This window comes from Abramis brama (assembly GCF_963993115.1).
Source record: "Abramis brama genome assembly, chromosome: 21".
NCBI classification, from domain to species: domain Eukaryota; kingdom Metazoa; phylum Chordata; class Actinopteri; order Cypriniformes; family Leuciscidae; genus Abramis; species Abramis brama.
The window spans coordinates 19,964,333-20,033,764 of record NC_139983.1 but is presented as its reverse complement, the minus strand read 5'-3'; the positions used below and the strand labels follow the sequence as shown (position 1 = coordinate 20,033,764).

At 35.9% G+C, this 69,432-nt stretch overlaps 9 protein-coding genes and 4 long non-coding RNA genes across 15 annotated transcripts in view; 2 read left to right on the top strand and 11 right to left on the bottom strand.

Moving 5' to 3' along the window:
- The window catches only part of hmgcl (3-hydroxy-3-methylglutaryl-CoA lyase), a 5,454-nt gene extending 2,195 nt beyond the window's left edge, over positions 1–3,259 (top strand). The window contains exons 7-8 of the mRNA XM_084096266.1: positions 812–937; positions 2,154–3,259. Coding sequence (XP_083952392.1) covers positions 812–937; positions 2,154–2,255 — 228 coding nt within the window. The 3' untranslated portion in view covers positions 2,256–3,259. The remainder of the gene's footprint in view (positions 1–811; positions 938–2,153) is intronic.
- Positions 3,260–4,227: 968 nt separating this feature from the next.
- Positions 4,228–8,392, bottom strand: gjb3 (gap junction protein beta 3). Of its 2 annotated transcripts, XM_084096215.1 has the most exons (3): positions 7,993–8,044; positions 5,539–6,575; positions 4,478–5,191 (listed from the first exon to the last, which is right to left on the bottom strand). In XM_084096215.1, the coding sequence occupies exon 2, from the start codon at positions 6,513–6,515 to the stop codon at positions 5,583–5,585; it is 933 nt and encodes a 310-aa protein (XP_083952341.1). In that variant the 5' UTR covers positions 6,516–6,575; positions 7,993–8,044; the 3' UTR covers positions 4,478–5,191; positions 5,539–5,582. The 2 variants fall into 2 exon arrangements, with proteins under 2 accessions (XP_083952340.1, XP_083952341.1); XM_084096214.1 differs by having other exon boundaries at positions 4,228–6,575; positions 7,993–8,392.
- A 6,058-nt stretch (positions 8,393–14,450) lies between these two features.
- Positions 14,451–19,460, bottom strand: gjb10 (gap junction protein beta 10). 2 transcript variants are annotated; one of them, XM_084097384.1, is made up of 3 exons: positions 19,411–19,460; positions 18,604–18,696; positions 14,451–16,981 (listed from the first exon to the last, which is right to left on the bottom strand). In XM_084097384.1, the coding sequence occupies exon 3, from the start codon at positions 16,935–16,937 to the stop codon at positions 16,140–16,142; it is 798 nt and encodes a 265-aa protein (XP_083953510.1). In that variant the 5' UTR covers positions 16,938–16,981; positions 18,604–18,696; positions 19,411–19,460; the 3' UTR covers positions 14,451–16,139. The 2 variants fall into 2 exon arrangements, with proteins under 2 accessions (XP_083953510.1, XP_083953509.1); XM_084097383.1 differs by lacking the exon at positions 18,604–18,696.
- Positions 19,461–21,092: 1,632 nt separating this feature from the next.
- On the bottom strand, positions 21,093–35,748 carry wdr43 (WD repeat domain 43). The gene is made up of 18 exons (XM_084097017.1): positions 35,504–35,748; positions 34,058–34,192; positions 30,624–30,745; positions 30,388–30,508; positions 30,183–30,301; positions 27,280–27,382; positions 27,134–27,198; positions 26,882–27,044; positions 26,714–26,800; positions 24,363–24,488; positions 24,134–24,277; positions 23,937–24,023; positions 23,784–23,815; positions 23,638–23,701; positions 23,362–23,475; positions 23,191–23,257; positions 22,041–22,099; positions 21,093–21,956 (listed from the first exon to the last, which is right to left on the bottom strand). Exons 1-18 carry the CDS (start codon positions 35,702–35,704, stop codon positions 21,810–21,812), a joined length of 1,956 nt encoding a protein of 651 aa, XP_083953143.1. The 5' UTR covers positions 35,705–35,748; the 3' UTR covers positions 21,093–21,809.
- Positions 35,749–36,992: 1,244 nt separating this feature from the next.
- trmt61b (tRNA methyltransferase 61B) lies at positions 36,993–40,450 on the top strand. The gene is made up of 7 exons (XM_084096892.1): positions 36,993–38,062; positions 38,650–38,752; positions 38,899–39,089; positions 39,181–39,272; positions 39,779–39,966; positions 40,096–40,179; positions 40,319–40,450. Exons 1-7 carry the CDS (start codon positions 37,394–37,396, stop codon positions 40,351–40,353), a joined length of 1,362 nt encoding a protein of 453 aa, XP_083953018.1. The 5' UTR covers positions 36,993–37,393; the 3' UTR covers positions 40,354–40,450.
- spdya (speedy/RINGO cell cycle regulator family member A) lies at positions 40,428–43,718 on the bottom strand. The gene is made up of 7 exons (XM_084096893.1): positions 43,476–43,718; positions 42,948–43,194; positions 42,722–42,780; positions 42,506–42,591; positions 41,513–41,684; positions 41,142–41,427; positions 40,428–40,958 (listed from the first exon to the last, which is right to left on the bottom strand). Exons 2-7 carry the CDS (start codon positions 43,153–43,155, stop codon positions 40,897–40,899), a joined length of 873 nt encoding a protein of 290 aa, XP_083953019.1. The 5' UTR covers positions 43,156–43,194; positions 43,476–43,718; the 3' UTR covers positions 40,428–40,896.
- A 244-nt stretch (positions 43,719–43,962) lies between these two features.
- Positions 43,963–44,992, bottom strand: LOC311072128 (uncharacterized protein). Its single transcript, XM_084096894.1, has 4 exons — positions 44,820–44,992; positions 44,579–44,691; positions 44,418–44,501; positions 43,963–44,327 (listed from the first exon to the last, which is right to left on the bottom strand). Exons 1-4 carry the CDS (start codon positions 44,860–44,862, stop codon positions 44,184–44,186), a joined length of 384 nt encoding a protein of 127 aa, XP_083953020.1. The 5' UTR covers positions 44,863–44,992; the 3' UTR covers positions 43,963–44,183.
- A 385-nt stretch (positions 44,993–45,377) lies between these two features.
- On the bottom strand, positions 45,378–48,551 carry LOC311072048. The gene is made up of 4 exons (XR_014603968.1): positions 48,126–48,551; positions 47,897–47,985; positions 47,660–47,734; positions 45,378–45,596 (listed from the first exon to the last, which is right to left on the bottom strand). It is a non-coding gene; the product is annotated as an uncharacterized lncRNA (long non-coding RNA).
- A 1,207-nt stretch (positions 48,552–49,758) lies between these two features.
- On the bottom strand, positions 49,759–50,948 carry LOC311072045 (uncharacterized protein). The gene is made up of 4 exons (XM_084096752.1): positions 50,788–50,948; positions 50,547–50,659; positions 50,386–50,469; positions 49,759–50,298 (listed from the first exon to the last, which is right to left on the bottom strand). The coding sequence occupies exons 1-4, from the start codon at positions 50,828–50,830 to the stop codon at positions 50,155–50,157; spliced, it is 384 nt and encodes a 127-aa protein (XP_083952878.1). The 5' UTR covers positions 50,831–50,948; the 3' UTR covers positions 49,759–50,154.
- Positions 50,949–51,312: 364 nt separating this feature from the next.
- LOC311072047 lies at positions 51,313–52,454 on the bottom strand. Its single transcript, XR_014603967.1, has 4 exons — positions 52,353–52,454; positions 52,096–52,187; positions 51,846–51,920; positions 51,313–51,557 (listed from the first exon to the last, which is right to left on the bottom strand). It is a non-coding gene; the product is annotated as an uncharacterized lncRNA (long non-coding RNA).
- Positions 52,455–53,163: 709 nt separating this feature from the next.
- LOC311072046 lies at positions 53,164–54,743 on the bottom strand. Its single transcript, XR_014603966.1, has 4 exons — positions 54,634–54,743; positions 54,445–54,554; positions 54,230–54,316; positions 53,164–53,856 (listed from the first exon to the last, which is right to left on the bottom strand). It is a non-coding gene; the product is annotated as an uncharacterized lncRNA (long non-coding RNA).
- Positions 54,744–56,466: 1,723 nt separating this feature from the next.
- Positions 56,467–58,083, bottom strand: LOC311072466. Its single transcript, XR_014604012.1, has 4 exons — positions 57,991–58,083; positions 57,455–57,564; positions 57,292–57,363; positions 56,467–57,200 (listed from the first exon to the last, which is right to left on the bottom strand). It is a non-coding gene; the product is annotated as an uncharacterized lncRNA (long non-coding RNA).
- A 9,156-nt stretch (positions 58,084–67,239) lies between these two features.
- LOC311071775 (uncharacterized protein F54H12.2-like) lies at positions 67,240–68,547 on the bottom strand (the record flags this gene model as incomplete). Its single annotated transcript, XM_084096314.1, has 1 exon — positions 67,240–68,547. One exon carries the CDS (start codon positions 68,545–68,547, stop codon positions 67,240–67,242), a length of 1,308 nt encoding a protein of 435 aa, XP_083952440.1.
- Between the last annotated feature and the right edge of the window lie 885 nt (positions 68,548–69,432).

The following is a 69,432-nucleotide window of genomic DNA, read 5'->3' as shown; positions in this document are numbered from 1 at the left end:
AACTTGGTAAGCGTGCAGCCAAGACATTGATGCAAAACTGCTAGCTGATTTTTTGTATCTCGAACAGTTTGGCGAAATAGGGAAACAGGAAATGTGTTATAACATCTGCGTACATTGATTTTAATGAAACTTCAGTTGTGTGTTCGTTGTAGGAGGGCGATCACATGAATGTGACTATTGTGATTCAAAGTCATAGTGCCACCAACTGGCAGGAGGAAGTGTGTCACTTTCAAAATGCTTTGAAATTACCCTCTGTGATTACCTACAGTCCCTAAACTCGGTATATATATTGTTCACACCAAGCCGGACAACTTTTTAATTTACAGTCATTAGCTCCGACCAACAGGAAGTCAGATATTTTTGTTTGGATGTGGATTTTTTAATCAAGCTCTTAATTTTTTAACTACTGCACCAAAGGGCTTCATACAATTTACACCAAACTTTCTTAACATGATGCCAATATATTGAAGATGTTAAATTGCGAACGTGTGTTGGGTATCTTGAACAAAGTTGAAATGGCGAGGGATTACAATAATGACAAATGGGGAACTGGAAGAGTCTTGAATCTTCTAAATAATTAATTATACACCATTTATTTCTAAATAAAATATTACAAAAAATGCGTGCGTGCGTGTCACCGGGATGACGGTGGTGTCAGGGCTTGGGCCTGTCCTCGATGCTTGCAGCTATAATTATCTATCGAGACCTGTTCTTTGCGTACATACCGTACATTCTGTTATTTTTCACATTCTTAAAATGAGCAACTACTTTTTAAATACAGCATACTTTTGTTTCCTGCGATCTATTCTAGAATGGGGTAAGTGTCGTGGACTCATCTGTTGCAGGGCTAGGCGGCTGCCCTTATGCCCAGGGCGCTTCTGGGAATGTTGCAACTGAAGATGTGGTCTATATGCTGCACGGACTGGGAATCCATACTGTAAGTCCAACACGACTGTGTCTGTACTTATTCTTTCTGTCAATTTTTCTGTCACTTGGGTCATTTTTCTTTTTGAAAGTTGGTCTGGTCTGGTCTGTAAATGCATCATCTTACTAGCCCTACCCAAAACAACTTGGTTTTGATAGGTGATGTTACACCTAATGACTGATTTTGCTGGATGATTGTGTATCTTCTTAATTGGGACTTTCTTTAAAGTACTCCACCCTTCAAAAGTTTGGGGTCAGTAAGATTTTATGTTTTGGAAAGAAGTCTCTTATGCTCACCAAGACTGCATTTATTTGATCAGTAGTTACACTGTATAGGAGTATAAGGTAATTATCAGCTTCAGAAAGAAAAAAAGTTTACAAACTAAACATAAATTAAACAAATTGTTCTGCCTCTGCTTTTGATTTTTGTAATCATTTAGAGAACCTTAAAATTAGGGACCTGTAAAATCAGCAGCCAATCAATGCATACTGGCATTAGTCATGTGACATTCTTCATAACAATCTGAACTTTGGTTCACAGTCACACTGCACGATTTTTGGCCATGATTTGGCCGTCTGAGACAATTTTTTTAAATCCTAAAAGATGTCTTTGACAATTATTTTGACATGTTTACCGACAGCCGATTAATGACCATTGCCAGAATTTCATCTGAGGTGAAATTTGATTGCAGTGTCAGAAGATTTGAAGCACAGTCCTGTAATGTGACTTCTACGACAACCATCAAATCAAAACCAATAGGAGCACAGAACCTAATGATGCAATTAGAGATACAACAAACCACCACTTGCTCCACACACATCGTCTTTTGTCATGATCAAAATTAAAGCTAGAGATTGTTTTTGTTTGCCAGCCAACATTTCAATCCCGCATGTAATTCAGCTCACTTCACGGATGTAAAACCCCCTACGAGTCTTCTTGTGTGCATCCCTTTTCAACACGTCTTGACTGCCGTACAGTCTGACATTGATTAATTAACTGAGATCCCACAGTGTGACATGGCTTACAGCGGGGATCATGTTCATACAGTCTGACAAGCAACAGTCATAAAGGACTATTGTAAATCGTACTGTGTGCATCTGGCTTAAAATGGGGACTGAGAATTGTCATGAAATGTTATGAAATATCTTTGCTTACATGAAGCTCTGGGTAAAAATAATATTTTTAAACAATTATACCACTCATTCAGGTTTTTGTTTCTGTGTTTCAGGGAGTGGACTTGCCCAAACTGTTGGACGCTGGCTCATACATCTGTCATTCACTTAACAGAAGAACAAATTCAAAAGTTGCTCAGGCCTCCTGCAAGCTCTGAAGACTTTTTTTCTCTTCTTATTGATCGTAGTCTGGGTTCACTCTTGTGGAGGTCACACTGTGTTATCCCTTAGTATGCAGTGAAGCCTCTTAATTTACAGCATATTTAAAATAAGCATCTCTAATCACAGTGGAATTAGACTCTGGGGATGAGCACATCCGTTCTCTACAGTGAATGTGGGAATTAGTCTGGTGGTGAAAAAGGACGCTTGTGAACTTTTATCACCTAATGTTCACAACCAGACAGACCAAAAATGTTCTATTGTGCCTTGATAACTGATGACAGGCAATCAGTAAATACAGAGTTGTTTTTATTTCTAATAAATTAATTCAGTGTTTTATGTACTGCCAGAAGTAAGATCAATTTATGATGCCTAAAGGCAATAAATGCTAGAGAGGGATCTAATTTGACTTTCCAGAATATTGTTAATCATATATGTGCAAATGTCTTGCTGGTTAGACTGCATCACATTACTAATGTTGATTAGTATTATAACTAATGCCTCATGGAATGAGGTGTCACACATGGTTTTATGTCTAACATCCCCAGATATGTGACTGCGAATGCCAATTTGGCTAATTTTGAAAACGGAAGTATCTGTTATTACCAGTAAAATGCATTACAACACTGGTAGTCATAACAAACCCTTTAAAATGAAAAGACTCTCAGGGAGTGGAACTGATGCACAATTATGATAACTGATTACTGATTAATTTTGTTCCTCTCCAGGAAAAGACTTGAATAGTTTGAGGAAAATGATTGAAGGAAAATCCTTTTACAAAAGCAACGTGTTTGTTACAGAAATCAAGCTGAGCAGGTTTGTTGATTGCCTGTAGATTTTTAGACATGTCTTGTGGGTGAAACGGCTTATTATTGTTTCTCTTTGTGTTGTTAACTGACATTGTGTGATTTTTATTTTATTTTTTGGTCCACAATTTATGATGTTTAATTGATGTAATTAATTTTATTGATTAAAGACAAGATAATAAAAAAAGTGAACGAGTCCTTATGTAATGTGGCAAACTTATCGTTAGACTAAAAAACCGGTTAGGCTGACAGCTGAACTCTGTTTATAACTGACAAACAAAAAACTGGAATCATCTTACTGGTTAGGCTGACGGGCAGCTGAACTCTTTGTTACAATTGTAACAAACTGGAATCTTCTTGCCAAAAGAGGAAAGAATGTACCTATCCGTTGAAGGCTGATGAGCTGGATCAACAACTCTTGGACATTTATGCATTTTGTTTGACATCATACACACACTCTCAAAAACATATTTTACAGTTCATTTAAGGTTTGAGGAGTTCATCAGCAGTGAAAACTTGATCAAATAGTTCTTGTACTTTCATCAGTAAGTGGCGTCTGGTAAATGTATGGCTGAGGGCTGCATATACATGTGATTATTCTGAAGAATGACTTTATAAAAAAAAAGTTATATATATATATATATAAAAAGCTATATATTAATGTCTCTATATGAAACAAATCTGTCATTTGTCCAAACATTCATAATAAAGGTACCTATAAATTGGGTAGATATTATATGTTCCAGTGATGTTGATCCATTAAAATTCTGACTTTTAGAGCAAGTAAACTTTTTTAAAGCAGTCAATACTAAAATACAGAAACCAGTAATTTTGTGAAATTTTATTACAATTTAAAATCGCTTTTATATTTGAATATTTTAAAATGTAATTTATTCCTGTGATGCAAAGCTGAATTTTCAGCATCATTACTCCAGTCTTCATTTGGTGTTGAAAATAATATTTAAAAAATATTTTAGAGGAAACCCTGATCCATTTTTCAGGATTCTTTGATGAGTAAAATGTTCAAAAGAACAGCATTTATTAAATCTTTTGTGTAGTTTTTTTCTCTATCCATAGGCTATAGTTAATGTATTATTGTGGTTTGATCAATTTAATGTGTCTTTGCTGAATAACAGTATTAATTTATTTTCTTTCTTTTTTTTTTATCTTACTGACCCAAAACATTTGAATGCTATTTTAAATACGTCATCATAAATGTATTACAATGGGTTCCCATTTTATAATGTGCAACTTCTGACAAAGGATAATGAATGTTCATGTTCTGTGAAAGTGAACTGAAGTTGTTTATCCACTTCCTTTATTGTTTCCTCTTTGATTCAAATGTCTGTTCATGATTTAAGCAATTGCAATTTCACACTGTTAATCTTTTAAAAATGTGACAAAATGGTTCTTTTATATCCTTTATTTACAGAGCATCAAAATGAATAAACTTTCAAAACTTCCTCAATTTACAAAACCATCTCATATTGTCATAAAAGCTATTTAAACAATAACCTGAAGATATTTCATAAAATAATGTCAGTGCATTGATTTAATTTTTTTTATATATATACAAAGGCAGGGTATGCAGCATGAAACATCTCAGCTAAAATATGTAACACGATCATAACAACAAGTCTGAACAAAGTCATATTCTTACAAATGCTTGCCAAGTATAGATCTGAAGAGGTTAGTCCACAGTCTTTTACAACAAATGGTAGAAGAAAAACTTTCCATTGTTGTCCATCTTTAGACACTGTGGTTTATTTTATATACCACTCATTTTTCCAGCATAAGAATTTGAGTTCAGATAGAGTTCAGAAGTGTAAGCACATAAACATAAACTATGATCTCTCTGAAACTGTGATAGTCAAAACAGCTTCAACTATGAAACTTGATTCTGATCTTTGGTACAAATCCAGGACATTGAGAAATGATACATTGTAAACAATCAATGACCCATGAGCCATTTTCATCACATCTCACATACAATGAAACTACTCTTCCTCCTATCATTCTTTGTGCGTGTGAAGGCGGAGGTTGTTTTTGGAAGGTGTGTTCTCCATAAATGCCTTTCTGGTCATTTGATGACTCTTTTGCTTTTTCATGAGTTTTCACCTTTGTTCTTTCTAAGAAATGAATGAGAAGAAAAGGAATGCTTTTGTCAGCACGAGTTCTTAGAATCATGGTGATAATGCAGTCATTTGAGCTGGCATCAAAGCCTATAGGAACTAGGCTGTTATTCCAGGTTTGAACCCAGGTAGCAGTGAAATCACAATACTGATTAATCCCCACTTCGCCATTAGGCAAAACACTTAATCCCTGCTATTTTCAAGGGAAATGTATCTGGCATACAGAATTTCATGAACCTTCTGCAAAATGACAAACACCTGGCAAAAAGACTGACAGTTCAAAAGGTCTTGATGGACAATGAAAGACATTGGGACTGTCCAGACCTTCAAAGCCTATTTTATACCTCTGTGTGACTTTGTGAATACTTGACGCAGAGGGAAACGTTCTTTAGAGGATTTCAGACTGCATCTTGTACATAGGTACTGAGAGATTTGGAGCAGAAGCTCTCATGTCCACGCTCAACCTATAGGCTGGCTTAAATGTTGGCTTGAGTTGAGATTTAAACTGCGGTTTAGACCCAGGTTTATACTCAGGCTTAAAGTCTGGTTTAGACTCCATCTTATACTGGGGTTTGCTGTCCAACTCATGCATAGGAAGGGTGCAGTTGCTGTCCTCGTCTCGGTATCGTCCATCAAGCGGTGTGCTACTCCTGTGGGGTCTCTTAAACTTTTTGGCACAGCGAATGACTCGTTTGGAGATCAAATAGATGATCTCACAGACACTGAGCACTATGCAGAGTGCCGAAGCTCCGACCATGAAGTAGGTGAAGACTCTTTTCTCTGTGGGTCGGCCAATGTAACAGTCCACAATGTTGGGACACGGCTGGACGTCACACTTCACCAGCCGTGGCAGGTAGAAACTGTCGTAGATGTGATGGAGGATGTACAAGAAGGTGATCTCGATGGCGGTCTTGACAAAAAGGCTGATGAGGTACGTCCACCACAGTCCACCGTGCTTCTTCGCCGTGTTGTCGTAGAGCTTGACTTTATCACCATGCTTCACACGGTACTTGCGTTCGCGCTCCTCACGGTACTTCACGTGCATGACGACCATCAGCGACGGACAAGTGACGAAGATGAGCTGCAGAGCCCACAGTCGGATGTGCGAAATGGGGAAGAAGTAGTCGTAGCAGACGTTCGCGCAGCCCGGCTGCTTGGTGTTGCAGTCAAAGTCCTTTTGCTCATCGCCCCAAACTTTCTCAGCTGCTACAACGTACACCATCACTCTGAACACAAAAACCACAGAGAGCCAGATCCGGCCGAACGCGGTGGAGTATCTATTCACCCCACTGAGAAGGGCTTGAAAAGTCTTCCAGTCCATGGCTCAGAGCAAAGCACTCACTTCTCTGAATTCTTCCTCTGATCCTCTTCGACACTGAATCTGTCAGATAGAAAAAAATCACAATGAGTGAACTCATTCAAAACAACGTATTGTAATAAAAAGCAATATGGTGGGATAGTTCAAGCTAAAATTATGTCATCATTTAGGCCTACTCGCCCTCACAATATTCCAACACACTAAGGGCACGTTTGCACGACAATGATGTCCTAAAAACTGAAAAAAATTCCTTTGCGTTTTCTGTGCAGAGACAACAACATTGTCAAAAACATTCCCATTCACAGGGATCTGGGAAAACAACTAAAAACGCTATACTATTAATGCCAGGCCAGTAGTTGGCGATGTAAAGAAAAACTATGCGCCTGTAGTCTGAACAAGTAATACGCATGATGCCACCATTTTCACAAAATTGTGTTTTTTGTACTTTACACGGAGTAATGCTTTCAAAAACTTGCACTTTGAAACCCGTTTTTAAAAGTTTGCATTTTCAGGCCCCCAAAACACAGTTGCCGTGTAAATGAACGGCCAAAACACATAAAAAGTTTTCCGTTTTTAGTTGAGAATGGTGTTGTGTTAAAAAACCCAAAGGTAATTTTTTAAGAATATCCAGGCCACTCTTATCCATAGGCTATAGTTCATGGATTATTGTGGTGATTTTGGGAAAGAGGCCCTTAATGATTCATTCATGAATTGAACTCATTTAATTCTTGAATTCAACTAATTGACTCAATGATCTGATCACAGCAGTTCACTAGTAGGAGAATTAACAGTGAATAATGACTTAATTTTTAATCTGTTAGTCTTTTAATCTGTTAGTCACAGAATGACAAGAGTATGACTTCAGAAGGCCAAATAGGCTACAGAATAATGATACTTTTATGGTGCTCTTTTGTTATTTTGAAACTTGACAGACCCATAACATTTTTCACTCAACCGAATGAATGTGGTTTAACATTTGATGATAGGCCTATTTTAAGTACGTAAACATGTGTTGAATTTGTTTTTGTTCTTTTTTGTAAACTGCAGTCAAAGTATAACCAGTGCCGCTCTCTTTCTCGCTACTTTGTGTCTAGAATTTCTTTGCTATGGCTGTCGGCGTTTTTCGTTTTTAATTGTCATTCGCGGTTTTGTAACACTGATTAGGCTATAACAATATTAAGTTTTGTAAAGGTAGGCATATTTATTATAATAAGATAATTATAACAGCGCTTCTAAAGACAGATTTCACATTTAAAAAAAATCAACCGACTAAAATCGTAAGCGAAAGTTTAATTGCTCTACTTTTAAAAAGTTCAACCACTTTGCCTTCAATTCCAGATGAATAAAATCGCTTTGATCAAGCAGAAACGACATATTAAGGTAAATGAACGGAAACGAGGAAATTATAGTGATGACAACCTTTTTAGCGCAGATGATTGTCATTTGAACAAATTGCACAAAAACAAAGTTTACTACTTACGTTGGATGTTTCAGTCCTCTTATAATTCAACGGCTGTTAAACTCTTCTCCTCTCTTTCCTCCTTGTGGATCTGGTTTAGTTAACACGCCTCACTGAGGGTGGAGTTCAGTCTCCAGACTAGAGGATACAGCTCTACCATAAACCTCTTACTTTAAAGATATAGTGCTAATTAAATACATAGCCTAATGTGTGTGTGTGTGTGTGTGTGTGTAAAATGCTCGTAAAACCATCATGCATTCCCGTGTATGATCTTAAATGTCCAATGTATTGTTCTTATTCTGAAGTTACAGTGTCTAAAATTACTTGGTAATATGACACCATAAAGTTTTGTTGTTGTTATTGTTTTGCATAGCCTACTGTTAATATGATGATACTGCATTGTGTTTCGTGGGACAAATAGGAAACCCCTGCCTGTGAAGCCTAGTAACATTTTCCATCTTATTGCTCAATAAATAAGACTCCCTTTGTTTGGACAGCTCTGTCAACCAAACACTGCTTGTTAGTGGTTTGTGGAGTTGCCAACGTCTGCAGGCTTCTCTATGTTCAAACTTGTCCATGAATGTCTGTGCTCCCTAGTCACGTAAAGGACCACACCTCGTCCTGAACAATAGCTTTAGATGTTTGTTTTTTTTACTTTTTATTATTTTGTCAGACACGCTTTTAGTGTCGTGCTGAGAATTCGGTACTAATTATCTTGGGTAATAATTGTTTATGTATTCCAAGCCACTCTTGCATTAGGTCTATGGTAAATCCTTGGCAAAAGCCCTTCATTTGGTTTGGATGTGAGTTTATCTCAACTTGATTCTCCTTATATCATTGTTAGAGTTTTAGCTGGTGGCGGGAGCCTAATGGTTAAGGATTTGGGATGGTAATACAAAAGACTGGTGGTTTGATTCCCAGTAAACCAGAAGTTGAATTTTCCACAGGAAAAGTCTCTATGGTTCTTTGTCATCAAAGCGAAGAGAAATTCTGTTCGGTCACACGTGTGAAGCCCTCTGACTCACTGCTAAAACATCCACAAGATGATGATTCATTCTCTGCCTCGGGCTTAAAATAAACTTTAGTTTTCAAAAAACTATCTATAATTTTGTTACAGGACTGCCAGTCTTCTGTTTAATGTGTTTTCAAAGTATTAAAGGAAATCATGCCTGCTTTGAGTAATTCAGGCCAAGTGAGCTGTCTGAACTTGTTTGTTCAGCAAGAGGAAACGTTATGAAACATTGCAGAAGAAACACTGAACCAGATCGGCCAGGTCTGTTTTAAAGTTTTTCAACTGGTTTACACTTGTTTATGTGGGGAAATGATTAACCTCATTTGGATTTGCATTTGTATACGGAATTGAACTTCTAAATTGGATTTTTACCACCAAAAACATTAGTTAAACATGCACCAAGCTTGCTAAGCGCATATGCAGAATATGTATGGTTAGCAAATGTTGGTATTTATTAATTAAAGCATTAACAATGATGAAAAGAGATGGAGAGGAAGTAAAGGAAAAGCACAGTCAACAGGGAGTGGAATGTCGGTTGCGTTAAAAAAGGAAAGAGACTCGTTGGATCGGTTTCCACGCCTTAAGAACGTATGTGACTTACAAAACCTGCTTCAACATGACGTTAACTACATCTACCCTACCCTTTCACGGTACAGGGGTTATGAAGATACCAAGAACAATAGAGAGAGACTGGTACATTGGTTTTGAAAAAGGGAGGGACATTTTTTTGTCTTTTGACAATTTTATCAACTGAAAGGTGTGGATACTGAATGGTGTTACAGGCATACAGATGAAATACAATCTAGTTGCAAAACGGCCTTAAGGTTCATTTACGAAAAGTGGTTTGTTATTCCACAGTGTGACAGGCATTTACAAAATCTCTCTCTGTATATATACAGTGAGGAAAATAAGTATTTGAACACCCTGCTATTTTGCAAAGTTCTCCCACTTGGAAATCATGGAGGGGTCTGAAATTGTCATTGTAAGTGCATGTCCACTGTGAGAGACATAATCTAAAAAAAAAAAATCCAGAAATCACAATATATGATTTTTTAACTATTTATTTGTATGATACAGCTGCAAATAAGTATTTGAACACCTGTCTATCAGCTAGAATTCTGACCCTCAAAGACCTGTTAGTCTGCCTTTAAAATGTCCACCTCCACTCCATTTATTATCCTAAATTAGATGCACCTGTTTGAGGTCGTTAGCTGCATAAAGACACCTGTCCACCCCATACAATCAGTAAGAATCCAACTACTAAAATGGCCAAGACCAAAGAGCTGTCCAAAGACACTAGAGACAAAATTGTACACCTCCACAAGGCTGGAAAGGGCTACGGGGAAATTGCTAAGCAGCTTGGTGAAAAAAGGTCCACTGTTGGAGCAATCATTAGAAAATGGAAGCAGCTAAACATGACTGTCAATCTCCCTCGGACTGGGGCTCCATGCAAGATCTCACCTCGTGGGGTCTCAATGATCCTAAGAAAGGTGAGAAATCAGCCCAGAACTACACGGGAGGAGCTGGTCAATGACCTGAAAAGAGCTGGGACCACCGTTTCCAAGGTTACTGTTGGTAATACACTAAGACGTCATGGTTTGAAATCATGCATGGCACGGAAGGTTCCCCTGCTTAAACCAGCACATGTCAAGGCCCGTCTTAAGTTTGCCAGTGACCATTTGGATGATCCAGAGGAGTCATGGGAGAAAGTCATGTGGTCAGACCAAAATAGAACTTTTTGGTCATAATTCCACTAAACGTGTTTGGAGGAAGAAGAATGATGAGTACCATCCCAAGAACACCATCCCTACTGTGAAGCATGGGGGTGGTAGCATCATGCTTTGGGGGTGTTTTTCTGCACATGGGACAGGGCGACTGCACTGTATTAAGGAGAGGATGACCGGGGCCATGTATTGCGAGTTTTTGGGGAACAACCTCCTTCCCTCAGTTAGAGCATTGAAGATGGGTCGAGGCTGGGTCTTCCAACATGACAATGACCCGAAGCACACAGCCAGGATAACCAAGGAGTGGCTCTGTAAGAAGCATATCAAGGTTCTGGCGTGGCCTAGCCAGTCTCCAGACCTAAACCCAATAGAGAATCTTTGGAGGGAGCTCAAACTCCGTGTTTCTCAGCGACAGCCCAGAAACCTGACTGATCTAGAGAAGATCTGTGTGGAGGAGTGGGCCAAAATCCCTCCTGCAGTGTGTGCAAACCTGGTGAAAAACTACAGGAAACGTTTGACCTCTGTAATTGCAAACAAAGGCTACTGTACCAAATATTAACATTGATTTTCTCAGGTGTTCAAATACTTATTTGCAGCTGTATCATAAAAATAAATAGTTAAAAAATCATACATTGTGATTTCTGGATTTTTTTTTATTTTTTTTATGTCTCTCACAGTGGACATGCACCTACGATGACAATTTCAGACCCCTCCATGATTTCTAAGTGGGAGAACTTGCAAAATAGCAGGGTGTTCAAATACTTATTTTCTTCACTGTATATATATATATATATATATATATATATATATATATATATATGGGTCATTCCACGAAATCAGTGCCTTTTCAACTTTGAAAAATTAAAATATAAAATAAGTTTAAACTTTTTTTTTTAAAATATCCATTAAATGAAGACAGCATAAAATAACAAGAAATCGTATTGTGCCATCTCAGGCTATGTAATTTTTTATTTTATGACTATTTATCTACCTCATGTTTTGATATTTTTGTCATGCCTGTTACAGACACATGCGTTACTATATACTATAGTTTTAAGTAGAAATATGTTATAGTTTTCACATATATGAGCAGTATTTTAGTCCCTCTTTTCACTGGAATTGTTTCAAAATTTCTATTTTTTTTTTCAATCTTATATTTGTCATTCAGATGACCAAGAACATACAAATTTTGTCATTTAAGAAAAATATATATTTTTACAAGAGAGATATTAAAAGAAGGGCTTTGTCAAAAATACAATATAGATAGGGTTACAATGGAAAAACTTGGAAGGCCATTTGAAATATAATTTTTATATTTTTTATGAAATTAATGACAGTAACAGGATTGACATCATAGTAACAGGACTGACCAGAGTAACAGGTATGACAGGACACACATTCTTCACATAATTTACATAATTTTGTAAAGTTTTACCTTTTTAAATTGTATTACTTTACATAGTTGTATTAGCGAAGCACATTACATTTCTAAGAGATCTAAAGATTTAAGGGTATTGTAATTAAAGTAATTAGACCCATGCGTCCATCTGTTTGTCTGTGTATGTTCCCTCACAAAACTTAAAATAACTGATCTGGTTCAATTATTAGGCAAGGAAGATAATCAGATCTTGGTCTTTCTATGATCATCTGAAAACAGATGCTAACATTTGGTTTCACTTTCTTGAACATTACAAGATTGGGGCGAGGGTCTGCAGTCACCTCACTGTTATTGTTTGTAATCGCACTTACATGGATGAATTGACAATGAGTCCTCTGTAGTGGACACCAGGACTAAGTTGTTTAAAAAATAAAATGACATGAAATTATATGTATAGGAAAAAACAATGGGCTTTTTTTTTTTTTAATCACCAATATATTTTGGGGTTTCAGGATTTTTTTTAACCAAAATTTGTATAAAGATGATTCTCAACTATGTTATGAAAGATATAACTGACTGAATTGATACACCATTTTACTTTATGCAATATGTGGGTAAAATGGCCATAAATTAATATTCCCATTCAATGCAATGTATCTATACACTGTATCTAATGTGCACATTAATGTGTTCTTTATGGAGCAACATTTAATGAAAAAAGAAGTGTAATAATTGGAGTAATAATTGGCAATTTCATTGGAATATTGATGTATAATTTATTTCCATATTCTTCCATATTCTCTTGTTGTGTCTCCCAAAATGCCTGATAAACATGATTTAAGTCCTGATGTCCTTTACAGTGGACATGTATGAAATCAACGCCCTGTTCTGCAACAAAAAAAGTATTTTTTTTATTTGAAACCCCATAACATTTTCCTGAGATGTTGGTTTATGAAATACATTTTGAAAAGTAGTCCGATTTAAATTATAATTACAATATATGATCATATTTCCTACATTTGATCACTAAATTAATGTCAAGGTGACACCTAATCTATGTCATCCCTGTTACCCCACATGTCAAAACCTGTTACTATACAAAAGTAACAGGCCTGACAGTAACAGGTTTGACAAATTCAAGCTAATTTGCTAATTGCTAGCTATTAGGGCAAGGCCACAAAAGCACATGTTGTACACTTTGAAAGGATATTACTTGTAGATATTGATTACATTAAGTTAAATAAATAATTGTTTAAATTTATACTTTAAAAATCAGTAACAGTTTTGACATTGCATGAAGTCCCCACCTCAGTTATACCTAATAAATCATCAAAATAGAGCATTACAGAAGAGAGAGAGAAACTTACTTGTGTTTTAACTGTTGGAATAATGATTGAGAGGTGATGTAACTTCCTGGAAGTGATGTCACAGGAATGTACCATTATTTTACAAGGGGTTTTTGGTGAGGGTAACAGGCATGACATGAAATCAGGGGACACCGATAAAATGGTTTATATTTTATTAAAAATAATGTATATTTATGCCAAAACACTGCTTAACAGTGACACTATACTTAGAACAATATGAAAATGTGATTTTTGTATAATTTTGCCTTCAATTTGCAAATTAAAAGTCCTGCTGAAAAAGAACAATCACAGGGAGGGACAGGCCAAAAACCTTACCCTTATCAGCATAAATGCAATTTTAATTATTTAAAATAATATATAAATGACTTTAATTTAATGTAATATTGAGGAAATAATACATAGTACTATTATGTTTTTAAATCACAAATTTATTTGTTATAGTAATTCTACGTCTGATTATTTCTCAGGGACACAAAAGGCACCAATTTCGTGGAATGACCCATATAAATATATGTGTGTGTGTGTGTATATATATTATATATATATGTATGTATGTATATGTGTATGTATATATATATATATATATATATATACACACACACACACACACACACCATCTCTCAATTGGCCATTTCTCTTTAGATTTGAAAATGTATATACTGTATATGTGTGTATATGTGTGTATATATATATATATATATATATATATATATATATATATATGAAGAATTATATTTTCCTTGAAAGTACATTAAATATTCAACTAGATTTCTTTCTCATCCTGTCTTGCCATTTTGCAGCTTGATGCAGAAAATGACATGTCATGTCGACACAGCACATGATGTTTATCTCTGCGTATTTTCATTCTTGCCATTTCTTTTGCTCCACAGCACACTCTCATGCAGAACAAGTTAAATCAAATCTGCGAACAGCAAAGTCACAGCTTTCATCTGCATCCTCTAAAGTCAGACACCACTGATTTAAATGGGCAACAGACTGTAAGAAAATAAAAAGCAGATTTTAATGTACCTCAAATGTAAACAACTCTATGCATATACACAGCAATGAGGAAAGAATCCTGAAAGGTTAGCATACAAACAGAGGAACCTCAGAGAATGTTTACATTTATGGATACATGTTTATCACTGAATGAAGAACACAGACAGGCTAAACAGCCTCTTTTGAATTTGCTCATCTTGGCAGTGTTGAAAGTCTTTATCAGTAAATTCTTGAAATTTTAAATACTGCAAATTCTTGGAAGACATTAGAATGAAGCACCACAGTTTATGCACACATTAGCATAAACACACACACACACACACCAGCTAATATACAAAAAAAATAACTCAGCAAAAATTACAAAATATTGAATAGTAATAATAAAAAATAAAATGCACAAATTTGTAAACAAACAAATTTACATAAAAATGTAAGTATAAATTAGGGTTCACTTTCTAGGTTTACAAAATAATGGATTTGGGGATGTATTTGTAAAAAAGTTTAACATCATGTGCTTTATGTGATGATTGTAAATAGATGGAGAAGAAATGTAGACATCTTTGCATGCTGTTCTTACATCCAACAGAATAAAATCATTTTACAAGTAAAAGCCGACTGAAGATTATTATGGAAGCCTGTTTCCGCCTCAAAGAAAGAAATAGAAAAGGTAATTATGAGATGAGTTTAAACTAAAATAAGAAACAAGGCCACATTGTGACATATAAAGTCACACTGTAAGAATTCTGATATTCAAAGGGTTAGTCAACTCAAAAATTACTATTACTAAATAAAGTAATTACTAAAATTACTAAAAAATGTATAAAAATGCAGTGATCATTTACTCACTGCCGTGTCATTATAAATCTGTCTGACTTTCTTTCTTCTGTGGAACACAAAAGAAATCCTCTGTTTTTTGTTCATACAATGGAAGTCAATAGGGTGAAATGTGGTTTGGGATCCCATTTACCTTCATTATATGGACAAAAACATTTTAAACCTTCTTCTGAAGTCTTTTATATTCTACAGAAGAAAGAAAGTCGAATGGGTTCAGAATGACATGAGGATGAGTAAATGATGACAGATTGTTCAAATTGAGAAATTTTAAGATGGAAACAGGTTTTCATAGATAATGGCCTTTTTTTGTTTCTTGCAAAAAAAAAAAGAAAAAAAAGATGAGTACAATTGAACAATTATTAAAATATGTGAGCGGAAGATTGCTTTAGCATCATTTACAGTCACGTTTTGCTTGTTAGTGTCAATTGAAAAACTGACAAATATGTAGTAATTAACGGTAATTACTATTAATCTGGTCTTATACCAAATATTTTGTATTAGCTATTTGATCAAAATGCCCGTTGGTGTTCTGGATCTTGGCCTAACAGAAGCCACACCACACCCAAAAACCTGAACTGACTTGTTTAAGTCAGACTAAAGACAGTGTCATCCTGAATGATGGCGTTTTGACCCATATAAACTTTTCAAATATACAATGTTGTTTATCAGGCCACAACTTTTTTTTTCCAGCAAAAAGATCCAGTGAATATAGGGTAAGCAACAAGCGGCTTCCTCTACTGCCAACCGTCCATTGAGTCAGTCTGATTCGAGTTCACATCGTGGTGAACGTGAAGAAGATTTTCCATCTCTTGGAGTCCCACACTGGACCAAAGTATTTTTTCTTCACGTTTGCTTTAGGATGAGATGACCACACTGTATGCTGGCGCTGGCTGGTCATTCCTCACCAGTTTCTTGCTGTTTGTCTCTAAAAGAGTATTTGAGCCCCTCATGTTTGCAATGGACCTTGCCTTGTTTACCTGCCGTGACCCTTGCACCCTGTGGACACACTCAAAGCAGCGTTTGCCCACCAGGTAGAGCGTCTCGATGAGCGAGAGGAGGATGCACACCAGACTTGACACCACCATGAAGATGGTGAATATTCGTTTCTCTGTGGGCCGAGAGATGAAGCAGTCGACCACGTTGGGGCAGGGAGACTCAGAACACTTCACCACAGTGGGGAAGTCATAGCCCTCATAGATGTGATATAGCAGATACACGAAGGTCGCATCCACTCCCATCTTAAATACCAGCGAGAGGACGTACGTCCACCAAAGACCACCACGCTTCTTTCCGGTGTTGATGTACAACCGCTGACAGTCGTCACCATATTTCAGTTGGTGCTTGCGTTCGCGTTCGTCGCGGTACGCCACATGCAGGACCACAAGGAATGACGGGCAGGTGACGAAGATGAGCTGCAGCGCCCACAGTCGTATGTGGGACACCGGGAAGAAGTGGTCGTAGCAGACGTTGTGGCAGCCAGGCTGAGCAGTGTTACACGCAAAGTCTTTCTGCTCGTCGCCCCACACCTTCTCTGCAGCAACAACGAAGACCATGATCCTGAAAAGGAAGACTATGGACAGCCAGACACGACCGAACGCGGTGGAGTACTTGTTGACCCCGCTCAGGAGACCCTGAAGAAAAGCCCAATTCATGGCACCTGCGAGCGATCAGGTTATCTCACCTGAATACCTCTCACCTGGAAGGGAGGGGTGCAGAGAGAGAGAGAAAGAGAGAGTTAGACAAAACATCTCAAGAAACATGCCGTTACCACACATTACAATTTATTTGGGTAGTTTTTGTTATACAAAGTTAAACTACACATCATCTGTGATCATTCAAAGTTTGATATTAAAGCAGGGGGTCTTTAATATTTTAGAAAGTTATATGTAAACAAGTTATATTGTATGAAACTGAGTGTTGAATTTGAAGGCAGGCTTATAATTACAAGCAGTACCCAGGGGCGTAAATTTCATCTAAATGTTGGGGGGGACAATTAACATAACTTTCCTCAAGAGCAATTTTTGAAGGGGACACCAATAATACAGGCAAAAATGTACTTTCTATGGATATGTGTAGTACACAGAGGAAAGCCTTACTACTATTATTAGTGTAGCTAGCATGGAGACCATGCCATTATCCTTCTTTTCAAAGTTTCTCTCTGGTTCATTGAAAAAGCTGACTAAATTGACCAAAATATTCTTCATTGCTGTGCGAAATTGACAAAAAATGATCTCTATATTTTCAGGGATTTTATCGATAACGATATTTTGCTGAGTGTGTTATTGTGCTGGTAACTTGGCATGTTTAGGACTGCCGTGGACAGCCGACTCCTAAAGTTTTTGATATTCTTCATATTCTGTGTGGGGGTCAGTTCACAGCAGTGACAGAAATCATTTTTCCAATAAGTTTCAATAGATGTTTACCTTCATTGGCATTTTTATCTTTATAAATGTATTTTTAAACCTAATTATATGCATGCATCATCTTTTGTGTCAATTTCATACATTTAATTAAATTAAATTAAATTAAATTAAATTATAATAATAAGACACAATAGGGCTGTTACCAATCAAATTAAATAAGTATCAACAAAATATTTGCAATGGAGAGGAAACACAGAAGCTGCATTTGAAATGGCATTTAGATGCTTTTATTTACACAGACATAATGTTTTGTTTAAAACATAAAACGTTGAATATTGATATATAAAATTATTTAAAACACGAAAAGATCATGTAAATGTGGAATTAAAACCGCCAGTAGGTGGCAGCAATTCATTGGTAATGAGTGAGTCATTGAGATTCAACTGATTCGTTCAAAAAGCTGATTGATAATTCAGTAAGGAAATACCTCGTGTGTTTCTCAGAGACGCAAATACAGTGCTATGGCTTAGTTTTCAAATATTTTCGTTGGCGAAATAGAGTTAAAACAGGCAATATGGTGTCTAAAAGTAAACTTTTCATTTATCAATTTATTAAATCACATTTATTATCATGTTAATATCTGGAGAAAACTGCACTCTTTGTGTGATATTATATTAGACTAACTATATTAAATGATATAAACTGACTAAATCACACAGTGAAAGCGTGAAAATGTAAATGCGCACCCGCACTTGTCTAATCTACAAGACGTTAGGCCTACACGCATGTGTACACTTTATTGGTGTGTGTGAGGGAACGGTTTTAAACAATCGCGGTAAACGCACAGACTGTATAAAACAAGGTCACCAACATAGCGAGTCGGACTACATCGGTGACAAAAGTACACTGCTTATCATTAAAAAAAATGTAAGTGAATAAAATAGCCTTGACTTACTGGAGTTTCACAACTGAAAAACCTTGTTCTCTCCCACTATTTGTGTTTCTGTTTGTGATGAGGTAAAAGGGGAGCAGGCAGTGGACCAAAGCACTGTGAGGGAAGGGAGGGGGACTCAAAATGTTAAAACGTTTATTTTATTTTTTTGTTGCCCCGTTTGCATTTTTATTGTTTTACTACTTAAACAGTTATTTAAAGTATATATCATTATATTATTTACAATACACATATTTTAATTATATTTTTAGGAGGGGACAACCCTCAGATAGGGGGGGTCCGGACCCCCCCGACCCCCCCGCGATTTCCGCCTATGGCAGTACCTTATTAATACATTTACTTACTTTATGTCGCTTTTAAAGCTTTTAAAATAAAATGCCCACCAAAAAAAGTTCACTTAACATTGCATGCTTTATGTCTTTTATCATAAAATTAGTTATGATCAAACAATTATTAGAATAAACAAGACAATATTTAGGTAAAAAAAAATCCCCTTGTGTTTCACTATTCAGGCAATTAGTTTAGAAATGTCTTTATATTTCCAATTTATAGGATGCTGTTAAACGGAATAAATATATTGAGACGGTATTATAATGATGTTTAGCTATATTGTGCACAATCGCCGAACATTTTAAACTGTCGACTCGGTTCACAAATAGGCTATGTGTATCTACAAAAGCCATCTTCAAAAGTTTTTGACTGTTTAAAAAAACTTACGGAATGTGTAGATGAGACTTGATAATCTTTATATATTAACACCAAATGCATTAGTAAAACAAGCAAACGGAGGATTATTTAGTGTATACTTACAGTCTGAGGATTCACAGTCGTCTACACTGTGCGCCGTGATTGTGTTGTATAGGGTCGGGCTGGCGAACTTCGGGCGTTAAACCAAACATGACCGTGGCACGTGTGATGAAGTGTACACATCGACGCCACCTAGTGGAGAACATCACGAGCGACGCTTTGACGCCACCAACTGATGTGTCTCAAAAAATGTATACAAATATTTGTCATCAGTTTTTTAAAGAAAAAGTAATAATATATTTCATATATTTAATAATATTCTAGACTCATCATAACACGTAAACTAAAATATTTCAAGCAACATTTTTATTTTAAATGTCGATACAGCCAACAGTCGTATCTCAAAATATTAGAATATTTCATTTTAAGTTTGATAACATTTAACATACAGTAGGGTAGGATGGGGAAAGATGCCCCCCTTAAAACAATGTGAATTTACACAATTAAATTGTAACATATTTAGATATATCAGCCATTGTGACATTTGCTAATTTAGTTATAGCACAAAATTTCAAATATTAAGAGAGGGGTAAGATGGGGTAAAACAGCCCCTGGATAAACGTTTACAGATTGTATACATTTGATATAATTCTTATTAATATTTTCTTATTAATATTGTCATTATAATGTAAAATACTAATTAAACTACTGTATTTGAAATTTTATTTTGACAAAATAATTAGTTGATAATAATTGAATAAACGATGACAGATAAAGAAGAATACCACCAATAGAGATTCATCTGAAACGTAAAATTATTCTATGACTGTCATAATAGCAACACCGAATGCAAATTGAATGGATTCACTCAACTAACCTATAGGTGTTAGTCAAAGCAAAGATGTCTGAAATGTTCATATACTGAAATCCCTATTTTTCAATGACACAAAAATAGCATAGCCATTCATCAAAAGTGCTGAGATGAGATTTTGCGCCATCTATGGTCAGGAGAAAACATTAAAGTGTGTGTAAATGTGCATGGGCTGACAGTTGTTCAGAAGACGATCATCGACATCCGCCACAGTCCTCTTTTCAGTCAATTATTGCATAAATTAACATACTTTTCAGAACTTGAACATTTCTGTATTGTAAATCCTTTTTTGATTGATCTTAGGACATATTTTAATATTTTGCGATTTTTGATGAGCTGTACACTGTAATCATCCAAATAAAAAAAAGGCTAGAAATATTTTTCTTTACATGTAATAAATCTAAAATATATTAAATTTTCACTTGTATAATTAAATTACAAAAAAAAAACAAAAAAAATTCATAATATTCAAACATTTTTTTAGATGTACCTGTACACAAATAGATAAACAATTATTGACCCATTAATTTCTGTTAATGACCCAGGAATTTTCATCTGTAACATTTTTCCAGTCATTTTTAACTACTGAATAAGCATTTATAAAAAAACAATTAACATAGCTTGCAATAAAAAATAAATAAAAACAGTAATTTCTAGCTGATGAAATCATTTTGAGCCAAACATAACATTTTACAAATTCACATTACTTTGTAGAGCTAGAGAGAAATAAATAAATAATATATATATATATATATATATATATAAAATGTATTTACATGCATACAGACAGTCTTCAGGTTGAGACATTTCACATCATTGCTGTCATTTAGCGCCAGGAAAGAAAATGTCAGATGAAATTAATCCAAACAAGAGATGAGAACAAAGCAGTATTTATTTCATTTAAACTGTACAACAGTCGCCGATATAGTTTGCATGAAAGGTTTTGGTTGACGCTAACTGCAACCACTGTATAATTAACGTACACATCTCTGGTTTTGTGTTTTTAATATTAATGTTGTAATGGGAGAGGTTCACATTTTTTGTTCTCAAGACCAAGAACTGGGTTAATGACTGCAGAGGGTGTAAAAAAACCTCATCTGAAATCACACACAGGACACAGAAATCAAACATGAGAAATGACTGTGACAGAGAGAGCAATGACGACAGATAAATCAAAGATGTGAGCAGAGGACAATGTTGATGAGCATAATCATGATCAGCTCATATGCTCGGACCACCGGGACATCGAACGTCTGTTTAAGGATGCAATCGAGGGGGATTTGGTTTGGGAAAACCACAGTATCCCATTGTAGCTGGGCAACAAAACAGAGGCAGTTAGAGGTCAAAGGAAAAGTGACCCGAATGGACCTCAAATGTGTGTGCTCTCTCTCTGCACGAGGAGCTGTCAGTCACCCAGAGTGAGGGTCACATGCCCTTCATGACGGTTCTGAGAAAGACAACCACAAGTCCAGGCTGCATTGGCTATCGGAATTCTATAAAACATAACCTTTCGTTTTGTTACAATAAAATTCAACAAAATGAAAAATAAAATGAAATCATATATAAATGCAAGGGTGCTTTTTTTTGGGTATTATTCCTCCTCGCTTTCATTTTCAGGGTCCAGATCTGAATCACCATTTGCTTTTGATTCATCTTTCATATCTTCCTCTTCATCCTCCTCTTTGTGGTTATTTTTGTCTTCTGTCAATTCCATTGCTGTCTCATCCTCCTCCCAGTTCTGAAAAGACAAGTCGACGTGAGAACAATCCCATAATGCCACACTCCAAACACCACAGAAGAAAAAACTGAGAGAGCATCTTACATCAGAGTCATCCTCAGGTCGCCCTTCATCTCCTGAATCTTCATCCTCATCTGAAGACTCTGTAGAAAAAAAGGAAGTGTTTATTTTTGCCATGTCAATATTCAATGCCATTTTGATGGGTAAAATCAGTTGAACTGGGTACACCAATAAACACTAAGATAATTAAGAAGAACAAAAGAACACGGAAGTAATTAAGATTAAACCTAATACATTTACACAGAATGATAAAATATATTAATATATTTTAGTCAACTACTCAATAGAGGGTATGCGCGCGATATCACCGTCGGCCGGAGTGACTGCAATTTTGCCCACTGAGTGGCAAAAAGACTGAGCAGCAGCATTGGGTTTCAGTGTGAATGCTGCGAAAAACACACCACATCTAAAACAGGAAAGAGCTTTGACAATTTACTGTCTAAATAGATTAGACAAAATCTGAGGTATTTAACAGACTGCCGAAAGCTACAGAAAAGAGAAGCAAATGGATCAATGCAATTCACAGAAACAACTGGATGCAGGCAGCGAAAGGTGGATTTGCATTTTGTTAATATGCTGAATATTGGGGTAAAAGCATACCTTATATATTGTATTGACAACTCAATTAAATATTTATCATCTTATATTCCACATAATTGGATGCTTTTAAACAAACACTGAAAAAAAAAAAACTATACAAGTTTTAGAGCTGGACAACATGTATATAACATTGACATAAGTGATCACCCAGATTTAGACCTACCTATATTTATATAAAGCATTCAAACAGGCAAATTTGCTTTATTTCCCCGGTGTCGAAATCAGGCACATGGCAATATCCATGGATTACTGGATCTTGGGTAAGTTGTAAGGAACACTATATCTAGTCCAACCTTTAGTTTAAACTGATAATCGTTCGTTTTACTTGCGTTTTCGCTGTTTCCCCTATAAAATCCAGTCATGCAGCAGTTCTTTTGCCACTCAGTCCAGCTGAGGCATGTTCCGGTGGGAAAGTGATGTCAATGCATACCCTCTTATTAATCTTGATTAAAATACTAATTAAGAACTATTTAAACGTCTTAAGTGATTAAACTACAATTTTATTGGTTATTATATTTAAGTGTATTTTACTACAAAAACAAACTGTTTCTAAAAAAATAAAAGGGCTCATTACCTTCTTCATAAACCAGTTTTGCTGTGCGATCAACATCAGTTTTCTGAGCGCTGCTGCTTGTCGCCACCTAGTGGAAAAATATGCAAAAGTGAGAAAAATCTATGTTTTCATTCTTAGGTGAACTATTCCTTTAAGCCATTTGTTCTGGTTGCTTGTGTTTGACCAGCTCACCTGTGACATAAGCAGGAACAATTTGCCATGAAGCCTGTTGAGCTGATGGTATAACTTTACCCTGCTCTCAATCATATGGTAGATCAAGCCCAACTGAGACACTAGATCCGGCAGCTATGGGGAAACAAGACGAACAGACCAAATGAGGAACCCCCAAAAAAATTAGAAATATTATCTACCGTGGATAAAAGACTTAATAAATAAGCACTGGTGCAACATTAAGATCTGGATAGTGTAAATCTATTGACAGGTATAGATGTACACACACACACTTACCGAAGACAAGTATGATGCGTGTTGTGTAAGAACAGCCTTAAACCACTGAACTATAAGCAAGGCCCTGCACACAGCAAAAGAATCACGTTACAAAAAGTTGAATGCCTTAAAACCTTAAAAGGAACAAAAAGTAAAAATATACTCACGCGAACGGATGCCCCTGCAGTCTTCTGGACAGCTAAAGAAACAACCATAGAATAATTTAAATGTATATAATATACACTAATCAAAAGTTTGGGGTCAGTAAAATTTTTGTAGTTTGTTTAAATACTTAATACTATTTAACAATGTGGACATACCTCTTCCAGCAATGGCAGGATAGCTGGGGGTGGTAACCGGGAAACAGTGTTCTTTATCAATATCTCTTTTTTGGTTTGAAATATTTTCTGTTAGAATGAATCAAATCAGAATGAGAACAAGAACAGCATTCATTGACAAAGGGTCTATGAACAAACAACAATCTGTTGATGTTTGTAGCGAGAGGAGTGTATCTTACATTAAGGATCTTCTCGTCTTTGCTCTCTAGGCCTTGAACAAGCAGTACAGCAAAGCTGTCCGTCTGCAGGGAGGACGAGCCTTTAGCAGCACCCTTCCTGCCTCCACTCAACTCAATCTGCTCCAACCGCTCCTCGATAGACAACTAGAGTATGATGGAAAGAAATTCCTTAATTTAATTCTTGGGGGATATAATTTAAGCATTTTACACAAATTGTCTGGAGTCTTACCTCTGTGGTACCGGCCTCTTTTTTCCTTTTCTCTCCTTCATTGGGAGTTAATTTGATTGGTGCCTTGTGTCCTGTTAGTCCTGGCATTAAAACTTTGCTCTTTTGATTAACAACTGGTGTCTTCACCTAGAAGATGATGTTCAAATGAATGCACAGTCAATAAACCGTTTTAAACCATTACCGTACCAGTGTTACAGGGGAAATGGGTAGTTGATTTAATAATTTGTCCATGAACTTATTTAACAATTCGATTTTTTACATATACACTACCGTTCAAAAGTTTGGGGTCAGGAACTTTTTTCTTTAAAAAATTAACAGTTTTATTCAAAGATGCATTAATTTGAGTGACAGTAAATCCATTTACATTGTCACATAAGATTTCCCTTTCAAGTAAATGCTGTTTTTTACACTTTCTATTCAAAGAATTCTATTTTAAAAAAGCATCAGTTTCCAAGGTTATTCACAAAAATAACTTTTTAACACTGATAATAACAGTAAGAAATTTTTCTTGAGCAGCAAATCAGCAAAAAAAAAAAAAAAGATTTCTGAAGGATCATGTGACACTGGGGACTGGAGTAATAGCTGCTGTCAGCTTTAAAATGATTAAAATAGTGAATGTTGTGGAAAATTATTATATTTTAAAAGAAACTATTTTTGATTAAACAAACACAGCCTTAGTGAGTATAAGAGACTTTTTTTAAATCTTGTCGACTTTTTGAACTGTAGTGTACATTTCATATGCTGTAACCGGTTACCATTTCTTCTAAATCAGGGGTGTCCAGTCCTGCTCCTGGAGGGCCAGCAAACTTGAACTTTAACTCCAATTAAACACACCTGAACCAGCTAATCAAGGTTTTTCTAGGCATACTAGAAACTTCAGGCAGGTGAGTTGAGGCAAGTTAGACCTAAGGCCCTCCAGGACCGAGCTTGGACACTCCTGTTCAAAATATTTCACTATTTTAAAAATCACCTTTTTCTTTCTTTCTGCGGTTCACTTAAATTGTTCTCCAGTGTGACAAATGTTACAAATATCTCAGGTAGACAGATTAAAGAAAGGAATGTGTAATTATACAGAATCAGAAACAAAGCAGTTTTTAACCCTTTCACACGCAAGTTTAAAATATTCTAGCTAAGCCCCCAGAGTTAACGTATCATCTTATTTCCAAGGAGTCGCGTCATGCTTGTCACGAGACGCACCACAGCCACAATAGCGCTGTACAACTGATGTATTGTTTTTATTTCCTTTTTCATTCAGAATATTCACAAACTTGTAAACCATTTCATCACCTACCTGATATTCTGATTCTCAAATACATGCAGGTAAATGTATTTTGTCATTTAAAAACCTTTATAATGATCATGTTAGTTGATCTATAACGAGCGATGGGCACCTCCATGTTAGTTTGTGCCGCAATTCATGGAATCGGATGGGTCAGATTTACAACACAAATTCATCCACTTCTCCCCAAATACATGAAAGTAAGTGGCCGGTGAAGTGGGAGATTAATAGAGTAAACGGTTACCTACACAATGTGTATCTGATATGAATAAAACACCTCGCCAATTTATATTTGAAAGAATTATTATTGTCGCTTTCATAGACATCAGTGTGTATTTTACAATTATATACAACTATAAATGTATTGTTTTGCCAGTACTTATGAGTATTTAAATGTCTGAAAAAATAAACCTTATGTGGTTGAAAACACTGAATAGCTGTGATACATGAAAAGCGCGTATGAAAGTACGTATGAAAGCACATTTGAACTTAGCAACTGATCGCATCACATGATGCACTGAACGGTCACACCTGTGTGATCGTATACTCCAGGGACCAGGCAAGACTGATCACACCGGTGTGCTCGTTAGGGATGGGAGATATGGACTTAATACGAGATCACAATATTTGTGCGAGTCGGGCGCCTCGCACCGCTTTACGGACCGCCTGACGGAGAGCGAAACGCTCAAGCGCTCAGTCAGTGTTCGGCGAGTGAAAATATATCTGTGTGTACCAGTTCCATATTGCAGAGGTAGTTCCTCATTTAGCGATAAACTCCGCCTCAGCTTTACGTCTGCCTTCTGCCATAGTTGTTTTCGCTCTGCACATGAGCTGCGAATGGGTCCCAAACAGAAATACGTCATCAAGAAGGCTTTATCGTTATTATCGCAGGAAAACTAATTCTTATCGTGAGGAGAACAATATTATATCCCCCATCCCTAGTGATCGTACGCGTTAAAGGGTTAATAGTTTTACAAATATGGTATGCAACACTGCAGATACTGTTTGAATTTGAATGTCAAATGACCAATATGTAACAAAGCATTTATTGATGGCACATATGGGGTCTTACCTTGGAGACAGCCATGTCTACAGAGAGAGAAAGTGTGGAAAGTACATCTCGGACTAAGCACGCATGTCTTTCTGACGTGTTAAATGGCTGTGGGAACAGATGGCATGTTAGAAAATTGACCAATTGAATAACCCACTTAAATCAATGATCAATTTCTGCTGTACTTACCGTTTTCTCCATGACAGGTTGCAGGTGATGTCCGTATGCCAGCTTTAGGTTCTGTCTGTCTGCACACAAAGCTGCTGCGAGCAGAGGCACTGGCACAGGCGAGTCTCCCTTCATAGTGGACACCTGCAGGGAGCACACTGGTGACAGTGGCTTCTTACATATCCTGAGGAAGAAAAATATCAATATGAGCTTCACTGAACTGTTTTAAAGAATAACCATTCACATGGATAAATGGAAGATGGACAGACTCACCCATTCAGAAAGTGCTCAAAGAGATGAAGCTGACCATCCTTACACACCACTGCTAACCTCATAGCCTGAGAAACATACAGAGAGGAGTCAAAACCTAAGCACATAACTCCAATCATGGATAATGATTAAGCCCATTAAATCCTTACCTCCTCTTTGTGGCTGGATGTCTGAAGATCTATGTGTTGGGGTTCATCTGTCAGAGTAAATGACACCACAGAGTTCTTGTCCTTGCCATCGGACCTCACCTGCCTGAGGAGCACAGAAGGAACTAAATCAGACATCAGTTTATTGAGCCTCAGATTTCTATGAGCTTGTTTTTTTACAATATCATGAACCAGCAGTCTTAGTTGTAATTTGGGCTGCTCGATTATGGCAAAAATCAATCATAGATCACAATTGTTTTGGTTAAAGGGTTAGTTCACCCAAAAATTAAAATTAGCCCATGATTTATTCACCCTGAAGCCATCCTAGGTGTATATTAGGGATGAGTAACGATTTTAGAATATTTGATTAGTTGATTTAATTGTAGAATATCGAATTGGTTGTGCGATTATGGTCTTAAAATTCCTGTGTTTTCGGTGCTGATGCGGTGAAGAAACGTTCATTTAACCAGAGGGTGACGCTAATAACGAACCTAAAAGCTGTCAATCAACTCTCAGACAACAGAGAAAGAAAATAATAATTTCATGGTGGGAATGGAGCACTGAGCGCCGCTCGCTCAACCCAGAATGTCCTAATTACTGACTAAAGTTTTTTTCTAGTCGATTAGTAGTTGTTCATTTAAGCCATTAGTCTAAATCGCAAATTTTTATTAATTCAATTACTTAAATATATACTGGAGAGAGAATACTAGAAGCTCAGAGGAAAGAGCAAAACAAAACATTGGTCGCAAATTAGAAATTGTGAAGAGAAATGTCGGAGGATTTCTATATAGTAGAAGAGGAGCTTCAGTTTGTTGCACAGCCCTATTTGTTTAAACCGCGAGAGGCATCTAAGCTTACGATACTCCTACATCCTACACCATCCTACATGCGCCGCTGGTTACTCTTGTGGCGCAAGTCGACTTGTATAGTATGCGTACGGTCATCTGGCGGAAGCTAGTTATTTTAGATTATAAAGTTATAAATATGGGTATTTTTCTTACAAAAACATGGCTCCTCTTCAGAAGGCCTTTATTATCCCCCCAGAGCCGTGGGGAGTATTTTTTTTATACTGGATGGATTCCGGTTTTTGGGCTTCAAATTTTCACCAGCCATTCACTCCCATTTTAAAGCTTGGATTAGCCAGGATTTTTTTTTTGTAACTGATTGTATTTGTCTAAAAGAAGAATATCACCTAGGATGGCTTGAGGGTGAGTAAATCATGGGTTAATTAAAATTTTTGGGTGAACTATCACAATAATTTAACAATTATTAGTATGGATGCATCGACACCATTTTTTCAGAATCGATACCAAAAATTCAGAGTATCAGCCGTGATTAAAAAAAAGTAGAATTTCTATACCTGTTGAACTGATAATTACTCTTTAGTGTGTTTAACATTATTATAAAGAAAAACAACAAATAAAAAAATTATGATCATAACCTATTACAAAATACTATTATAAAATAGATTAGTGGAAAAATCTGCAGCAAAAGTTATTCTAGAAAAATCCTGAGTGCACAATAATTGTATTAAATCTAAACATTTAGTGAGATGGAAAACCAATAAAAGTGAATAAGTGTAGCACTAAATCTGGTAAAATGTTACATTGTATTGTTACATTGTAATTGTATTGTTGTAAAATACATTTATGAAAAACAAGTATGCGCATAATGATGCGGTTGAAGCAACATGGAGTCGAAGCACATCGCATTAAAAAGTTCAAAGCAAAAAGGGATATTTTATATCTTGCAAAAGTTTGAGCCTTTTCTTTTAACAGTTTTAGATTTCAGTTACTATGCGCGTAATTTAGAACAATTCAAAGTGCTCTCTACTCCAGTGTTGTGATCTAAAAGACACCTGGGAGAAAGTTGCATGAACAGCAATAAACTCCAGCAAGTTTGAGTGCTGAATGGAGAATGACTGACAGCCGCGGCGGAGGGAAGCACTGACATCAACTTGAATTTAACGACTTCAATATTAATCTCTATGTCACATTAAACTATGGAATTGCTTTAAAACAAAGTTGATGGTGCTTTATAATGTTTTTGTGCCTTTTTTGAGGCTTAACAATAACACAATAGTATACGCACAATAACGGATTTGGATCGGTCCCATCTGGGGTGCGTTTCCCAAAAGCATCATTAGCCAACTATGGTCGCAAGTTCCAGCATAGTTCAACAAGTCAGTGTTTCCGGAAACCATTGTTCCAACGAACATTCGCAAACAGCATCGCAAAGTTGTGTGGTTGGAACGACAGCTCTCGACCTGTGGTTAGAAGCATAGTTTCTTGTTTGCATGACATGTGGACTCAAATCCTTATCTTGAGCAAAATAAGCAAGCTGACATTCAGTACAACCTGTGTCTTTTATTTAGAATACATGTCATTTACGTCTTTTAGTTTGTTAAGAGACTTAAATTGACGTTTTTGAACATGCTCTACTACGTAAGAATGAGCCTAGCTTGAATCTGGAAATAAATCAAAATAACTGAGAAAAATGAGAAAATAGTCCTCAGATGCCATGTCCATAATTTATAGCAAAACATTAGCATTAATTCGATCTGAAACAAATTCATTAAAAGTAGTTATTACTCCACCTGCGTGACATCATTAACCAATGTGGTTGACCGACCAATTTACGACAATACGGTTTCGGGAATCAGTCGTGACTAGCTAGTTGATTTCTTCAACGATGCATCGTACTATGGTAGTTAAACAGTGAGTTACATCGTTGTACGGGAAACGCACCATTGACCGATACCCGATCTGACAAAGAATGGTGGTATTGGGATCGGCGCATCCCTAATTATTAGATAGGCCAAATTGTAATAACTGTACACCAACCATAAATGGTCATTATGGGTTAATTTCTGTGTGCTATGGTTAGCTAGTAAAGGTTTAACATACCACACACTCAGGAGCCTGTCGTGAGCAGCTCCTGACAGAAAGTACATCCCGTTGCTGTCAGGGGGTCGTGTTGTGGCGAAGCAGAGAGTTGTTACCATGGTAGAGTGACCTGTGAATTTCTGCAAATTTGGGAGGTATTGTAAAATCTGAAACTTTTCTGTTTTTATTTATCCGTGGCTGCTTATAGCATAGAGGTCAGACTCACCCTGTACACTTCCTTAGTCTCCAGGTTCCACATCTTGATGATCATTCCTGCCGAGAGCAGCAGCTTTCCATCTGGACTTATACACAAGCTGCTGACGGCTGATCTGTCTGCCTTCCATTTGCTGAACACAGAACATGTTTGCTTGTAAATCAGATGCACAAATTTATTATGTTAAATAAAACCAAAGGAAACCCATTTTGGTGAAACATCCAACACAAATAACTGCACACACTCACCAACTAACTTTTCCTTTCTGCAGGTCCCATTCGGCTATGTGTGTGTCATCTGAGCCACTGTATAACACAGAGTCCTCTGGATGCCACTGGACACTATTCACTGGTCCACTGTGTTCTCCATCCTGAGAGGATAAAACATCATTAAACATTCTTAATTTCAGCTAAATTAACAGAAATCACTCATTTGTGTCTTTTTTAGTTAGGTGAACTACTTTCTCCCCTGGGTATTACAAACCTATGAAAGTAACGTGTGCTGTTTGCATGCCATTTTCAAGTCCAATGTAGTTCACCAAACTTCCCTTAAAGGGATAGTTCACCCAGAAATGATTTTTTTTTTCATTTTTCACCCTCATGTCATTCCAAACTAGGGTTGCACAATATATCGAAAAATTATCGTTATCGCGATAATAGTATATGTGATATCCATATCGCAGAGAGGTGCGATAAACTGCATTTATTTTATGTGCCAAGCATTTGTGTGATGCATGCATGGGTTGTTTATCCAAATTCGACCAATCAAATGTGGCCTTACTATCTTTATACCCGCCTCCCCAGTAGGTGCTATTATTCTATTGGCTAGATCGGGCCCAAAGGGGAACCTAGTGGCTCAGAGCAGAGTGTAGAAAATAAAAACTAATGGCAGGAGTAGAGATAAGTGAGGAAAATGACAACAGCGAAGAACCTGTGCCTAAAGAGAACTGTACGTCTGAAATATGGCAATATTTTGGCTTCAATAGAGAAGACGTGTCAAATGCAGGTACTGTGAAAGGGGCCATTCACATATTGCGTCTAAAAACGCATGGAAAGCGCGGTCGCGATGCTATCTCCTTTCCACAAGCGCTTGCGTCTGTCGTTGCTATGCAACCATGACCTGCGTGAGCTTGCGGAATTCTGAAAAGTTGAGATGTTCTCATCTCGTCGCGGCATAGGCGGGCCTGGAAAAAGGTGCTTCCATTTTGCGTGCAAAAAACACGATATGCGAACATAAGTGACAGTGTCACTAAGTCGTGCCGAAAAATGTTGGCCACATCGAGAGGAAACTAATCTCCAGAGTCATCTGGAACGCAACCTCAGGGAGCTATATGAAGACTTCAAAGAGTGTAAGCCCAAATCTACCAAAACTGCTAACGAAATGCCAAGTAACAATAACAGAGTCTCACAGACAACCATTAATCAAAGTGTTGAATGTGTAACGTTAACTTTATGAAAAAACTGAGATATTCTTCTGAAGATCAGAAGAATATCTATTAGCCTACCTGTTTATTTTAGTATGATAATTACATATATAAATAATAATAAATAAAAAAACTTAAAAATAGCATTTCTCTAGGGAAATGTAATATTGCAAGAAATATCGTTATCGCAATACTCAACAACATTGCATATTTTCCCAGTACCGTGCAGCCCTATTCCAACCCATAAGACTTTCATTCATCTTTGGAACACAAATTAAGATATTTTTAATAAAATCTGAGAGATTTCTGTCTCTCCAATAATAGTCTATTCGCCCTAAATTATGACGCAAAAAAAAACATTTATAAAGACATAACATAAATCCATATGAATCAAGTGGTTTAATGCAAGTCTTCTAAAGAGACAATTGTTTTAGGCCTATAGACCTTATGTAGCCCCGCCTCTTTTCAGCGCTGCGCTCGTTGTCTTTTGAATTCCGGTCTGTATTTTCACAGCGATCTTGCGTATTTATTAATGAACGGCTCGTTTTAAAATCTTCCCGGTCTACTGACATTTGTTAAGACATCTGCTTTAAACATTACAATCCTCATAACTTTCGTTAACTTTATATTAAGTAAATCCACTTCAAAAGCTAATTACTCCTGGACAGCAAAGCCATAGAAATATACAGAGCGACTGCAAAAACGGAAGTTCAAAGACAATATTCTAAAGATGGCGGCGCCCTCGTTTCTCTGGCGCATAAGGTCTATATGATGAACAGATTAAATTTAGACTCATTCACATATAAACTTTGATCAGCAAAAATTCATAGAGCACTCAAATGTGGCAAACGGAAGCTCAACCATATTTTCTTTATTTTATGATTTGAAGCAAGTTTTGGTTGAATAGACTTTCAATGGATTGACAGAAATCTCTTGGATTTCATTAAAAATATCTTCATTTGTTTTTTCCGAAGAACGAAAGTCTTATGGATTTGGAATAGGGATGTCAATTTACACAAATTCCTATGTTCGATCGTCATTTAAATTAACGATCAATTAATCGTTAGCCTTGATACTGCAATGGCATATAGCCAACAGCATGACAGGGTGTGGAAATTCTGCTCAAAACGCCACTTCCTCACCAAATGAATGAGAAGGGTTTTTAATCTAAATGAAGGGCTAGTAGGATTGTAAAATGAGTCGATGTGATTGATCATTTATTAAATTACTTATTTAATAATCAAATATATCAACTAATACAACGCGTCACCAACGCCGCCTCAGATGCATGCTTATCAGAATGTGTACTCCTTCCTGGAACAATGCGCTGAAAACGGCAACTAAACCCAATGAATTCACAACTACTTATTAATATAGTGTTCTCATTAATGTTATGTAATATGACAGTCCAATCAGTTATTATTAGTCGTGCATTGCCGTTTGAGATGCGCGCACTGAATGAACACAGGTAAACTGAAGCCGTTTGCTAGCACATTATTTAAAGAAATGCATCCTACAAGAGATTAATCAGATGCATACAAAATAAACATATTACAATTTATAGCTGCACAAAATCACGCGAATGTACAAGTGAACTTGAACTAATTTACATGTTATTTAGAATGTGCGACTCACGTTGTGGACGCGCTCTTGGAGCAATGCGAAGAAACATGGCAACTACACCCAAATAATTCAATAACCCAAAAGTTTTATTACAATACTGTTCTCTCTATAATGTTATGTAATATGACAATCCCAGACATAGTCATTATTAGTTGTGCATTGCTGTTTGAGCTGCATGCGCTGAAGCTGATCACCGGTGCTCTTTAAACCGCGTTAATTCTTAACCAAGTGCATCCTATATCAGATATAGATATGCCTACAGAAAATAAACAATATTACAACTTACATTAACACGAAACAAAAGGCTGCAAATGCATACACAAACTAGTCATGATGAAGATGTAACTAGTAGTAAAATGGTCCCAAACATAACACTGTACCGCTCGATTAATTTTTCCTCGTGTCTGCTTTACATGTTTCGAGGTTGAGCAGCACACGCACAAACCTGCTTAATCGACGATCATTTTAGCAATTAAATCTCTTAACAACAATTAATCAATAGTTAACATCCCTAGTTTGGAACGACATGAGGGTGAGTAATTGATGACAATTCTCATTTTTGGGTGAACTAACCCTTTAAATATTTGAGATGCATTGGCCAAATATCATAAGGACCAGCTGTTGGTGAATTCTTACCAGAGTGCAATGCAGGTCTCCCTTTACTGTGCTGTAGATGAGGACAGACCCAGCAGCAGTGCCCAGAGCCAACAGATCTGTCTGCTCAACTGCCGACCCGGCCTCACATTTCCTCCTCTTCCTCTGTGGAACATCCTAAAGCACACACACAGAAAAAGAAAATTATTACCATTAATTACCATTTATTCTGCCTTTGAAAGTGAAATCCAACAGGAAAAATTTGAAATTTGTTATTTAATTATGAATAATATTTAAACATTTCATACTGGACATTGTTTACCCAGTCATTTCCATTAAGAAGACTTTAATGTATGTAACCTATCGAGAGCTGTTTTAACATTACTAGAAAATAATCAAAATACAAGTTCTCAATTTCACTAAAAACTTTGATACTGGTACTTAAAACTAGCATGTTTTGTTACTGGTGACAAACTATTTATTAAGTTAATAAGGACTATTTATTAAGCATTAAAAAAAGATATATAGCTAGTAGCTACCAGTAATTGGCTATTATCTATATAGGTACTAGGATCCATTTGCACTAGGAAACTGGAGCAGTTATGAATAACCACTTGCACAGTTACAACTAATGTACTTTTAATAGCTAATAAATAGCAAACCCACAGGTACAAAGCAAAATTAGAAAACATATAGCACAATAAAAGCAACAGTAGTTGGTCATTGTGCTGTACAACAAGATAAATATCTAAAAAGCAAGAAAGAATATGTTACTAGTAACAATGGAAGAGTTACTTGTCAAAGATGTTTATGACCAACTTTCTCCAACACTAGCTAGAATCAACTACTATGACGCTCCGCGTGTTACTATATATCAGTTTGACAAAGACTGATTTCTGATAGACACTTTACAAACAGCATCAAGAGAAAGTTCACGAGTGAGGGATGTGCAGCCATGTGACCATGTGCTAGTTTGATAAAGTACATTTAAATACAACACCGATAATTGAAACTACACAAAAATAACACACTAAAAGAGATGTTGACATTACTTTTTTTAGTTAGAAAATAAATAGCAGGGAATCATCACTTTAGCCAACATCAACTTATTAGCCTACGTTATTAGCCACAGACAACCAACAGACGACTATAACAATGTTTACGAGCCCCAATATGCGCATGTAGCTGAACTTCTGGAATCAATGTAGTGATTTTAAAGGTTTTATGTTGAGAATATATATGAATATAGTGTTGGATCTGCGCGTATCGCGGCCTGCGTCTGAACATGTGCCACACGCAACATGTGCGCAGCGCACTCCACGAGTGCAGCTCTAAAGCACCCAGTAAATACATTGTCAAATTATCAGTGTTCAGTTTTATGATCATATGCTGGGTAAATACACAGTCAAAGCGACCCGAAGACTCTGCAACGGTGCACTGCGATACAACAGGCCGCATCCCCCGACTGAACCCCGAACACTGTGTTACCTGAACTGCTCGGCACGGTCCCCATGTCACACAGGTACAGGCTGCGCTCAGGTGCGCGGAAGGCACGTATTCCTGTTGTAGAGTTTTGCTCTCGGTATTCCAAATCCGTAGTCTCCCGTCCTGTGCGCAGAGAGCCAGAAACTGTTGTGATTTGGGGCTGAAGGCGCAGGGTAGCGCAGCTCGGCCTCCGTCCGCCGCCATCTTACCAGTCCGCGTGCGTCCGTCTGCTTCACGGGAAACACGTGTGAGAGAAAATTCCAAAGCGCACATGCGCAGCTGCACAGGCGCCACGGAAACGCTAATTGGCCCTCCTGGGTTCTGTGGGCGTGGCATTGTTTTTCACCAACCACAGACGGACGCGGAAGTTTCATTCTCCAATTTTGTTATAAATGGAAGTTGAGAATGATCTTTGAGTTATCATCAAATGCAATTTTCATTTGCTTTCTATAACTGAAATTAATGTGCTTTACTAAATAGTACCTAAGTTAAGTATATTTCATTTTAAATTGTATTTATATGTATTTACAGTACTAACTGTAACAGAAAATATAAAAACTAGCCTATATAACTGCTACAGAAAAAATAGACATCTAATCAAAATTCCCATTCTGTAACATATAATGGAAACGGTTACATATTTATTTTGTACATGTAATTATTCTAAATAATTATGGGTCATGTGTCTTCATGTGTGTTTAGTATACTAACATTTATGTGCATTTAACAGATAGTTCCATTTAACAATTACATTTTATTTTAAAAAGCTTAATTTATTTTATTTAAATATGATACATGTACGTTTTTTATATATATATTACTTGGTAACACTTTACGATAAGGTTTCATTAGGTAATATTAGTTAACTACTTTAGTTAACGAACTAAGAATTAACAATATGTCTACAGCATTAATCTTAGTTTATGTTAATTTCAACATTTATTCATAGCCTACTTAATCAAATTTGTATTTGTTAACATTAGTTAATGTACTGTGATCTAACATGAACAGTCAATGACCAGCTGGGTTTTTATTAACTAACATTAGGCTATCAAAGATTAATTAATAGGCCTACTGTATCAAATGCATTGCTCATTGTTCGTTAATGCTAGATAATAGGCCTACATTAACAAATTTAACTAAGTTAACAAATGAGACCTTATTGTAAAGTGTTACCATCTACTTATTTATTTTTATTTGTTTTGTGTAAAGAAATGTATTGTTTCAACAGTAAAAACAGATTTAAACATAACAGTAGCTAATAAGGTGATTAAGATTTATAATAAAGAAAACATACACATAGACTATAAATATTAAATAGGCTTTAAGAAAAGAATTCCCTTGACCTAATCATACAACCCTCGTAAATAGCTATATTTTATCCTTTAAAGATATTTATAATTAGGGAAACTGAATCGGGACAATAACAGACAAATCTGAACAAGTTTAAGAGAAAGAAACCATCTACCGGTGACCAGGTGATACTGCATCTGTCAGTGACGTCTTTTCCATCATGGCGGCGCCCTTTGAGAATCATGCTGGATTGTTTTTCTTCTAACATAATGGACACAGATTAAGTTGCCATTTACGCTAGTATCCTGCCAGTAAATAATTATATAGCGAATTATTTCGGTATCATTACAGGTCGTTTGAAATGATCTATTTTCTACAAATTTGTTTGACTTTATTTTTTTGACAAAGGTTATTGTGTAGAGGTAATTTGTAGTAATTTATATGATGCATGATTTGCGAGTTCCTACCAGTACGTCTTTTCTGGTCTCAATAGCTGTTGTGTGTTATGTTTCTGATCTCTGTGTGGTAAGAAGAACCAATTAAGCCTTCAAAAGTGTACCATCTTCATCCTTCAAAACATTCTTTCTTGAGCTCAAAACCATGACGGTCTTATTGCATTTGGGTCTCTCATTCATGACTCGTAAATTTGCCAAAGTCCATGTCATGTGTTTGTATAGACTTCATGTGGTTCGCATTAAACCGTTTCTCTGTGGCGTGAGGAGCTTTGGGACTGACCCAAATGATTCTGACAAGGGTTCAGATGCACCTGTGTCCACTTTCCCACCGTTCTCTCGAAGAACTTCTTCGTTTGGAAGACGTCGACCTCTGTCCCCACTGGAGAGAGTCAGTCAACTGCTGCCTGAAGACAGTCTGAGTCAAGAAGTTTGGGAACTACGGGACACTCGAAACAATGAGGCTGAACATGACACTCAGAGTCTGGGGAAGGAGCGAGAAGAGGCAACAGAGGAACCTCAATCTTTTGCTCCACATCATGTGTGTGTTCCTGGGGAAAGGCAAATATGTTTCGGAGAGACTCTACTGGCCGAGTTCAGTCGAAAGAGACGTTTAGAGTTTCGGAAGATGTTCCAGCTAAAGGAGGGCATGAAGCTCCATAGTAACTGGGGATTAATAGCTCATGAGGACATGGAGGGGCGTCCTGATGGAAGCATCATACGCACTTCAATGGGAATCCCGATTCTCATTCGCCGACCCAGCCTGGATGAGTTCACTCTCTTCATGAAGAGAGGGCCAGCTATTACATACCCTAAAGTAAGAAATGATCGTCATCTTCACATCAGTGAATCTGTAATATCTGCACTGTTTGCATGCATACGGGTCAGTGATGTGACGATTATTAAATCTGGTCATTTATTTATTTAAACTTTAGAAATACAGTGACACTACCGTAAGATCATTTACTTATGTTAATGTCAATGTCAATATGTTCATTCAATAATGATGCATCAAATTGATCAATAGTGACAAAGACTTTTAAATAGTTATTTAAAAAAAAATATTATCATTACTCCAGATTTTATTACTGGAGTAATGATACTGAAAATTCAGCTTTGCTATCACAGGAATAAATTACATTTTAAAACAGTTGGGAAAAAAAAAAAGAAAAAAACAGTTCTTTTTATTTTAAATTGTAATATTTAATATCATTGACATTACTGTTTTTTGATCAAATAAAAGACTTAAAAAATAAAAATCTTACAGACCCCAAACGTTTGAAAGGTAGTTTACATGCATTCAAGGTGTAAGGAAAATATGTTATTACTTTTTACTTGATGGTTACACCACGAGTTTTATGCCAATGAAAACAAAAGAGTCTCTCGAATCTCTTCCCTCTGCAGGACGCCAGTGCGATGTTGACGATGATGGATGTGACCGAAGGAGATTGTGTTCTGGAATCAGGCTCTGGATCTGGTGCTATGAGCCTTTTCCTGTCCAGGGCAGGTGTGTGAGTCTTCCTCCATCTTTTAAGTGTTCATTAAAAGCAATGTAATGAGTCGCCTGATTATGGGGGTATTGTAGAAGTGGGTATACTATTGCATTACAGTATATCACTTACTGTAGGAATTAATTTATGCTTGTGTCATCAGTGGGTTATAAAGGAAGTGTTTTGAGTGTGGAGATAAGAGAGGACCATCACAGAGTTGCTGTATTAAACTACAAGCGTTGGCGATCCACGTGGAGTCTTCGGCGAGGGGAGGAATGGCCTGATAATGTTCACTTTCACCATGGAGACCTCATATCTGCTGGTCCTCTTCTGGCTGGGCGGGGTTTTAACTCAGTGAGGAGCCACACCCTGTGATGTGTTTTATGTTTTATCATAATATAAGAATAATTTGCTGTCTGTATATGAAAGACTTCTTGTGTGTTAGGTCGCTCTGGATATGGTTAATCCACATTTGACCTTACCTGCTGTGGTTCCTCACCTCCATCCTGGATCTGTGTGTGCTGTTTATCAAGCAAAGTAATACAAAATTCTGTGCATACACAAAGCAACAATGTAAACCTTATACGTACACACTACCTTTTAAAATTTTGGGGTCAATACGATTTTTTTAAAGTCTCTTATTCTCACCAAGGCTTGTCTTTTTAATCAAAGTACAGTCAAAAGTTATTGTGAAATTATGTTACAATTTAAAAACTGTTTTCTATTTGAATACACTTTATTCCTGTCATGGCAAAGCTGAATTTTCAGCATAATTACTCCAGTCTTCAGTCACTTCAGAAATCATTCTAATTTGCTGCTCAAGTAACATTTCTTATTATATCCACTTTGATAACAGTTGTGCCATATATTTTTGTGGAAACCATACTTTTTTATATATAGAAAGTTCAAAAGAACAGTATTTATTTGAAACTTTTTTTTAATCAATTTAATGCATCCTTTCTTAATAAAAGTATTAATTTCTTTTTTTAAAAATTGAACAGTAGTGTATAGTATCAATAATGTTTTGTTGATTTTGTTGCCAGTATCACACAGGTCATTGATCTGATGGAGGGTCTGCGATGCTCCGCCCTTCCTCTGGTGTGTGAACGCATTGTTGAGGTTCAGTACAGGGATTGGCTTGTTGGCCCGTCACTCAAAAAGGATGGAACATTTAACAAACGAAAAGCTCCACATGAAGATGATGAATGTGAACCAAGTGAAGACACAGCAGGTGATTTATAACATGGTCTTTCTCGTATCATACAAATCACAGATTCTGCATTGCTTGCATTACACAAAACTTCAAACATCAGCACAAATCATTCCTGGTTAGAATCATGCTAACCTGTCTGTGTTTAAGGGGATTTGAATTGTCAAGATCCGGTGCCGTTTGGAGATGTCCCGTACATTGCACGTCCTCATCCTGAACAGACTGGTCATTCAGGTGAGTTACAGCTCTTCATTGTTGTGTGTATTCCAATAGCTTGTATATGCATGTTTAATAGAAATAGTAGTAGTATACGTTCTCTAGGTATTTTGTATGTGATTGAAATGTACCTGATTTTGAATGTGTTTCTTTTCAGCCTTCCTCATAAAATTACGAAAGATCTTGAAATAGATGTTCACTACTAATGTGCATACAAGAGTACAAAGCTGCAGTGTCTCATATATACGCTTTATCAATAAACTTGTCCAATAAAAGTCTTTTTTATTGTACATTTTTCTTTCATGCTCTAGAGTATTTAAGACAGAGTATATTGAATCTAAATATCTGCTCAATTCATTTCATAGGTGTTCATTCACATTCATATTTATATCAGGCAAATGTTATACTTTAAGACACAGACTCTCTGACAGTAAGTGCACACTACAGAAATAGAAAAGTACTTTGTACAACAATAACAAATAAATAAATAAATAGTGATGAGTATTATGATACAGTAAAATACATGTACAAACCTTCACATAGTGAGAGGATTTGACATATTCTTTAGATCTTATATGAACAATGTACATGACCATTACTCTTTTCACACCAATGCTGTACATTTCTTTTAAGGTCAGTTTAGAGTCTGAAATTCTGTTCTGCCCCTTAGACAGCTGAAGTGCCTCTGATATAGACAACAGGCAAATATGATCGGTTTAATGTTATGCAATCGAGCTACTCCTCATTGATCCAGTCCATCGAATGATCTTGACACATTTCGCTGACCCCATCACTTCCTGTAAATATGCATAAGAGAAAAAAAGCCAATTGTAAATATTTCTACAGAGGGATAAGTACAGATCAAATTAAAGAATTTCTGCTGCAGTTGCCTAAGTAAAAGTACCCATCTGTCATAAAAAGTAGTGGTGCACTCCATAAATTTCTTTTACACCACTAGAGGGTGTCACACACTCATTTACCTGCTGTAGTTGTGCAGTTAAAGGTGTGCTGAGCTTTGGTCATCTTACTGGGCCTTTGTGAAGATTTGGTCTTCGGGGGTCCAGATGAAGAACGAGCCACAGTAGAGGATGGACGAGGCACAGGAACAGCAAAGGTCTTAGCACAGAGAGAACAAGGCTCTGGAGAAGCAGAAGGCCCGCGGGGAATGTGGATCCCCTCAAAGTTTTGGTACAACCTCTGAGCACCACTGTGATGCTCTGCACGCTCACGCTGCCAGATGAAATGAGATGGCACAATAGCCATCACCTGCAATCATGCATCAAGCACAAAGTGATTTAGAGCTATTTTTCAGAACCAGAAACTTCTAAAATGATTTACAGTGCATGTTTACCTCCTCGCAGCATCGTCTGCTGACAGCAGCTCGGTACTCTATGCGTGCCCACAGTTGGTCTCTTTGCTTTAGGAATCGTGGGAAATTTTTCCTCCAGCTTTTTCCCAGAGCCCATGGGAAGATCTCATATTTGGTCTCCTCCTCATCCTCTTCCATTGTGTTTGCCAGATAACTAGAGTATGAAAAATATAACGCACGGACTCTAGGAATTAAGGTTGTACCCATAAATAGGACTTCTCTGTTGTGCTCATAATAACATATTGCAGTTCTATTGAAGAACTTTAACACAGCCAAGCCCAAGTACAACCCTACATACTGTAAATACAGAAAAATGCTAGAGTAAAAACCTGTTAGTTGGTTAACTGCAAGTTACCTTACCATTTATCATGAAAAATTGTAAATGGTTAACCACATATGTAAAAATGTTTGGCTTCTGGAAGTAAAAAATATGAATTGCAGAATTAATTACCAAATAATTTACAGTTAAAAACTGTAAAAGGCATTCCCAGAAGTCCCTGCATGACATCACATTATTTTTTAAATAGTTTTGTCTCCTCCAATTTTTGATATCTGTAATGTATTAGGGTGTTTCTATGCTACATTTTCTGTTATTTAGTTAATGTTTTTTGCATTATTATTTTAAGACTGTTTTGTCTGACCCTGTGCACCATCTAATGAGTTTTGACCATGTTTTATGGACACTTATGATGAACTCTGATTCTTCATGTGGCTTTCAATTGTACAACCATTGTTGTTATTATGGTGGTTATCAGTACACTTTAAGGTAAAATGCAGATTTGGGTAGTTCAAAATAGGTATATTAACATTCTATAAAATAAAATGGTGAAAGGTAAAATATACATGCATCCTGTAAAACACTGTCACAGTATTTTTAACAGTGAATTTCTAACAACCACAGCTGCTATTTTTTATGATAAATTTAACAGGATATTTTTTACAGTGTACAGAACATGCACATAATGATCAACTCACAGGGCAAGAAAGAAGTTCATTCTGTTGTGTTCAGTGATACTGAAACGAGCCCTCCTGAAGTACACAAATGCCATAGCCAACAAATACTATAATAGATAAAGACATACACAACTGGGTTTAGAGACAGCTGAATATATACAATTTTCTAAATTCAACAACGAGAACAATCTATAAACCACTCAATATTAATAAATACACCAAAATACGTCTTGCTACCTTGTCCGTAAGTTTGCAGCAGCAGTCCATCCACAGAAAGTCCTGTATTAGATCATCATCTGAGCAGACAGCAAATCAAAGCGTTATTATTCTACGTAATTATATATATAACGTTAGATCTTGATTTAAAGTTTTGATTTAAACTAGTAATAAACCTGACGTAAAAGTGACCAGTGTCAGTGTGACACAGAGGTTTAATTTTGTTCAGAAGGATTCCTGAACCCACCGAACAGTCTGAAGAAGGCGGCCATCTCCTGCCTCTGGATCAGCAGGGTCGGGCCGGTCGTCTTCCTGCGAGGCTGCTGAGATGAAGAGTCCGGCTGGTTCCGACCCGCTGGGGTCGGCCTCGTTCTCCGCGGGCCTCGCCGGATCTGCAGACTGTGAGTAGGTCCAGATGGGGCGGTTTCGGCCCATGGTCGGCTCAGTTTAATCATGTTTCAATGATTAAATCAGCCGATATTACAGAACTGCCACTGTGTAAATAGTATCATTATATGATTATTGGATATTTATTTTAGTATGGCTTGCAAGCGTATTTCGTTATTTATTGAATTCCTGTTTGTTTATAAGTTAATCACAGACTTTTGCTAAATATAGCCTACAATTTAAATTGGCGTCTTGAAATCTAACGTTATCACCTAAAGAAAGATAAGAAAAATGACTTCTCACCATTCCGATCGGACTAAAATATAAATACAAATGTTTATATGATGTATTTTATATAAACGAGTTTTCAATTGTTAACCAGATTTACCTCAGTTTAAAAAACCGCGGCTCAGTAATGGCACGCGCATGGTGCCACGTACGCGCTCTCAGGTATGTGTTTAGATAGACTACTGGAATAGGTAAGATTTAATTTTTGCTGTTGTGTTTAGCATTAATAATATTTTTTCTAAAGGTAAATTAAAACAAAATAAACATTTAATAAATATTTCAAAATGGAAGACACGCTATTAGCGCGAGCGCGCACGTGCACCTGCTCTTCCTTGGGCAGCGCGGGAATCATGTCAGCAGTCACATGGTCAAATATTCTTCAATCAGAGATCAGAACACTTACATGGATATATAAAAGATCAAGTTGGGAATATTTTGGAAAGGCTTTATTTGCATTTAAAAAAACTTGCACATATATTTATAAAATTGTTTTTGAAATAGTTTGATAACTCAACTGACTAAATACAACAAAGATCTAATTCAAGTGATTAACAAAATATACAAATGAAAAGCAGTAGCCTAAATGATCCAGTAAACAAATTTATTGCATATTTGCTATTAGATTTAGCTTATGATGGTTTATGAATAATGCACAAAATATTTTAGAAGATTAGCCTAGACATTTCCTGTATTTTTGTAGAACATGCTCAGGAAATTAGAGCACACATCCAATAACTCAAACAGACCACAGGCTGATTTATTCAGATATTTCAAAATTACCATGTTCATTAAGTCAGATCAATAACATTTATTTACACATACTCAAATGCTGACAGGTTTGTTCGCTATTACCAGGAAACAGTAGGTGAAATATCAGGAATTGGTATTTATTTGCATATTTCTTGCAGATGTGTTCGAGGACTTTCATTGCTTTGCACACAGCCTTTATTTCCTAAAACAAAAACACATTTAATTAAAGCTTGGGCAGGCATTTAAGCAAAATATCTGTAATCAATTTAGGTAGAAGAAAGTATTAGTTTACCTTTTTAATCTCATGCAGAATTATCCCCTTGATCTCATGAATTAACTTCTTGCAAACCCAGCACGTAATGACGTTCATATCAGACTTCAAGGAAAAAAATGTGAACATTAGTAACTTTATATCTGTTTTATTGTATTGCATTACATAGTGCGTCAGTTTACCTCTATGTTTAATTCACGACTGTTTTTGTCTTCTTCAGGAAAGTTCAGTTCATTACTCTCCAGCATGCTCTTCCAATGTGCTTTGTTAGTAGTGCTGCTACACTCAACAAGAACTGAGCCACAACAACATTTATGTGCAGGATTTAATGAATATGATTGTAAAAATTAAGTAAATGCAAATGTGAGATAATGAAAAGAGCCACAAGTTTGAAGTTAAATTCATATAGTCCTTCAGTCTCACCTGAGCACATGATAAGCAGTCCCAAATGAATAACAGGTGACATGATTCTTCAAATCCTCTCCTTAGAAAAGAGCTGCTTGGCTTCCACACGTCTGGGTGATTTTCAGTTATCACTTCTGACACTATCTCTTCTGTGTTTGTCTGTACTCCTCTTTTCTCACAGTTATGTGTATAACGTTAAAGATAATAAATGTCTACGCAAGTCTTTTGAAGTGCTGATGTTCAGGGCACCAAAACCACAGTGGACCAAAGTGTCAAGTTTTAATGGAGCTCCTGTCAGCATTTTCTAACACTGCATGTCTGTTCAGTTCACCACCTAACCATCAGTAATACATACTTCATCAAAGCAGATGTGCAGATTAAATGCTAGATTACGCTATAAGTCAAATAGTGTAAAGCTAAATATTTACACTATTTTACTTTTTTTTTTACTTTCACTACAGCATTTTTATATTATTACTTTTGTGTTTCAGATGTGAATTTATGTGCTTCCTGTATTTAAAAAAACAAATGAATCAACTCAAACTGCTTTTGCATTTAAAACATTTATTAATGCTTTTGACAAAACAAAGGAAACAATCTTCTCTAAACAGCTGATGTTTTGATTGACTTGTTAAGGATAAATCAATCCTTTAATTTGCACATTTTGTACTTAATGCAGGACATTCGAGGACTTCCTGGGAAATATCCTTTGATGACAATATTTTTCCCTGTTCTGCCAAGTCCTCTACATACTTTCCAGAAATATAGCTTGGGACTGCATACAGAATCTATTTTCTAAGATGGAAAACAAAAAATAAGATTTTAATAAAAAGTAAACTTACGTCAGTGTAAGACACACAAATACATTTTCACATTTTCTGTGAATAGTTTCATAAAGTAAATAATAGATCTGTAGCTATAATATGGCTAATAATACCAAGAAATATCCCAGAGGGTTGTTCCATAAAAGACGCTTAAAAGCGGGGATTAAACTCCAAAACCGGACTTGAATGAGCCTAACAAATAAGTTGGGGCTAAAGTGGTTCCATAAAAGGTAATTGAAGTTCACGCAATCTCACTAATTTGATCCAGGTTTATCTAGTCTAGATAATTGCGTGTGCACGCGTTTCTTAAGCAGCCCTAGAGGTCGATCGTGGATCAAATCGATCCACCATCAAACAGCGTATATTTTGTGCTATAACTAAATATATAAAGATACAAAATATAGTTTTGGGTATAGGACCTATGCTACTTAATAAAGATGATGTATACTTATTTAGAATGCTGAGAATTACAGCTTTTAATGCAATAATTTTTTGGAGAAAGCAAGAATCCCCAGTTTTAAATGAGTAGATTTAGTTTCTAAAGTACATAATGGAGAGGATAACATGACATTAAGAACAAATGTATACATTTTGAAAAGATATGTGCAACTCTAAAATCAAAGAATATTCCATAAAATAAAGGAATATATATTAGCCTACATTAACTACATTTTTATATAACCCTCCCTCCCTTTTATTTCTAGTTTTTTGTTATTTTATTTATTTACTTATTTAATATTGAATATTTGATATTCAAATAATATTACTTGAATAACTATTAGGAATCATGTGTCATTATAAGAGTTTGATATAAATATGTGAATGTTAAATTTTTTATTATTTATTTATTGTTTTTTGTCCTTTCCCCCTTAAATCATATGTAAAAGTGTCTAACTATGTACTTTTTGGTTATTGTTCTAATCATGTGTTTTTTAGGCTATGTGTTGGTGGGTATTATCACAAAAGAAAAAAGGAGAAGGAAAAATAAGAAATATTTATTGGGGGAAAATATGATGTCTTTAAAGGAACTGTCAATTTGTATAATTGTGTTAAATGTGTTTGAATTGAAAGACATAATAAAGTACATAATAAATATATATATATATCAATAACTGTAAAGGGACTATTGTAATGGGGTAAAGCAAATGTAGGCTAATATACTGTCAATTACTAAGCTCAGATTCATCTTACCAGTTAAAATTTATACTGTGCTTTTGTAATAATTTATTTTTCATTTTTTGATTTTTAACTTCTGCTTTACAAAGCTTTTTTTTAGATTGTGTTCTAATGTTCTTCTAATCATAAACATGTACTACAGCTGCCAAACAAAACCAGAGAGAAATGTATTCATAAATCTTTAAAACAATCTAATTAAATCTTGGGCACAAAACATTCAGCCAGTAAAAAAAGAAAACCTATATATATATATATATATATATATATATTGTATTTAGGCCTATCTATCTATATATCTATATCTATATATATATATACAGTATATATATATATATATATATATATATATATATATATATATATATATATATAGGTCTATATTGTCTAATTTATCATTGCAGCCTTATTTAAGTTGATTTTCTGTATACTGTGTATTTATTTTTGGACTAATAGTGGTTAATAAAGTCCAATAATGGTATGAGAGAGTGTCAGTGGTAATATCATTGTGTTCCTATTGGTCAGTGAGGATCTGTGTAACAACTGAGGCTTAGCCTGACAGTTAGCCTGCCCTGGACCAGGCTAGTTTCCCAGCATAAGTTGCCAGGGTAACTGAGTTTGAACTATTTTAAGTTTGCTTTATGAAACAGAATCCACCGACAATAAGTCTGACTAACAAAAATAAGCCTGGCTTGTATTCTAATCTTGTTTTATGGAACAACCCTCTGGAGGGCTTAGCAAATCACATTTATAAAAATTATTTTATCTTCCTTTTTAAATGAATATATGAGTTTAATCATTGTGTTTTCAACAAACAAACAAAAATTGAAAAACAGATTCAGGAATAAAAGTAATATTTACCTTGTCAATTGCAGCGTTTATAATGGGTATATATGTCTTTATCATTTTCAAACATATACAACATTTTATGGACTTCTAGGAAGAGAAATAATAAGGGATGGTTAAAGAAAATCCTTGATAGAATGTATACTCCACACTAATGTCCTCTGAACTTCACCACAGGATTATTTTGTACATATTTTTTACTTTAATTTAAGCGTGAGAGATGACAACATTCTTATATATCCATTTCATTACCTTGGCATTACACAGATCTTCCTTGTTGTCATAGAAGGTGTTTGTCACTGTCTCACGACTGGCCTCATATGGAGAACTTTCAGCAGCAGCTGCACAAAATACAACGTCATAAATGTATATAATATAACTACATTATAATCTTACAAAATGCGATTCTGGTTTAACATTCCACTCAATTTAATCAGATCCAATAAATGAGTCAAAGCAGTACTAAAACATTATTTCTTACCTAAGAGAATCACGAAGGATCCAACGATACAGGCTAGATGCATTGTTCTATAAGAGCACTCTAACCCCGTTTTTTTTTTTTCTTCTTGGTTTTGCTGATATGAGCACGCAGACAAAGCTGCTAAACGTAAGTGTTAAGCAAAGTAAGTTGAACCCTCCTCTAACCCTGGACCAACCGTTCATTTGTTCTAATGATTTAACAAAAGTATTCAGTTGCTACTCGTTGCTGATCTCTTATTGAATTAAGTTTACAAGTCAATTTCTGTGTTAAACCTCATGGGTCTAGAACCGTCCTGATAGATCAATGCTAATTACCCAAGGTCAGAAACTTCAACAGTGTTCAAAGTGTGTTTTACATATACGCCCAAAAGTTCTATTTACTATTTTTCTTTCTTTCTTTTTTTTTTAAAGCTTGACAGCCCTCTGGTCACCATTTACATTCATTAAATTGTAAATGTCAGAATTTTCTACTAAATTGACTACATTTTAAACTATTCTAAACAGCAGCTGAAAAACTCTCTAGGGTTGATAAAGCATTACAGACTCCAATGTCCAGTTACCTGAGAGCAACTGTTTGACTAAGAACGGTGAGGAAACAAAAAAGATCAAGTTTAAAGTCTCAAGCAGCATTTAAAAATATTTGTATAGAATTTATTTTGTACCACTATCATAACTTTAATAAATAATTATACATTTTATAATGCTTAACAGATCAGTTAGTATATATTCACATAACTAGAAATATGTCATAATGCTCTTGTTGATGTGTAGGCTACTAATTAACTTAAACTTTACATATTAACAGATCACAATTTAATGTAAACTGAAATGCTTTCAAATGTCATTAAACTTTCCATTCATAATATGATCATGCACTTTTTTTTTAAATCTACAAATGATTTTAACAGATGGTTACAATGTGTCACTGAAGGCGAGTTGCTGAACCCATGTGGAGTGTATTAAACAAAATATGTGAACAAAACAAACATGGACTGAACTGAACTGGACTGGACTGGACTGGACTGGACTGGACTCTTACCAACAGCAGTAACAGGGAAGAAAGCTAGACAAGATACAATGGTAACATGAGGGCTATTTATACACAAGGACTAATCACTAAACAAGGTACACCTGTGAACAATCAAACCATGAACCAATAAGAACACAGGACACATGACCAGAGCAACCAATCAGAACATGACAACGAAACTAGATGGTATCTCAATGTTTGTTGTTGGACACAACAAATGTGTCCCCACATGGTATTTGAGGGTATTGGACCTGGAAAGTCCTTGAAAGGTCCTTGAATTTGAAGTTAACCAAGGTGTGGGAACCCTGATAACATAACCACAGTCTGTAAAGGCCATACATTTGGTCGTCATTTGTTGTGTATTTTTAATTATTATTTTTTTACAAATCATGTATTCATTAATTTTTCATGTTTTTGCAGTACCCAATCTAAAGTTGAAACTATTCATCATTTGTAAATGTTTATAAATATTTACTATTAATCATTTAGTAACTTTATGTGCATTGAACTTTTAGCTACTGTAACAATGTTTGTGTAAAAGGCGGTTAGTTAAGTTTAGCCAAATGATTGTGAAAGACATAATAACACCATGCAATTGTAATTTAGGTGCAAAACATGTTTTATTGCCTTAACAGATGGTACTATATCCTTAAACAGGATATTCCTCGAATCTTACATCAATAGGAGAAAACAAATACATTTTAGAACATGAACACAACAAGTACTACCTAACAATTTATTTATTTATTGACGTAAGTACATAAGACACCTAATTTAAAATGGGACGAGTCATTCTTATATTGTTCAATTTTCTGTTGAACATCTGGATCACTCAACATGTAATGTTTAATAAGTTCATTAAAAAATGTGTAAACATTAACAAGCACAGATTTCTAGCTATGTGAATATATATTAACTAATGATCTGTTAAGCATTATGCTTGTTAATGATATATTAATGAAAGTTATTATAAAGTGTTACCATATCGGAGCAATAACATTTATTTACACATACTCAAATGCTGACAGGTTTGTTCGCTATTACCAGGAAACAGTAGGTGAAATATCAGGAATTTGTATTTATGTGCATATTTCTTGCAGATGTGTTCGAGGACTTTCATTGCTTTGCACACAGCCTTTATTTCCTAAAACAAAAACACATTTAATTAAAGCTTGGGCAGGCATTTAAGCAAAAATATCTGTAATCAATTTAGGTCGAAGTATTAGTTTACCTTTTTAATCTCATGCAGAATTATCCCCTTGATCTCATGAATTGACTTCTTGCAAACCCAGCACGTAATGACGTTCATATCAGACTTCAAGGAAAAAAATGTGAACATTAGTAACTTTATATCTGTTTTATTGTATTGCATTACATAGTGCGTCAGTTTACCTCTATGTTTAATTCACGACTGTTTTTGTCTTCTTCAGGAAAGTTCAGTTCATTACTCTCCAGCATGCTCTTCCAATGTGCTTTGTTAGTAGTGCTGCTACACTCAACAAGAACTGAGCCACAACAACATTTATGTGCAGGATTTAATGAATATGATTGTAAAAATTAAGTAAATGCAAATGTGAGATAATGAAAAGAGCCACAAGTTTGAAGTTAAATTCATATAGTCCTTCAGTCTCACCTGAGCACATGATAAGCAGTCCCAAATGAATAACAGGTGACATGATTCTTCAAATCCTCTCCTTAGAAAAGAGCTGCTTGGCTTCCACACGTCTGGGTGATTTTCAGTTATCACTTCTGACACTATCTCTTCTGTGTTTGTCTGTACTCCTCTTTTCTCACAGTTATGTGTATAACGTTAAAGATAATAAATGTCTACGCAAGTCTTTTGAAGTGCTGATGTTCAGGGCACCAAAACCACAGTGGACCAAAGTGTCAAGTTTTAATGGAGCTCCTGTCAGCATTTTCTAACACTGCATGTCTGTTCAGTTCACCACCTAACCATCAGTAATACATACTTCATCAAAGCAGATGTGCAGATTAAATGCTAGATTACGCTATAAATCAAATAGTGTAAATAGCTAAATAACCATCAGTATTATTAGGTTATTACTTTTGTGTTTCAGATGTGAATTTATGTGCTTCCTTTTTTTGCATTTTAGATTATATTTAAAAAACAAATGAATCATCAACTCACACTGCTTTTGCATTTAAAACATTTATTACCTCATGCTTTTGACAAAACAAAGGAAACAATCTTCTCTAAAATGCTGATATTTGATTGACTTGTTAGTTTAGGTTTATTCAGTCCTTTACTTTGCACATTTTGTACTTAATACAGGACTTTATAGGATTTAGATATACTTTTAAGACCTTATTTTTCAACTTTTGGGCAATTGTCATACATTTAATTTTGAGAAATTTGTTGGCATTGCATACAAAACGCAGAATCTGAGAGAGAAAACAAAAAATAAGATGGTTTTAATAAAAAGTTACATCACAATGTAAGACACAGAAATACATTTCTTCACATTTTCTGTGAACATATAAATAACAGAGCTGTAGCCATAATATAATAATACCAAGAAATTTCCCATGAGGGCTTAGCAAATCACATTTATAAACATTATTTTATCTTCCTTTTTAAATGAATATATGAGTTTAAATTCACAAAATAGTGTGTTTTCAACAAACAAACAAAAATTGAAAAACATATTCAGGAATAAAAGTAATATTTACCTTGTAAATTCGAGGGATTATAATGGGCATATATGTCTTTATCATTTTCAAACATATACAACATTTTATGGACTTCTAGGAAGAGAAATAATAAGAGATGGTTATCTAGAAAATCCTTGATAGAATGTATACTCCACATTAATGTCGTCTGAACTTCACCACAGGATTATTTTGTAAATATTTTTATTTTATTTTTTACTTTAATTTAAGCGTGAGAAAGGATAACATTCTTATATATCCATTTCATTACCTTGGCATTACACAGATCTTCCTTGTTGTCATAGAAGGTGATTGTCTGTACCGTCTCACGACTGGCCTCATATGGAGAACTTTCAGCAGCAGCTGCACAAAATATAACTTCATATATATATAATATATATATAACATATAATATAATATATATAACTACATTATAATCGTAACATTCTGACAAAATGCGATTCTGGTTTAACATTGCAAGGTAATCAAACAAATGAGTCAAAGCAGTACTAAAACATTATTTCTTACCAAAGAGAATCACGAAGGATCCAACGATACAGGCTAGATGCATTGTTCTATAAGAGCACTCTAACCTTGTTTTTTTTTTTTTCTTCTTGGTTTTGCTGATATGAGCACGCAGACAAAGCTGCTAAACGTAAGTGTTAAGCAAAGTAAGTTGAACCCTCCTCTAACCCTGGACCAACCGTTCATTTGTTCTAATGATTTAACAAAAGTATTCAGTTGCTACTCGTTGCTGATCTCTTATTGAATTAAGTTTACAAGTCAATTTCTGTGTTAAACCTCATGGGTCTAGAACCGTCCTGATAGATCAATGCTAATTAACCTTCAACAGTGTTCAAAGTTTATTCACTTTATTTGTTATTTTTGAGGCTTGACAGCCCTGTGGTTACATTAACTTTCATTGAATGGAAATTATCAGTGTTATCAAATCCTGCCTAACATAATAATAAATTATGTCATAATGTTCTACTATACTAAATTGACTACATTTAAAATTATTATACAGCACCTAAAAAACTCTCTAGGGTTGATAAAGCATCATAAACTCCAATGTCCAGTTACCCGATTGTAACTGTTTGACTAATGGAGCAAACAAAAAGTTTTAAGTCTAAAGCACCTTTTGAAAAAAAATATTTATTTCACAGAATTGCTTATTTTACATTGATTACATTACATTACATTACATTAATTGTGATGTGAATTATTGGTATTATTGGTATTACTGCTTGGTGTGTCTTTGCTAAGGGGAGAGGAAACAACTTTAATGAGATTTTTTTATTATTATTACTATCAACAGAAAATAACCAGAAGCAGAAAGTCACATGAAAATTATTCGATTTTTAATGTGTAATTTATGTAAAACATAACACAATCTTACACCACAGGATCCGCAAAAAAAAGCATCTTCAGTACAATAAACATCCATCTATTAGATTATATTTTAAAGGGATTAAACATAACTTTTAATTGCATTTGTTGATCTTATCGTCTCTGTAATCACATAACCTCATCACTCTGCAGGTGGCTATAGGAGTACGTCCAGGAAAAAAGGTCCTCATTATGGAATTTTTGTATCCATTGGCTACAGAATAGCAGAAGGAACGCACAGGGGCAATCCATATAGGGGCGCATTTTTTATGGATTTTCTGAAAAGCATAAAGGAAAACAGAAGACCCTATAGCTGGCAAACATTCAAGTTGATGACAAAAAAAAATACACATGGCAGTGGACTGATATTCAACTAACAATTTTCTCTCAAATAATGAAAAACAGCTTTGATCATTTTTAAAACAGATTACAATGAAGTTAGGTAGTAACAGTCAATGTAAATGTATCCCTTCTACAGCCATTGTCACAGTTGTTACTAGCATAACTTTATCTTCAAACATGTGTTCCTTGCACTCCCACCAGGGAAGAGTTTGCGCAGTATGATGTCCCGATATCTCCCTGCACGCTGCAAGCAGATCTTTTGAAAACCCGCTATGAATTTGTTACAGACTTTGCTTATCTTCTGTAAAATAACAGGGAAAAAATGTACAAAACAGAACTTTATGATTAAACATAAAACAGACACAACTGTTTGCTAAAAAGCTTATTTTCCTTTTCATTATTAATTAAATGTCCTTGTGTGACAAGCTGTCCAATAAATAAATTCACATTGAAGTTACTTCTCACTATTCATATAATACTCATTTGATTAAATTGGATAATCACAAATAGCCTATACTTTACTCCAGAATAAGAAGTTAAATTTGAGCTTTTTCTCCATTATTGTAAAGTTTGCGAATTGCTATTCTGTCCCATCATTATATGTATTGATTATATATGTTAAACTGCCATTAGAGCCATTAGAAAAAAATAGTTCTGAGACAACTGAACATTACCTTTGTAATATTTTGATAAACTGCTGTCTTAGCTCGTTTTATAGCCTCTTGGCATACGCAACAGAAGATGATGTTCGGCCGCTTTCTCTGCATGCGAGGAATGGGGAATGAGGTAAAAAAATCAGAATAATAAAAATCAGTGACATGAACGAGTGAGTCTTATGCAAAGTGGCCGTAGTAATGTACGAGTATAAATGACAAAGTGTTGTACGTACTGATAAGTTATTTCCATAGCCGTCCGTCAAACTCTGTATGTTTTCAGAATGTGAAGGCATCTCTGGCTCCCACCAAACTGAAAGAGCTTCATTTTCACTCTCTGCTAGGGCTTTCCATTAAAAGAAACCATAGTAAATAAATCAAATCAAATCAGTATTGTCAGGAATATCACAAATGATGTATCTTACCTGAGCAAGAGATCAGAAAAACAAAATAAACTATTGACAACATCGTATCAGATTCAGCAACTGATTCCCTCTCTTTCCTTTTTGCTTACTTATTAGGCTCTCTCACCAGCCTCTCTCTCTCTCTCTCTCTCTCTCTCTCTCTCTCTCTCTCTCTCTCTCTCTCTCTCTCTCTCTCACACACACACACACTGTGCAGAGACACAACAGACCAGTGTCAAAGAACTAAAAATGTGACATTGTTACAACTAAATACACTGCTGTCTAATTTCTAAAATCATGTCATTGGAGTCACTGCAATATGATTAGGATGAACATTCTTGCATGTGCAACAGTATTAATATCACACAGAAAATAAAAAGAACATGAGACAACATGCACTTAAAGTAGGAAGTCAATGTTTATTATTATTATTTATTATCATTTTTATATTTTTTTATTATTATTTTATTTTTGTCCGAAACTGTTAGCAGTTTTTTTCTTCTGAAGAGTTAAAACTGTTTACTCGTGTCCTGTAAAGAAGCTGACAGAAATGTAAAAAATACCACAACACCACAGTGCTAAACGGTTGCTTTATCTTTTGTTGCTTTGTTTGAGAGGCACTATATCTACTGTTTTTCTTTTAGCAAGCGAATAACACATGAGAAAATGCAGCAGAAGCAAGTACAGTTTTTTTTGGATTGCTAATACACAATTCATGAAACAATTCACCATTTTCACAGAACTCCAAACTGGAGCTGACATGTACTCTCTAGTTACTTCGGGATGGCTATCCCAAGCTGTTGGTTCCAAGTGTGATGGATTGTAGGATGATAGAAGTTTGGTTAAATACACAGGAGCTAAACAGTTTATGGCCTTATATAGTCAGTAGCATATTTGTAATCAACATGGAACCAGTAACCAGTGTAAAAATGATAAAATTGGTGTTATATGATCATATTTTCTTGACCTGGTAAGAACTCTAGCAGCTGCATTTTGGACTAATTGTAGCTTGTTAATTGAGCATACAGGACAACCACCTATAGTAATACCTGTTCGAGTTGGACGACGTTTCGTCCTTTTTAAACACTATCACTTGGGAATAAGATCTCTAGTGCTCCACTATCACTTATAGAAGTACACTCTTGAAAATAAAGGTTCTTTATTGGCATCGATGGTTCCATGAAGAACCTTTAAAGGGATTGTTCCCCCAAAAAATTCTATCATCATTTACTCACCCTCATGCAACTACTGTACCACTTTGATGCTTCAAAAAGTTTAGTAAGAGATCGTATATGTGAATAAAAAGCCTAAATTCAATCTGTTCATCATATAAAGTGATAATATCTCTTCAGAAAATTTGGACAAACCGCTCGATTGATATAAATTAGTTTTAAGATCTCTTTATGAACTTTTTTGAAGCGTCAAAGTGGTAGTTCATAGTAGTTGCGTATAGCTGTCTATAGGGACAGAAAGCTCTCGTTTTTCATTAAAAACATCTTCATTTGTGTTCTTATGATGAACAAAAGTCTTACAGGTTTGGAACAAGAGGGTGAGAAATTGATGACAGAATTTTTCTTTTTGGGCGAACTATCCCTTTAACATCCATGGAACATTTCCATTCCACAAAAGGTTCTTTAAATTGGAAAAAGGTTCTTTAGATTTTAAAAATGGTTTGCACACTAAGAAAAAAATGGTTCTTCTGTGGCATTGCTGCAAAATAATTTTATTTTATTTTATTTTTTTAGAACCTTTATTTTTAACAGTGTGATATGCCTATGATATGCCTGTGATATGCCTGTGATATGCCTAGCCTGCTGCACAGCAATAATTAGACAGACTCCAGACAATGTCTTTGAATATGCTTTAATCATGGCTGGAGGATCTTTATATCAGGGTTAGGGTTATATCATCATTATATCATTTTTCTACAATTTGTTATCATATTTATACATATGATGATGTATACATGGAAACATATGTATAATTTAGCAAAACAGGTAAAAGCAAATCTGGATTTCTTGATTACTTCACCTTATTACTCAAAAGTCAAGAGTTTATAGACAGCTGTCTAGTTTCATTACCCTTTTTTGTTATTTTATTCAGGCATGCTTCAGACACACTTTGGCCGCAAGTGTTGGGGACATAGTTTTCAAAAGCATTTAAATGTTAATCCTGCAAGGAAAAGTAGCCTATCCAACACCCTATAGGCAGAATAATCTGGGAGCGTTCTTAATCTGTTATAAAATAAATGGTTTGATATTTGCTGCAAAAATCCCCTGTAGACAATCTTGGTTATCCCAAGGAAACATATAACTTTATTGCCATAAAGTGTTTTTGCAGCAGAACTAAACTTTTAAATGTTCAATCGTGTTAGAAATAATAACACGTGTTCAAATCTAAGCTTGAAGAATTCACATAGTTTGCATGTACACCGGTTTGCACAAAGATAATTTGATACAGATTGCTCGTTCATTGCCTCCAGAGATCAGCGCGTTGATCAGTTTCATTTTATATTTCCGCACAAAGGTTGTACAACCAGGTATTTTTATTTTTTTACAAATTGAATCGAGCTGCCGATCAACCTCATCCTGCAAAACAAAAGACAAGAAAAATTCAAGAACAAGGGAAAACAATGAAGTTAAAGTATGTTTGTAACCAGTACAAATATGTTTTACAAACCTTAGAAGCATGTTTCCCAATATATGCTAGTATTCTCCTAACAATACTCTTACAAGAATCGCAAAGAATTAGCTGAGGAAGAGAAAGAGATACAATTAGAATATTGCTAATGAAAAGAAATAAGTGTTTTTTTTCTTTGAATAAGTGAACATGTTTTATTTACTGGTTTGTTCTCTGTTGCCTTTTTGTCATGATAACCGAACTCCATCTCCCTCACAGGATTCAGATGGTCAAAGTGCTGCTGAGACAACCCCATCTGAACATCTGAAATGACTGAACATCACAAAATACTGTGGTAAAACTTTGGAACAAAAAAGGGGAAAGGGATTACTTTTATATTAGGGATTCGGGAACAATACAGCTTATTATTGGCCCACTTGCTGTATAGAGTTATTTCTAAATTGCCAAGACATCATTTGTAATTTTCTGTCTAAATATGAAATGTTCATGAAAACGGTTAATGAAAAATGACATTAGTGAAATAATACCAAAAATACCTCATTTAAAACCATTTATGACGTCAAATGAAAGAATGTAATAATCTGTGACAAACAAATCTCATTTGAAAGTTGCACATAATTAGTAAAATAGCCATTTAGAACATGACTAAAGAATGAGCCTCATTCATTTTGCTTTTATATTCAGATTTCTGGATTTTCAGTTGGTAAAGATTTTACAGAATACAAGAGGAAATCTCACCTGAACAGAGCAGCAGGGACCCCAAGAGAAAAACAAGTGATTTTTTTGTCATCTCTGTATCACAGTTTTCAATTATCAGTATAGACAACTGCCTGCTATTATGGCTGAATATTATATTTATATGGCAAATAAGGGAAGTTAGAGAAGATGCTTAGGTTGCTGAAATACAACTCCTGTCAGCTTAAAATAGTGCAACTTGTTAGATTCACACTTCACCTTGCACTCTAAAAAACGCTTCGTTGGCTGAACAACCATTACTTATAAAAGTAATTAGATTAAACACAAAAAACGTAGTATTCATAACTTTTCAACCTCTACTTAACATATGTGTGTGTAACACAAAAATATAAGTTACCAGGTGAACTTAAATGTATGCATAAATAAAATGAAAAAACACAAGTCAAATCAACTACTATAACAATTGCGTCAAAATTAAGTAAATCTAGCATAACAGTTTAAGTAACTATACGAGCCACGTGATATGCAATTTCCCGTGATGCCTTTCCAGCCAAAAAAATTGGAGTCATTTTGTGAAGCACATGAAGATGGTGAAAAGGTAAGCTTAACTTTCTATAAACTTAGTAAAATATTAGATTTTGACGTTTTAACATTAATAGGCTAAACACTTGTTTATTGTTCATTGTGTTAGTGGGTGAAGATTTTCTGAAACGCAACGTGATGAAGACACTGAAAAGAGGTAAGCTTAACTGTTTTCACTTAAGGTAGGCTACACTCGTTTATTGCATTTTTGGTCAAGAAATTAACTTTTAAACTGAATTTCAGAATTGCTATGAATTTTCAACAAGAAACGTGTTACTTACGAATACTTATGAAAACGTTTGTAGACATATTAGTTTATGTAGCCTATGAAATGAGTGACTGTGTGCAAGTATTCAAAAACATAGGCTATAGGCTATATTTTATTTGAATTATTAAGCGAGTGAGCTTCCATCGAATGTAGGGATAAGTGTTTATAGTAGTCAGAGTATTTATTGTTTATTTCGTGGGATATGACCATGCATCGCATTGGCACGTATGCATTAAGATTGCATTAAGATGACTATTCAGACGGTGTTATTGGGAGGCTCGCTCTCCCGCACGGAGAAATTCGTACTTTACATTAACGAGTTGTCACGTAGCTTATACTTCAGTATTTTTTAAGTAAATGTAGTTGTCATTTATTATATATGCCTATAAGTTGTTCTTTGCATGTTTACATATTCCCATATTCTCTATGGATAGCGGGAAATGGGGGCGGCCTGTGGCCTTGCGCGGGTTACTTTTGGTAACGTTAACGTACTGTATAAATATTAAATTCGAAAACACATTGGCTACAGCTCCATATGTGTGCACTATTTATCATTAAAAAATGGCGATCTTGATTCAAGCACAATATTATTCCTAAATGACAACGACGACTGTCTATTAAACCTTCGAAATTATTATCAAAATAAGTAAATGCAAATAAAGATTGTAGATCTATTAGGCCTACATTGTTAGGCTATTCCAGTAGTTACTGTTAAAATGTTTTCAATGAGATTCGTTCAAAACCTCTGGACAAAAGTCTTCATTAATTAACTTATAGTTATTTATATTATATATATATATATATATATATATATTAATCAATATTATTGAATAGACTCATTTTTTATATTTATAGGCATTTAATAATGGACTAATTTGTAACATTTAATTATTATTTTTTTATTTTTAGATAGATTTTTGATCAACAGACAAAATAATAATTATATAGATATACACACACACACACACACACACACACACACACAGTAAGATTTTTTTAATGTTTATCAAAGAAGTTCCATCTGTTCGCAAGGCTTAATTTATTTGATCCAAAATACAGCAAAAACTGTAATATTGTGAATTTCTTTTACAATTTAAAGTAACTGTTTTCTATTTGAATATATTTTTAGATGCAATTTAAAAGTTTAGGGTCAGTTAGATTTTTTTTTTTTTTTTTTTTTTAAAGAAACAAAATGAATACTTTTATTCAGCAAGTATGTATTATACTTACATTATAGAAATTCTATACATTTCTTTCTAATTTTGTGATTCAATACAATGTATTTTCAATGCAATGTATTTTTCGCGACAATCTGAACAATAGCAGGTGATGTTGCAAGTAAATGCAGATTTGCTGGGGTTTTTTTGTTTTTTTTAAGGATACTCGTGGGAACGAAGAGGAACTGGAACAGCTCACATTGAGGATCATCATGAAAGGTGGCTCAACAGAAAATCTTTTAAGTGTTGCAAAGGGTGAAAAAGTGACCTGTTGTAAGTGAACTTCTTTTGTCAATTTGCCATATGTTGTTGTATATTTCATGATGTGTGGTTTCAGGCTTTGCAGCCTGTGGCAAAAAAATAAAGTGAAATGCTTTATTGTGTGTGATTTGCATGTTTTATTTATTTTAAGACATTGAAAGCAGTGCAGTAAGCAGACCAATAGCTGAAGATCTAAAATAAGTTAAAAATGTTAAGTAAAAATGTTAATTCATTTAATTGTCTTATTTTTATTTATAAATGAGCTTAAATGTTAAGTTAACACAACTAAGATTTATTTTGATCTCACATGCACTGTGTTGGATTTACTTAAAATGTATATGTGTTGGATTTACTTAAAATGTATATGTGTTGGATTTACTTAAAATGTATATGCACCATTTTTGCATCACACTTTTTAAGTAATCCCAACTTGGAATAATTTTACTTAAAATTAACAAGAAAACCTTTGTTATACGTACTTATATTTTTAAGTAAAGAATGTTGCATGAACTCAAATATTTAAGTACATATAACAAAGGTTTTCTTATTAACTTTAAGTAAAATTATTACAAGTTGGGATTACTTAAAAAGTATGATGCAAAAATGGTGCATATATATTTTAAGTAAATCCAACACATCATTTTTTAGAGTGTGTGAAAAACCTCTAGGTTTCGACTGTAGGGCTGGGTATTGACACAAATTTCACAATTCAATTCGATTTCGATTCACAAGCTAGCAGTTCGATTCGATTTCGATTACGATTTGATTCAATATTGATTATTTTGGATATTAGGTACAATAAATTGCAAATTTTCTCAAGGAAAAGAAATCTCTTAACTATTATTGTAAACTATGGGAGTCAGTGTAGCCTATACACTCTTAGAAAAAAGGGTTTCATTGGGGTTCTATATAGAACCATAGGGTTCTTTACTCAACTCCAAAGAACCTTTTATGCTAAAAAGGTTCTATAATGACAAGAAAGAACCCTTTTGGCACAAAGGTTCTTTAGGCTATTCATTCATATATTACATTATTCTGCAACATTTTGTAGTTGTAATTAAATTATTGTTTATTAAACTGTTGTAGTAACTTAATATCACATTTTAATCATGCTGATTTTTGGAGGAGAAAAACTGAAATGGCACTCTTCGTGTGATAGTAGGAAAAAAAAATACTATGAAAGTCAATGGTTCCAGTTAACTGTTTGGTTACTGACATTCTTCAAAATATCTTCCCTTGTGTTCAGCAGAAGAAATAAATTCATACAGGTTTGAAACAACTTGAGGGTGAGTAAATGATGACAGAATTTTCATTTTAAAGTGGAGTATCCCTTTAACTACAATTAATCAGCCTTGATAACAAGTGTATTAAATTGACACTGTAAGTAGTATTAACATATACCATGTGTCACTTTTGGGTTAATATTTGATTGATTTATGACCCCCTTGTCACTCATGATTGACAGGGAATCTGTGTGTCAAAAACAGGGTCTCTGATTTACAGTGTCGAGCTTGGTGAGATTTGCGTCCTGATTGACATGTGAATACTCACACCTCACCATATGCCAATTAAGTTTTATGATAGGGTCTTTCCTGGCATGTCTTTTCACACCTACGTCACTAACTACACCATGGATTAAATAAGGTTAGGGGTTGCTGTGTTAGACACAGAAGACATTCTGCATCTTTTCCTGTTACAATGGCTGCTCCGGGAACTCCTAAAACCCCTAGAAAGGTTATGTGTATTTCTCCAACAAGAGGATCTGTTGAAATGAGAGAGGAACTAACTTTTGCACCAAGGAAAAAGCAAAATGTTAGCTTGACAAAGTTTCTTCATGAAGACATAGCTAATGTGAAAAGTGATTTCCCATTGTCTGGTAAACGTGTGCTGAGATATGCGTTTGACAAGGTGCTGCGTATTGTGAAACTCTACACTGCTGATGTTGGAGACGAATTTACATGTCATACTCCATGTCTGATTTTTCAAGACAAAGACTGGTTTCTGTTTTTCAACTACGTTTGGAGAGATTTGAACGACTGTGGTGATGATCCGTTATACGTCGCTGAGTGGGATGGATCAGCTCCTAACACAAGATTTCGGGTGGTCGGTGACCACAGTAAAAAGCTACCAGACGACTGTGTTTATATTTTTTGCTGTAACGACAAGACAAAGCTCAACGTACATGTCTGGCCTATTAGAGAATCTGAGCATCACACGTGCTACGACATGAAATTTCTGTTTCAGTGGAGAGATGTTCGTATGCTTGACAATATATTTACAAGCATAAACAAGATGTTTAGATGGTGTGACATGTATGATCGTTACAGTTCTGTAAAGATGCAATTGTTTCACCCTGAGAAGGGCGTTACCAACCCCGAAGACCGCCTCTTAAGCCCACCCACATATTACAGTCATTAAAAACGTGTACGGATCGGTGCATTCGCAACATTCATTCACCATGTCTCACGGATCTACACCCGTCTACTGCTACAGCAACACCCCTGAGACTGCCCCAGCGATGCCTGATGACAATGCCACACTGCTGGAACCCCACCCACAAACCTATGACAACAGTTGGTTGGATAAATTTTGTATGGATCTAGGATATCACAACCTGACCTTCCTTACAACTCCATACGGCAACACCGGTGCCATAGCTGGAGCTGCGGCCTTAGCCGGAATTGATGACACAGACAGTTGTATTCGTTCTGACGGGTTCAAAATCATAAAAGCAACTGTTGTGGTCCTTCTGGAACACGTTATCAACAAAAAGCTGAAAGAAATCTGTTTGGGTTGTGAAGTGGATCACCCCAGTCACCCCTGGTTAGACCAGACCTTAAGCACATCGTTGCTCAAGCATTGAGTCGTTGTGGTTTAAGGGTACACCCCCAGAGGATTCAGGGGTCAGTGGATGCTATTTTACACGAACTGCGTGACGAGGTTTTCATTGTTGAGAAGCTTCGCGAAGTCAGAGAGAAAGTTGTGGACAGCGGCAGTGAACAAATTGTCTATGACGCTGTGGACAGCTGGAAAGGTATTGTCCGAGTTGACTGTTTGTGACAACAGCATGGGAAACACTTGTTTTGCAACTGGACTGGCTAAGTGTCTACTTAAACAACGTATTAGATGTGAGATGACCACCTTGTTGTATAACAACATTAATGAATGTGCCAATGTATCGGTTACTGTAAACAGATGTGGTGTTGATGCCAAACGTTTTACAAACCTTAAGAAACAAATGTCTCTTGTAAGAAATGTGTCAAATGAATGGTCTGATATGATGTGATTATGTGTTAATGGTGGTGATACTGTTTGTGTAACCATCAGAAAAGTTTTAGACCTGATGACTGAATGTGGTAGCTTTATTAGAATAGCTGATATATTATGCTTGTGTACATATGTATCGGATCTATGTGTGGACATGTTGACAAGAAACAATCAGACTAATGTATGTGAAATTGTTGAAACACTGGTTGATTACATTCTTGAGAAAAACATTGTGATGTGTATAAAATTTCTACACTACATTGATGCTGTATGATACCTTTTGTATCCTTTTAATGTTTAAGAAATAAAACCCGAACCACTTAAACCATCTTTGTTATTCTTTTGTGGAGCCTGAAGTGTCAATATGTCAGAAGAAATGAAAAAGATTTATTACACACCTTCTAACCCTGGTTCTTTAGGGGGTAAAAAACGTTTAAAAGAAGGTGTTTTAAAAGAGACGGGGGTTCGTTTAACCGATAAAGAAGTTTCAGAATGGCTCGCTGGTGAGGATGCGTATACACTACACAGAAGTGCACCACTAAAATATAAAAGGAATCGGGTTTTTGTCTATGGTGTTGATATGCAGTTCCAAGCCGATCTAGTAGATATGTCAGCATATGCCAAGGTAAACGACAACAATCACTTTCTGTTGACATGCATCGATTTGTTTAGTAAGTACTCATGGACGCGTGCATTAAAAAACAAGAGTGGTGCAGAGGTCTCTAAAGCTTTTGAATCCATACTGAAAGAGGGTCGTGTGCCACAGAAATTACAAACTGATAAAGGAAAGGAGTTTTTTAACAAACACTTTCAAAACGTGACAAAAAAGTACAATATTAACCATTTTGCAACAGACACAGAATTAAAGGCTTGTGTTATCGAGCGGTTTAATAGAACCTTAAAAGGAAGAATGTGGAGATATTTAACAGCTATAAACTCCAAACGCTACATCGACATACTTCAAGACATTACACAAGGATACAATGTGAGCTATCACAGAAGCATCAAGATGAGACCGATTGATGTGGGAAAAGAAAACGAATCTGTGGTGCTACATAACTTGTATGGAGATACCAAACCTTACAATGTTAACCACATATTTAAATACAAGATCGGTGACGTGGTTCGAATTTCTAAAGTCAGAGGTCCGTTTGCAAAAGGGTATGAGGAAAACTACACACAAGAGTATTTTACTGTATCAGCGTGTATTCCACGAGACCCCCCTGTTTACAGATTGAGTGATTATGATGGGGATGTTATCAACGGTGTTTTTTATGCTGAAGAATTGCAAAAAATATTTGTCAGTAAAAACAAGACATTTAAAGTTGAAAAGATTTTGGATAAGAAGACGAAGGGTCGCAAAACATTAGTACTGGTACAGTGGCTCGGATGGCCTGCAAAATTTGCGTCATGGATCGATCAGAAAGAATTAGTCGACGTACAGGTGCCATAAAAACAAAGGACAAACACAGACTGTCTGCAGTTGTATAAAAAAAACAGACATGGCAGAGGGTGGTTTTTATGTCACACTACCATGCAATGCTTCACGGGCTGTATACCCTGATAATACAATCTCTAATTATAGAACAAGGATGGCTACACCTATAAATATAAAAGGAGAGTGGGAGGTGGGCCTTGTTCAAATCGAATATCCTAGAAGTTGGTACACGTTTAACAGCAAAGATGCCGTTTTTGAGATAAACATCGAACCCATCACTGTCGACGACGAAAAAAACACTAACAACATACGCCGTGGTGTAGATGTGAAGAAGACCGAATTATCGAGACTACGCATACCGATAAATGGATATTGTAACATATGCAATGCATCAGGCAGACATACACGGTGGCTTCTATACTCTTTATATATACACAGATATTATCAGATACCAGTCAGTAGGTGATGCCTTCGTACCACTCCTGGAGTGCGTACAAATAACAGGGGATAACAATAACACAGTCAGTGTTCGATACGACAAACCCCACTACGCATCTGTCAACAAATCGGTCATCACAGATATTGGTATAGAAGTGAAGGACGATCAAAATCACCACATCCCTTTTTCTTACGGGAAAGTGTGCATTAAACTACACTTTAGGCCAGTAAAAAATTTTCATTAAAATGGTGTATTTCAACAATCACAATGTTGATCCCATGCGTTATGTGGCCTATTACCAGAATCAAGCGGGAAATGGACTTCCGGGGTATGCAGGAGGCGGAGTTATGTATGGCGCTGGTTTGGGTGGTCTTTTTAGGGGTCTCTTTAGAATGGCTATACCACTACTAAGACGAGGATTTAGCATAGCCAAGCCACATCTTAAATCAGCAGCGAAAAACATACTAAGTGACGTTGTTAGTAATACGTTGTCACGATCTTTTAATAACAATCACGATACTCAAGACGGATCCGGGTTAATGGTGATGGCACGCAGAAGCGTACCTAGGCCTCCGGGTGTGCGGAGGAGTGGCCAGAAGCAGAAGAAAACAAAACAGCCCCCCAAGAAAACATCAGTTGTAAAACGCAAGCGCAAGGAGACAGCTAAGAGCAGTGCTTCAAAAAGATCAAGGAGTTCTGTTAAAACAATATTTTAGATCATGGCGTTACTTCACAACATGTCAGAAGAGTGTTTAAAAACCGAACTGGATCTGTTTACTGTACCACTGACTCAAACCGCTATTGAAAAAAACACTTATATAGAAATACCACCATTATCAGCGATATCTGACACATCCCCTCTGGAATTTTTTATTGCGGGGAATGGAGAGGATTACGTGGATCTAAACAACACATTGTTGTTTATGCGTGTCAAAATCACTTATGCAGATGGAACGGATATTGCAGACGGAGATCCCGTGGGGCTTGTTAACTATCCGGGAGCCACAATTTTTTCACAAGTGGACGTATCACTTGGAGATCGACTCATTTCACAGAGTTCTAGCACATACCCATACCGCTGTATGATAGAGTGTCTTACTAATTATGGTAAAGACGCCCTTGAAACACTTTTCTCAGCGGGACTCTTTTACAAAGACAAGGCGGGGCATATGGATGTGTCGGACCCCGCCGGAGAAAATAGCGGTCTGACAAAGAGAGCAGCCTTCACCAACGCTAGTAACGTGGTCGAACTACTTGCGCCAGTTCACAGTGACATCTTCTTTCAAGATAAACTTTTACCCAATTGCACACACTGAATACATTTGAAAACATTGTCATTACATGGAACATGTTTTAGTTTTTTCACAAATGTTGACACCATTTTATCATTTTTAATTAAATCATTGGTATACAATTTCAACACATAATCATAATCAAACCCCTTTGACATGTGGTAGAGAAAGAACACACAGTGTTGACCACACGTGTCTGATGAAAAATCTTGGACTTGCACAGTGGAATGTAGTACTTTACTAGAATTGTGATTTAAAAAGTCTTTGATAACAGGGTGAAAGCCTTGGTAATCTGGTTTATTACCAAAACTATCGAAAAAACAACCTACTCTATCAGCATTTATGTAGATTGCCAACCAATGTTGGCCTGGGAGTCCTGATGGATCTGTATTGATTAAAACCATTGCTGGTAATGTTCTTAAAGGGGTTTTCGGTAGATAGTCACATGGTAGTACTCCAAGAAAATAAGTATTGCACGAAATCTTATCCATGACACCCGTAAGTTGTACTGTGTTCATTTTAACGCCTTAATAGTAATCAACAAGTACCTGTCGTCGATTTGACACTTCAATTATGCTGTCAAATAATGCGTAAACAATTATGTTAACAGTCTGTGGTAATGGTTGTCTAAAGCGCGCTTCTAGTCTTATATTGCCGCTTTTGATAAGTGATACATGCTGGCTGCACTCCTCGTCTGGTGTAAAATTGAACGAGTAGAGTGTATAGCCATGCAGAAAATCCTCCCTATCGATACTCAGAGCCTGGTTTTTAAGATGCTTTCCTGAAGCCAGCGCCAACTGGTAAAACTCCCGCACTGCAGAACCATTTTCATATTCAGGCTGTAGAGGCTTCGAGGGGTATTGTTGACCATCCAGATAAATAGCTAAAAATTCTAAATCGTAGTTTTTAAAGGCAAAAGGGTTTTTATTATATGCCCCGACAAATGCATCATTATCAACCATCGCTAGAACCAGAGATTTTGGTAAATGCCCTAAGAATAAGTTCTCTTGATTACAGACCCGGGAGCCGGCTGGTAATGAAAAGCTTTTCAAACACACCCTGTCGATGGGGTACTTGGCTGTGGTTGAGAGTAGGGCTTGCGCATGACCCAGTCTCACAGCTGGTGACACTGTCACTTTTTTCACAAATAGCGACGCTGTCTGGATGTTCAGTTTGTAGGCTCTGTCATTGCTCCTCATCAGACAGAACTCGTCTTTACCCCTTGTCATTCTAATTTTAAGGTCCAATCCATTGAGTAAAAGTTTATCTTGAAAGAAGATGTCACTGTGAACTGGCGCAAGTAGTTCGACCACGTTACTAGCGTTGGTGAAGGCTGCTCTCTTTGTCAGACCGCTATTTTCTCCGGCGGGGTCCGACACATCCATATGCCCCGCCTTGTCTTTGTAAAAGAGTCCCGCTGAGAAAAGTGTTTCAAGGGCGTCTTTACCATAATTAGTAAGACACTCTATCATACAGCGGTATGGGTATGTGCTAGAACTCTGTGAAATGAGTCGATCTCCAAGTGATACGTCCACTTGTGAAAAAATTGTGGCTCCCGGATAGTTAACAAGCCCCACGGGATCTCCGTCTGCAATATCCGTTCCATCTGCATAAGTGATTTTGACACGCATAAACAACAATGTGTTGTTTAGATCCACGTAATCCTCTCCATTCCCCGCAATAAAAAATTCCAGAGGGGATGTGTCAGATATCGCTGATAATGGTGGTATTTCTATATAAGTGTTTTTTTCAATAGCGGTTTGAGTCAGTGGTACAGTAAACAGATCCAGTTCGGTTTTTAAACACTCTTCTGACATGTTGTGAAGTAACGCCATGATCTAAAATATTGTTTTAACAGAACTCCTTGATCTTTTTGAAGCACTGCTCTTAGCTGTCTCCTTGCGCTTGCGTTTTACAACTGATGTTTTCTTGGGGGGCTGTTTTGTTTTCTTCTGCTTCTGGCCACTCCTCCGCACACCCGGAGGCCTAGGTACGCTTCTGCGTGCCATCACCATTAACCCGGATCCGTCTTGAGTATCGTGATTGTTATTAAAAGATCGTGACAACGTATTACTAACAACGTCACTTAGTATGTTTTTCGCTGCTGATTTAAGATGTGGCTTGGCTATGCTAAATCCTCGTCTTAGTAGTGGTATAGCCATTCTAAAGAGACCCCTAAAAAGACCACCCAAACCAGCGCCATACATAACTCCGCCTCCTGCATACCCCGGAAGTCCATTTCCCGCTTGATTCTGGTAATAGGCCACATAACGCATGGGATCAACATTGTGATTGTTGAAATACACCATTTTAATGAAAATTTTTTACTGGCCTAAAGTGTAGTTTAATGCACACTTTCCCGTAAGAAAAAGGGATGTGGTGATTTTGATCGTCCTTCACTTCTATACCAATATCTGTGATGACCGATTTGTTGACAGATGCGTAGTGGGGTTTGTCGTATCGAACACTGACTGTGTTATTGTTATCCCCTGTTATTTGTACGCACTCCAGGAGTGGTACGAAGGCATCACCTACTGACTGGTATCTGATAATATCTGTGTATATATAAAGAGTATAGAAGCCACCGTGTATGTCTGCCTGATGCATTGCATATGTTACAATATCCTTTTCAAAATTAGTTTTTCCAGGGTTTGTTTTTTGTCGCATAGAATCTCCTATCGGGACACCTGGTTTCAACCCTAAAATAATAGCTAGTTTTC

What these genes read in the sequence shown, in the direction of transcription:
- gjb3 (XM_084096214.1), bottom strand. Translation starts at nt 6,515, where the DNA reads ATGGACTGGAAGACTTTTCAAGCCCTTCTCAGTGGGGTGAATAGATAC.
- gjb10 (XM_084097384.1), bottom strand. Translation starts at nt 16,937, where the DNA reads ATGAATTGGGCTTTTCTTCAGGGTCTCCTGAGCGGGGTCAACAAGTAC.
- wdr43 (XM_084097017.1), bottom strand. Translation starts at nt 35,704, where the DNA reads ATGGCGGCGGACGGAGGCCGAGCTGCGCTACCCTGCGCCTTCAGCCCC. An exon ending in GACAGGCTCCTGAGTGTGTG is followed by an intron (nt 27,383 to 30,182) that starts GTATGTTAAACC and finishes TGTGCTCCTCAG; the next exon opens with GCAGGTGAGGTCCGATGGCA. An exon ending in TAGACATGGCTGTCTCCAAG is followed by an intron (nt 24,489 to 26,713) that starts GTAAGACCCCAT and finishes ATCATCTTCTAG; the next exon opens with GTGAAGACACCAGTTGTTAA.
- trmt61b (XM_084096892.1), top strand. Translation starts at nt 37,394, where the DNA reads ATGACGGTCTTATTGCATTTGGGTCTCTCATTCATGACTCGTAAATTT. An exon ending in CAGCTATTACATACCCTAAA is followed by an intron (nt 38,063 to 38,649) that starts GTAAGAAATGAT and finishes TTCCCTCTGCAG; the next exon opens with GACGCCAGTGCGATGTTGAC. An exon ending in CCTTTTCCTGTCCAGGGCAG is followed by an intron (nt 38,753 to 38,898) that starts GTGTGTGAGTCT and finishes TTGTGTCATCAG; the next exon opens with TGGGTTATAAAGGAAGTGTT.
- spdya (XM_084096893.1), bottom strand. Translation starts at nt 43,155, where the DNA reads ATGATTAAACTGAGCCGACCATGGGCCGAAACCGCCCCATCTGGACCT. An exon ending in CGCCTTCTTCAGACTGTTCG is followed by an intron (nt 42,781 to 42,947) that starts GTGGGTTCAGGA and finishes CTGTCTGCTCAG; the next exon opens with ATGATGATCTAATACAGGAC. An exon ending in TAACTGCACAACTACAGCAG is followed by an intron (nt 40,959 to 41,141) that starts GTAAATGAGTGT and finishes GCATATTTACAG; the next exon opens with GAAGTGATGGGGTCAGCGAA.
- LOC311072128 (XM_084096894.1), bottom strand. Translation starts at nt 44,862, where the DNA reads ATGTCACCTGTTATTCATTTGGGACTGCTTATCATGTGCTCAG. An exon ending in ACTGCTTATCATGTGCTCAG is followed by an intron (nt 44,692 to 44,819) that starts GTGAGACTGAAG and finishes GTTGTGGCTCAG; the next exon opens with TTCTTGTTGAGTGTAGCAGC. An exon ending in GTCGTGAATTAAACATAGAG is followed by an intron (nt 44,502 to 44,578) that starts GTAAACTGACGC and finishes TTTTCCTTGAAG; the next exon opens with TCTGATATGAACGTCATTAC.
- LOC311072045 (XM_084096752.1), bottom strand. Translation starts at nt 50,830, where the DNA reads ATGTCACCTGTTATTCATTTGGGACTGCTTATCATGTGCTCAG. An exon ending in ACTGCTTATCATGTGCTCAG is followed by an intron (nt 50,660 to 50,787) that starts GTGAGACTGAAG and finishes GTTGTGGCTCAG; the next exon opens with TTCTTGTTGAGTGTAGCAGC. An exon ending in GTCGTGAATTAAACATAGAG is followed by an intron (nt 50,470 to 50,546) that starts GTAAACTGACGC and finishes TTTTCCTTGAAG; the next exon opens with TCTGATATGAACGTCATTAC.